Consider the following 70,386-nt stretch of genomic DNA (forward strand, 5'->3'; position numbering starts at 1 on the left):
CTAACCACCGAATGACTAAACGTTACCTGTGGAGGCGGGGGTGAGACTTAGTGGTTGGGGCACACGGGAAGGGGAAGGGACACAGATTTGTTCATAGCCTGTTTTCTTTTTTGGGGACCCATGTGAACCTTCTAGTTTTCAAAATTGCTAATTAAAAAAAAGAAGTAGCATCTTTGAAACAAAGCACATTTTAAAGCAGCAGCTTGGGCTCAAGTGTCCCATTGCATCTCACTTCAGCCTCTGATAGCTGTGTGACCTTGGGCAGGTTACTCAACCTCTCTGTTTCAGTTCCTTCATCCATGAAATGGGGGTAATAGCAGTTCCAACTTTGGGCTGTTGGGAGGATTAAATGAGATCAATGTGCCCAGTGCCTGGCATGCAGTAAGCGAATAACAAGAGTGAGTTGATGGTGGCAGAGGGTCGGCTTTCTGAAAGCAACACAGTTTGGAACAGGCCCCAAGAAGCAGGATGTGAACTCTAGCGCTGCTGTGAGCCCTCTTTCTCTGGTGTCTGTGTCTTCCCTCTGCCGCAGGGGCCCTGGCCTGATGGGAGCCACTTGTTACGTGACAGTGCAGTCTCCTGCTTCCCATCCCCTTGTTCAGTGCAGGCAGCATGGGGACATCTCACAGCCCTGAGTCCTGAGCGTGCATCTTCTGGGAAGCAGGGAGAAGGGGTTGAGTTCAAGCATGTGAGGATCGGTTGGGTTGCTGTGAACAGGGACTCAGAGTGGAGAGTGCCCTGGCTCTGGCCTCCTGCCCTGTCTGACCCATTGGCTCTGCTTCCTGGGAAGCATAAGTGTGAGGAGCCCAGGGTGTAGTTCTTGCATTGAACCCCACAACTGCCCACAGCCCTCATGCTGCATGGAGGATGCCAGCAGAGAGGGCACCGCCTGCCCAAAGTGGAGCCGTGAACACAGAGTGAGCCAGACTCCAGCCCTCGGGTCAGAGGCCTTCTCACCTCCTGCCCAGGGAGGGTTTTTTCCAGAAGGTTCTACCCACCATGGCTTTGGGGGCTGGTTTCATTGACTAAACAGCCCCTGTGCCTCACTTTGTTCACCTGTGAAATGGGGGTGATTGCCCTCCTGCCTCCTCTTCTTGAGGATAAGGTGAGGCTGGCTGTCACTTTGGAGGGACCAGGGGACCTGTGCCCTCATTTGTGTGTCTGCCTTTTTTAAAAAAAATTATTTATTTATTTATTTATTTTGGCTGTGCCAGGTCTTAGTTGCAGCATGTGGGATCTTCGTTGTGGCACGTGGGATCTTTAGTTGCGGCATGTGGGCTCATAGTTGTGGCGTGCAGGCTTCTTTGTTGCAGCATGTGGACTCTTAGTTGCAGCATGCGAACTCTTAGTTGCGGCCTGCATGCGGGATCTAGTTCCCTGACCAGGGATCAAACCTGGGCCCCCGGCATTGGGAGTGTGGAGTCTTACCCACTGGACGACCAGGGAGGTCCCTGCCTTTACTCAGTGGAGAGAGTCCTGAAGTCCAAGTCAATGTGGCTTCTGTCACGTGACTGCCTTTAAAGTGAAGTGGACTTGTCTACTACACGTAGACCTGTAAGACACAGCTCCAGACTCAGGTGTCTTGGAATTTGAGTTCTGTATAAATTCGTTCCATTTCTGTTGATGCCTCCATCCTGCCAGGCTGGTGGGAACGTTTAGCCTTGGTTTGTCAGGGCTAACCCACCTGTGGGAGTGCATGCTGGGCTGCACGGGGCGTGTCAGTGGCCCCTTGAGATCTGGAGGTTTGGAGCTGCTTGGAACAGGACCTTGTGGTCAGGGTCATCCGTTTTCTCTCTTGTGGTCTCTCTGACACTCAGGAATCAGAATGGGTGTCCCTTTCTCTTCTTCTTCCTCTACTCAGCATAATCTTTGTCCTATTGCTTCCAACATGTTCCTGGTCCAAACATGGTGGCCTGGCCTCAATTCCCTGGAGGCCCAGAGGGCTAGAACAGGGGTTAGCAAACTTCCTGTAAAGCACCAGATAGTAAATATTTCAAGCTTTACAGGCCGTAGTATAATCTCTGTAGCAACAACTCAACTCCGCCCCTGTGGGTCAAGAGCAGCCCCAGACAATACATAAGCAAACGGGCATGGCTATGTTCCAATAAAACTTTATTTACAAAAATAGCGTAGCAAAAGAAGCAATCAACTTGGGAAACAGTTCAAGAAATTAAAAACAGGGAGATTGGGATTGACATATCACAGTACTGTATATAAAATAGATGACTAATAAGGACCCACTGTATAGCACATGGAACTCTACTTAATGCTCTGTAATGGCCTATGTGGGAAAAGAATCTAAAAAAGAGTGGATCTATGTATAACTGATTCACTTTGCTGTACACCTGAAACTAACACAACATTGTAAATCAACTCTACTCCAATAAAAATTAAAAAACAAAACAAAACTGGAAGTGCCACATGATCCAGCAATTCCACTTCTGTGTATGTATCCAAAGGGACTGAAATGAGGATCTCGAAGAGCTATCTGCCGCCCCATGTTTGTTGCAGCGTTATTCCCAACAGTCAATATATGGAAACAACTTAAGTGTTCACTGACAGGTGGCTAGATTAAGAAAATGTGGAATATACGTACAATGGAATATTAGTCAGCCTTAGAAAAGAAGGAAATCCTGCCATTTGTGACACCGTGGATGAACCTGGAAGACATGTTGAATGAAATAAGCCAGTTACAGAGAGATAGATACTGCATGACCCACTTACATGAGGAATCTAAAATAGTCAAACTCACAGAAGCAGAGGGATGCTTGCCAGGGGCTAGGGTGACAGGGAAAGTGGGAGTTGCTGTCCAGTGGGTATAAAGTTTCAGCTGTGCGAGATGAATAAATTGGAGAGATCTGCTATATAACATAGTGCCTGTAGTTAATAATAATGTATTGTGCACTTAAACATTTGTCAAGAGGTAGATCTCATGTTAAGTGTTCTTATCACATTAAAAAACAAAAACACACAAAAACCCCAAATCAGCCTGTAGCTGGCTGCTCCCTGGCCTCGACCTTTGCAAGCCAAAGCCTTTATGTAAAAACCCAGAAAGTGTTCCCGAAGCACCGTTGTACTTCTCCTGGAGGCCATGAGCAAGGGCAGGCTCTTTGCTTAGAAAAAAAGGAAAAGGAGAAAATGCCCAGAGGATTGAGACTTTCGTAAGTCAAATACTCCCTAATTTACCTTTCGGTGGGGGCGTGGGGGCGGATACATGTTCCTACAGTGATTTGCCTAAAGCTACCTGTGATTGATCTGGGGTCATCAGATTCTCAAAAGCTCTTTTGTGACCGTCCTCAGTTCTGGTAAGTCCCAAGCATTCCCAGATGTGTGACTAAGGCCTCTCAACGAAAGCCAGTCTGAGGTGGAGTCCTGGTCACATCACTTTCTGCCTTTGTGACATTAGGCAAGATACCCTGCTTCTCTTTGTCTTGGTTGCCTAATCTGTAAACTGAGGAAAGCCACACCACCTCTGCTCAGGGTTTTCCCAAGGCTCACATGACACAGTATCTGTCAGATGCCCGGCACCGAGCCTGGTGCAGGTGGGTGTTTAACGAATGGGAATTGACAACCCAGCCTCACGTTCTAATTATCTTGGGGAGAGACTTTAAGGCAACCGGTAAGAGAGACGCTTAGAAGTAGAAATGGCAGGATTCAGCAAGTGAAATCATTCAAGTCCCGCTTCATTCTGTGTGTCTATGGGCTCGCTATGTAACTTCCCTGAGCTCAGTTTCCGCATCTGTGAAATGGGGATAGTGAAGAGGACCAACTTTTAGAGGACTTCAGTGAAACAGTGCACAGTGCCTGGCATGCAGTCAGTACTTAATAACTGGGAACTGTTTAGTGTTAACCTCTGCTGGGTCCCTTCCTCACTGCCATGTGCTTATGTTGACTCATCTGGGTTTCCCTAGCAGCCAGTAACCCCTGTAGACAGGCTCCAGGTCTTGGCTGGAGCAGCGAGGGTGCTCCATCCCTCGGATCACTCAGGGAGAGGGTCTTGTGCTGAGGCTTCACTCTCCCAGAGCCTGGACACCAGCATCTGCTGGAATTTATAAAATCATTTCATCTTCATCATCTCTGTTTGCACAGCTACCTGCTACCTATGGCCAATAGTCCAGGCTTTCCACTGTGATAGATGTGTTCTGAGTCCTTTAAGAATTTTTTTTTGGTTTAAAAAAAATGAGTTGATTTCAAGAAAAATATTAAGCAAAGAAAGAGTACCGGAGGAAAAACGTGATTCAAGTTTGGGAAGGCCTGGAATAGTGTAGAGAGCAGGCCTGGGTAAACATGGTGGGGGGGGATCGGGGTTGGTGAAATAGGACCCAGATTTTGCAGGGGGACAGGGTGATACTTCAAGGACTTCTACTTACTTAACATCTCCAGGCCTCAGTTTCCTCATCTGCAAAATGTGGGAGGTGATGATGGTGAGAATTCATTGAGGTCAAGCACATGAAAGGCTTGGCACGTCTAACACTCAGGTGTTAATTTTTAGGGCAGGGAGGGGAGCTGAATGTGACGTGGTGTCCTGCATTGGGTCCTGGAACAGAAGAAAGGGCATTCGTGGAAAAACGGGGGAAATCCGAATAAAGTCTGGAGTGTATGTAGTTATAATAATGTACTGATATTAAGGGCTTAGTTTTGACAAAAGCTAAGTCACGGGAGATGTTAGCATTAGGGGAAGCCGGGTGAAGCGTGTGCGGGACCCTCTGTACTATCTTTGCGACTCTTCTGTCAATCCTAAATGTCTCCAAAATAAAGTTTATTTACAAACATCCAAATGAATGGGGGCCAAATGCTATAATCAGAGAAGGGAGGTGCGAAGTCCAGCTTAGGAAATCAGGGAAAGGCCTTCCGGAGAACAGGAAGGCTGAGTCTCAGAGGAGGAAAGGAGGAGGGAACAGCTATCTCTGGGGGAGGAAGCAGGAAAGCGAGCCCTTCCCAGCCTCCTAGCCTTTGCATTTGTTTTCCCCAACCTGGAGCTGCTCTTACCTCCTTCCCTTAATCTGGTTCAAAGCAAGTGTTAGCCCCTCAACAGCTCTCCTGACTCCCTGCCTGGGTCCCCTTCACTGCCACATGCCCTCAGGGGCCCCCGTGCTTTCACTTCTCGGCCCATCTCACCGTTGTGATGAATGAGTTCTGCGTGGGATTCAGGGCCGGCCATGTGGATGGGCATCCTTTGTATTCACTGGTTCACAGCCCCTTGCTCTCAAGGGTCCCACTCTTGGTTGAATGCCCTGATGTCATCAATTCTTAATAACTTTTACCACCAGGCTGGGGGCTTATAACGGCACAGCTTTTATTATCTTACAGTTCTGGAGTCTGAAGTCTAACATGGGGCTGCAGGGCCGTGTTTCTTCTGGAAGCTGTCAGGGAGAATCCTCATCCCTCCTTTCCCAGCCTCTGGAGGCCGCCTGCATTCCGTGGCTCGCGGCCCCTTCCTCCATCTTCAAAGCCAGCAGTGCTGCATCTTCTCTTCCCTGTCACCTCTGCTTCCATCATCACATCTTCTCTCTCTGACTCTGACCCTCTTTCCTCCCTCCTAAAAGGACCTGTGATTAGGCTGGGCCCAGATTATCCAGGATAATCTCCCACCTCAAGATCCCTAATTTACTCACATCGGCAAAGTCCCCTTCTTTGTCTTCAGTCACTCTCCTCCTCACCCACTCTGCTCCCACCTTACTAGAAATTCCAGTTCTCCATCCTTCCTCAGGACCTTTGCTCATGCAGTTGCTTCAACTTGGATTAGTTTTCCTGTAACTCTTTGCATGTCTCTCTGCCATTCTGGTGGATTCAGCTTAAACATCAACTTCGTGGAGAAATCTTTCCTGATCACCAGATCTAAAGTTAATTCATTCCATTATTTTCTCTCCTCAAGGCCTCTTGGTTTCTTTCACAACATTTTTCACAACTTGTCATGGCTTGGTTACTGGTTTACTTTTGTCTATCTTCTTCCCTAAATTTCGAGCTTCCTGAGCTCAGGGATCTGTTGCTTGCTGCCACATACCCAGCACCTAGTATAGTGCCTGTCACCTGGTAGGTGTGCAGCACTTGGTTGCTGTATAAGTGGAACACGTAAGCCAGTGTCCCAGGAACCTACGCCTTCCTTCACATGGATGACCCAGCAGGGTCTTTGTTGGAGTGTGTGTTCCCCGAGGTCCCCACAATCAAGGGCTACATCCTCTTCAGCTCTGTGGTCACAGTCTCTGCCTCTGAGAGGCCCAGATTCTAGAAATGGGAGACCAGGTTAGAACCTTGGCTTCGCCTCTTACAACATGTCTTAGATAGCCTTGGCTACGTGACAAACACCCCCCAAAACATAATGGCTTAAAAACAACAGTTTATTACTTTTCATGATTCTGTGATTAGCTTAGTGCCTCATCTGCTGGTTTTGACTGGGTTCCCTCAGCTGGAGGGTCAGCCGAGCTGGAAGGTCCAGATGGCCTCCCTCGCATGTGTGGCAGCTGGCGCTGGCTGTTGGCTGGGTGGCCTCAGTTGACCTCTCATCTTCCAGTGGGTGAGACCTGCTTCCTTTTGTGGAGATTTCGGGTCAGCAAAGACAGAAGCTGCCAGGCTTCTTGAGGCCTGAGCTTGGGGCTCGAGCCACACTACTTCTGGCGCATTCTATTAGTCAAAGCAAGTCATGAGGCTAGCCTGGATTTAGGGGAGTGGAGAAGTAGAATCTGCCTCTTGGTGGGAAGAACAACAGGGAATTTCTGGCCATATTTGATCTTCCATAGTAGGCTGTAAAGCCTTAGGTAAGAGACTTAACCTCTCTGGGCCTTACTTTCCCCCCTCTGTGAACTGGGTCTATTGGCATCTATCTTATAGAATTATTTGTGGGAATGAAACATGATGCACACAAAGTGCTTAGCACACAACCTCTCTCATTGAAAGTGCCCATTGAATAGAAACTGTTATTATTGCTGTTAATGTTATTACAGTGTTTATAGTGGGAACTTAGCAAATGATGGATGGATGGATGGATGGGTGGACGGGTGGGTGGATAGATGGATGGGTGGGTGGATAGATGGATGGACGGGTGGATAGATGGATGGACGGGTGGATGGATGGAAGGATGGATGGATATGGGGGGGGTGGATGGATAGGTGGATGAACAGACAAATGGCTTTTGGTATTCAAACAGTACGCAACCCTGATGACTTATCTGGAGGTGAGAAGTCATCTCATTTCATGAAGTTCAGAGTAAACAGCAGCTCTTTGCTGTTGAGTTCAAACACTGATTTCTAGAGAGACCTGCCCTCTTGCTCAGTTGACGTTTGTCATCTGTATGTGGGAAGTGGGGAAGGTCAGGCAGTCCTACAGCAGGCTTCGTGCACACTCCCTCTTTCTGTCTCTCACACACACACATCCCCACCTCCTCGGCCTTGGTTAAATGTAACCAAACACTAACACTTGTGACAAACACAGCCAAGCTTCCCACTGGAACGCTGAGCAACAAACCACATGTAGTTGCAGCCCAGGGGGGTTTGTTGACATACATTCCCCCAGGCGCTGGCCGGTGTGGGTGAGGCTGGGACGGGTGGCGGTGAGGGGCTCCCCAGCTGGCTGTTCCAGAGCAGAGCCCGCCTCCTTCTAGGTCCTGCTTCAGGGACCTGGCACATCCCCCTGGAGCCAGAGCCTGTCCCCAGGGCTGCCATGGGCAAAGGTGCAGAAAATCTTCCTGGAAAAGGTGGTCTTTAAGAACATTTTGCCTCTGGGATTGGCCAGGTGAATTGTGAGAGGGACCTGCTAGTGACATTTTTTCCTACACCAGCCTGACACCGGGTGTGGGAGAGGTGGGGGGTGGATGGGCAGGGAGGTGCGTGAACTTCCTCGGGCTGCCATAATGGATCACCACAAACCTGCTGGTATAAGACAACAGAAATTTACCCCCTCACAGAGGCGAGAAGTCTGAAATCAGGGTGTCAGGAGGGCTGTGCCCCCTCCAAGGGCTTTAGGGAAGAATCCTCCCTTGCCTCTTCCAGCTTCTGGTGGCTTCCCATAGCCCTTGGTGTCCCTGGCTTGTGGCAGCATCCCTCCAGTCTCTGCCTCCATCTTCACATGGCCTTCCCCCTGTGTGTCTTCTCCTCTTCTAAGGATGTCAGTCATTGGGATTAGGGCCCACCCTAATCTAGTATGACCTCATTTTGATGACATCTGCCAAGGCCCTATTTCCAAACAAGGTCACATTCTAAGGCTCTGGGTGGACATGAACTGGGGGCAGCACCATGCCACCCAGTACAGGAGGTAAGGCAGAGGCAGACAGGTAGGGATCGGGGAGGGTCAGGATGCTGATAGCAAGGCTTCCACAGTAGCAACCAGAAGGCTGTGAGCAGAGCAACACCGCCTTTACACTCGGCCAAGTCTGGCCCTATGCCTTGGAGGGGCCCACACTGGTCCTTCTCCAGCCGGGCCCCTTCCCACAAGGCAAGGAGCCGTGGAGCCAGGGAGATGCGCCCACGTGGTCCCCACGACTCCCTACTTCTGGGCCAAGTCCTAGGTGTCCAGAACTCTGGAACCCCCTTCCTCAGCAGCACTGACCCACTTCCAAAGGCTGCTCAGGTGTCTCCCCTAGCTCTGCCCTGCTGAGGGCAGGCTGGCTTCCAGTGTGTGCACCCCTAAACCCACGGGAGGCTCAGGGGCAGGCATTTGTGGGGCTTAGGACAGAACTTGGACTTGTAGCCTGGGGTATGTTCACAGGCCCCTCCAGGCAGAGTGGAGAGTGTGGGGAGAGAAGCGGGTGGTCTGTGGAACTCCAAGGAGTCTGGGAGAGTTCTGAGTTCAGATCTGGCCTTCCGGGTCGTGGTGAAGGTGTGTTCCTTAAAGAGGGAGGCTAGGACGTATTTTATTTACATGGTTTCTGAGCTTGATATCTGACTTTAAACCTGTAGACATATAGTGTACATGGGTTCTTGCTCTGGGCCCTAAACACATTACAGACTATGAGTTGAGATGGAGGTGCCTGGGAGCCTCTGGACTCAGGCTCTAAGAATTACCTTTGGTTCATCACTCCCTGAGTTATGTCGCGTGTGTGTGTGTGTGTGTATGTGTGTGTGTGTGTGTGTGTTTAACATTTCGTTGGTCTCCCTTACTAGCATATAAGCTTCATGAAAACAGGGACCTTTTTCTTCTCATCTGTAAAGTGGGATTAATAGTAGTCACTGCAGGACTTCCCTGGTGGCCCACTAGTTAAGAATCCGCCTGCCAATGCAGGGGACACGGGGTCGAGCCCTGGTCCGGGAAGATCCCACATGCCGCGGAGCAACTAAGCCTGTGTGCCACAACTACTGAGCCTGCGCTCTAGAGCCCGCGAGCCACAACTACTGAGCCCACGTGCCACAACTACTTAAGCCTGCGCGCCTAGAGCCCGTGCTCCACCAAGAGAGAAGGCACCACAGTGAGAAGCCGGCACACCGCAACGAAGAGTAGCCCCCGCTCGCCGCAACTAGAGAAAGCCCGCGCGCAGCAACAAAGACCCAATGCGGCCAAAAATAATAATAATAATAGTAATAGTCACGGCTTCATAGAGTTACCAGAGGAGCAAGAGAGCGAGAGCGTGTGGATGCGAAGCCGGGAGTGCAGGGCCCGGCCCTCAGCGAGCGCCCTGTGAGCTCTGCTCAGGCTGCTGTTGGTTGTCTCTGGAGCCCCAGCACAGGGGAGGGTGCCCGGGAGGTGCTTTGCAAGTGCTTTGTGGAATAAATGACGGAGCGGCTGAGGACGCAGGGGACTGTGTCCTCCCCAGCTCTCGGCCTTGCTGACTTCGTTCCTGAAGGCCAGGTTGGACCAAGGGGTTGCGTGATTCTCAGAACGTCCCCAGAGGCAAATGTGTGCTATCAGATCCATAAACGCAGGCTCTCCCGGCAACACTTTATGACCAGATTGGCATTTTGAGCCCATTCCTCCGGATGCCGAGGGGAGCCATATTGGAGGAGGGGGCAGGCGTGTACGTAGGAGTGTATATAGGTGAACCATGTGGGAGGCGGCTCTACAAGGCCGAGGTTTTGAGAAATGAGGACAGCTTGGGTAGGGGTGGAGAGGTGAACAGGGAAAGGAGTAAACTGCTTGCTTCCAGGGCTGCCGAGCAGGTCGATGGGCAGGACTTAGTGAGGCTTGGGTGAGGCTGGGAGGGGTCGGGGATGACACCTGGTTTCCGGTTAGCCTCACCAGATTGAAGGAGGTGCTATCCCTGAGGTGGGGGGCCCCGGGGGAAATCAGACTCGAGGGGAGGCTCTCAAATTCAGCTTCGGACCAGTTGAATTTGATAAGCCGCCAAGACATCCGTTAGACCAGGTTTGAATCCCTGAGCACATCCTGGCAGTACTGTCTGCACCAGGCTCCCTCACTCCTCTGAGCCTTGGTTTTCCTGTCTGCAAAACAGAATACCTCACCAGGTGATTATAAGGACCCTATGTGGGGATACGTGCAAATCGCCCAACCCAGAGCCAGGCACCGTGAAGAGAAAACTATGTGTCAGTATTATTCACTCTGTCAGTTATAAGCAACAGACACACAAGGCAAATTGGCTTAAACAGACAAATAATTTACTTTAACTAAAATCCAAGAAATAGATCTGAGATCCCCAGAGCTGCATGCAGAACTCAAGCATCGTCACAGGGGCTCCTTATCTCCCTCAGGCACCTTCCACGTGTGTTCACAGTGGTCACTAGCTCAGCAAATCCAGTGGCAAGAGCGGGAACTCTTTTCCTATAATTCTGGCAAAAAAAAAAAAAGGCACAAGAACAATTCTGATTGGCCCAACTTGGTTATGTGCCCATCCCAGAGCCAATCACTGTGGCCAGGCTTGGGTCATATGATTTCCCCTGTGGCATGGCTCCCCTGTCGGGGAAAGATAAAGCTGTGCAAGGAAAACCAGCAGACGTCCATCATGTTCTCTGTCTGTCCGGTGGGAGTTTCAGGATGGGAGGAGATGTGTGTGTAAAGTTTCCAGCACAATAGCCAAGACATGGAGTCAACTTAAATGTCCATTGACAGATGAATGGAGAAAGAAAACGTGGTACATGCAATGGCATATCCAGCCTTAAAAAGAAGGAAATTCTGAACTATGTGAACACTTGGATGGACCTTGAGGACATTAGGTTAAGTGAAATAAGCCAGACACAGGACAAACACTCCATGGTACCACTTATATGAGAAATCTAAAATAGTCAAACTCAGAGAACCAGAGAATAGAATGGGGATTTCCAGGGGGTGGGAGGAGGGGGAAATGGGGAGATATTGGCCAAGGGGTACAAAGCTTCAGGTCTGCAAGATGACTAAGTTCTGGAGATCTAAGGTACAGCACGATAATGATAGTTAACAACACTGTATTGTACACTTAAAATTTTACCAAGAGGGTAGATCTTATGTTAAATGTTCCTATCACAAGAAAAAAGAATAGTAAAGAAGGTGGGAGGAAATTTTTAGAAGTGATTGATATATCTATGGCATAGATTGTGATGGTAGTTTCACCCGTGTATAGTTATTTTTTATTTTTAATTGAACTATAGTTGACAATGTGTTCATTACTGCTGTACAGCAACGTGATTCAGTTATACATATGTATACATTCTTTTTTAACTATTCTTTTCCATTATGGTTTATCACAGGATATTGAATATAGTTCCCTGTGCTATACAGCAGGACCTTGTTGTCTGTCCATTCTATATATAAAAGCTCACATCTGCTGACCCAAACTTCTACTCCATCCCTCCCCCAACCCCCTCTCCCTTAGCAACCACCAGTCTGTCCTCTGTGTCTCACAGGTGTATACTTATCTCCAAACTCAACAAGTTGTATACATTAAATATAGATAGCTTTTTGTATGTCAATCATACCTCAGTAAAGAGGTTTAAAAAATAAAAATAAAGTTTCTGGCGCAAAGTAGGAGCTCAGTTCACGGTGGCTGCTTGCATCAGGATTCTGGAGGTGAAACACCAGAACGGCCCGCCGTGATGCCCTTACCGTCTACATGTTTTAAAGTCCTTTACAAATGCAGCCTCTCGGCAACAACCCCCCATCCAACGGCACCTACTTTTCCTCAACCCCCTTCAGCCTTTCACCAAGCTTAAGAGATGGCACGGGAGAGGTCAGTCAGGGGAGGATTGAGGCATGTCCCAGCCCATGGCAGGGCACCATGCTGTCATCTTTGGTCAACCATGGACAGGCCGTGGGCTGACCCCAACCTGGAGACCCAGGGACTCCCTATTCCTCCAGGACCAGTGGGAAATTCCAGGACCTCTGGCATCCCCCCAACAGCCTGCACTCCAGAGAGAGGCAGACAAGATCAAGAGAATGGGTTTTGCACAGTTAGACAAAGACTTTGATGGTTCATAACATCAGGGAGAAAATTCCAATACCCCGGGGCAAGCTACGATGTGGATGTTCCTTTCAGCAACCTGCTTCTGATTGGAACTGCCCGGAGCCTCCCTGCCAATCAGCATGGGCGCTGAGAAATTGGAATTTTATAGCTTAGCAACGAGAAATCTGGAGGAACTCTGGAATTAATTTAAGGAAACGGGGAGGAAAAAAAAAAAAAAAAACGAAGAAGGAAATTAGTAGCCAAATAACCAGACTGTCTGATTTTATTATTACCTTTGTGGCCGAGGCAAGTCATGAACATTTTTGGCATTAAGTACAAGCAGAGAGGGAACCAGCCAGCCATCTTGTCTCAAACTCTGCGATAATGTTTTGTTTTTGTTTTGTTTTCCTGCACTGGTGCTGGGATAGGGATGTGAACAGAGCCAAGAAAGAACAGACAAAACAGGTACAATAATTAAAGAAAAACCACACCCAGTCTTGTCTGCCACAGCTCCGTCCAGGAGCCTCTTGGCCAGTCTTTTTCTGGAATCATCTTCTATCATGTGACATCATGGATACCAGCCTGTCTGAAATGGGAACTGGAGGTCACGGCAGCTATAGAGGGTTTCTGCAATTTCAGATGGAGGCCTAGTCAGAGGTGATGATGGTGTTGGTTGGTCCATTCGATCACTGTTTATTGAGTGTCATTCATGGGTCACCGTTGAGTCAGGGACTGTAGAACAGAAGTGGATATCACATTACTGGTCCCTGCCCCTGTGGGTGGAGAGTCTAGCTGGGGCGGGGGGGGGCCTAGATAGTAATAATCAGTTAATTATATAAGGCATGAAACCCCAGTACTTCTGTGGGGACTTGGTTCTGGTCCTCATGTCCTAGAAAACATCCATTTGGATGCCTCGCTGTGAGACAGCGTGATCAACTCATCCCAGTTGGCCCAGGACTTTCCTGATTTAAGCACCTAAAGTTCCCAATCCTGGGAAGCCCCAGGATGACTGGTCACCCTACCTTGGGACAGGATGAACTGGGGAAATAAGCCTCCCTTACCACGTGGGGCTTCCCTGTACCTTCTCCCCAAGCAGCCTGGACACAGGTTAAACAGCCCATTCAGCCTGCGGCTTGGAACAAGTTACTTGGCCTCTCGGGGCCACTGCTTCCTCATTTGCAAAATGGGGTTTGACCTGGAGAGCTTTTGGCCTCCTGGTAGTTCTGGTTTCCCAGCCCTGCTGCTGCATTTCAGAGCTTAATCAATGCAGACGGCCGAGCAAAGGAGACAGGGCCACGCACCCACGGTGCAGCCGTGGGCAAGCTATCTCACCTTTAATGCCTAGTTTCCTCCTCCATAAAATCGTAGTGATAATAGTACTTACTTCGTGGAAATATGAGCACTCAGTTAAGTGAAAATATTCTATAGGTCTGGCATAGCAGATAGTCAGTAGCTGGAAAGTGTGGATATCCTGGTTAATGAAAAGTATGATTTAGAGTTATGATCTTTCATGAGTAGTGACTGCCAGTTTTCAAAAAAAATTTTTTTAAACATGTACTTTATCACAGTACATACTCTTAAGATTGCCTTTTACCTCCGGGTGTCTAGTTCCATAAGGTGGAGACTAGGTCCTTTTTGCCACTGTCTCCCCCATAATAAAGATTTGTTGAGTTCGTTGAGGTCACATCATGCCCATTTTACAGGTGAGAAAATTGAGACTCAGGGAGGTTAAAGGTCCTGCCATTAAGTGGAGAAATCAAAAATTGAACTTGGATCTGATTCAGGGTCCTGTCTCTCCACTAATTGGTCTCTACTTCCTCAGGGGATGCGTAGGGAGAGCACGAGTGACGGCAAAGGGGTGCCAGGAGGCAGATCTGGTGGCGGGGGGTGGGACTGTGAAGATCTGACTGGGAATTCTCCAAACGGAGCAGCCACGGTGGGCCGAGCACAACACCAGCAGCCTGGCCGGATCCTCATGTGGACAGGAACCTTTTAGATGCTGCTTTCTCACCTCACTGATTGCCATGGAGACAGGAGAGGGTGTGCACACATGCACGCGCTGAGATGTATCTCAAACCTGCTACCCAGGCTTGCCCAGAGATGCCAGCAGTGGTGGGCAGGTCAAACCAATACACAAGTGCACACAAGAGTAGAGTACATGGTACCATAAACCCCAGCTATCCATCACCCAGCTTCAATAATCACCAACTCTCAGCCAACCTTGTTCCATCTATACCCCCTTCCCCTACTCCCTCATCCCAGATACTCAGATACTAAGCAAATTCCAGACATCAACCATTTCTTCTGCAAATATTTTCGTTTAAGACTCCAAAAGAAAAAGGATTTTTTTTTTACCACCATCACACCTACTAACGGTAATGCTTTAATATCAGCAAATATCCAGTGTTCAGAATTTTCTGGTTGTCTCATAACTGTTTTCTTTACAGTTAAAATCAGGATTCATATAAGGTTCATACAGTGTGACTGGTTGATACGCCTCTTACGCCTTTCTTAATCTGCGGGTTCTCCCTCCCTTCCTCTTTCTTCTCTTGCAATTTATTTGTTGAGGAAACTGGGTTGGTTGTTCTGTAGTGTTCCGGTCTGGATTTTGCTTATTGCGTCCCCGTGCTGGTGTTATACGTGTTCCTCTGCCCACTCTGTTGCTTGTAAATCAGTAGTTAGATCTAGAAGTTCACTTAGATTCATGTTTGTTTTTTGTGTTTGTATGACTACTTCCTAGTGGCTGTTTTGTATTTCTATTTGAAGGCACATAATGTGTGGTTGTCCCTCTTCATGATGTTAGTAGCCATTGATGATCACTGTCTAGATCCATTAGAGGTTGAAAAGGGTGGCTTACTAATTCTATCCTTCTGTCTTTGTTTGTTAGCTGGAATATGGCTATAAAGAAACTTCCCCTGATCAGCCATTTGGTTACGGTAAAGTATGGTTCATACCAGAAAGGATAAATGCTTGACTCTTTCCCCTGTATTTGACAGTTTTCAAAATAAGTTCATCCCAGGGAGTTCCCTGGTGGCCTAGTGGTTAGGATTCCGGGCTTTCACTGCCATGGCCCGGGTTCAATCCCTGGTCTGGGAACTGAGATCCTGCAAGCCACGCAGTGTGGCCAAAAGGAAAGAAAAAAAAAAGTTGGTCCCAACATCCTCCAAAGATGACAAATGAGTTTATGCGTTTCTGTTTTTCTAAGTATCATTGTGAACTCACAGATTTGGACACACATAACACATTTCCATCCGTTGCAGTTATTATTCCTATTGATGCTCACAATGTCCCATCTTTGGCCAGTGGGAGCCTCTTCACGTTGTCTTCCCGCCTCCTTTTTGATATGTCCCCATAACAGCTTCTGAGCTACTTGGATGATAAGGTGTTCCAGGCTCATCTTGCATATCTCTGCCTCAGACCTCGAATCAGCCCTATCTCCACAGAACCTGCAGAGAGCACTTCTAGTTGGAAGTGGTGTTTAGAGACCACAACGTGGGTGCTGGGAGTGCTCACTGTTAGTGAATTGCCCATTATTTCTAACCTTTTCAGTGGACAGGGGTAGGAAACACGTGCTTTATTTTGTAAGGCAAAATACTGATGCTTCCCATTCAAACTGGGGACTCCAGGTTCTTCACTTCATCTCTGTGATCTTACATCCGCATCTCCTTTCTTCCATGACAGTGTGACAAAGCCTGTTTCTAAAAGCAGAGCTCCCCTTTGTGTCTCCCGCCAAGCAGGAAGCATATGAGAAAGCACTTAAGCCTTTCCCTCAGAAATGAACCCGAGGCCTCTGATTTGGAGGCTTAGAAGTGGCTCTGAGAGAAGCCCATGTCAGGACCCACAAGGGACCACATTCTCATGGCAGACGAACCAGCTCCTCCCACCATCCTGTGTGTGGATCCTCTCATCTAACTGCTCTTAATCCTGGCTGCACACTTGAGTCACATGGGGAATTATAAAAACCCCTCTCAATCACAATTAAGTCAGAATCTCTGGGCCTGGGAGCCTAACATCACTACTGTTTTTTAAAGCGGTCCAGGTAATTTTAATGTGCAGCCAGGGTTTAGAATCACTACTCTAGTCCTTGCTTCTCAGCCAAAGGAAGAGAAGGAAATGAGGGGTATAGCAGATTCTGCCTTCAAAGCCCATTAGCTTGGGATTGAAACCTAGCACTGCCAGTTTCTACCTGTGAAATACCTGGAATGGCACAGAGCAGTGGAACCTTCTGCAGTAATCAAAATCTATATCTGCACCGTCCAATGTGGTAGCCACTAGCCCCATAGGGTTATTACTGCAACCTAGGAAGTGAATTTTTGGATTTAAAAAATTTTAACAACTTACACAGAAATAGCCACAAGTGGCTAGTAGCTACCATCTTGGACAGTGCCACTCTGCAAAATTACTTAACATCGAGGAGCCTCATCTCTGTAAAATAAGGACAAATAAGAGTGACTTCCTTGGGCTGTTGTCAGGATTAGAGATAATGTATATTAAGTGCCTGGTGCACATAAGACATTCAATAAAATGCTGCTTATTTTCCTTATTAACATCAGCCTGTCACTCCTTAAAGAAAAAAAAAAAAAAGCTTGCCTGGAAAATGAGTGCTCAAAAGCACCCCACCACACAGACTAAAAATTCTGAGCTGTTCCAGAGAAACTCACAGAAAATATTCCTTAATTGTAGAAGTTCAATTACAGCAGGAGGTTATCAGTTGCAAGGGCTGTATTTCATTACAGATCTAGCCACAGCTCAATAAATTAAGCAATCACTCAAAATAACATGTTGCTTTAATCCCCTCTTGGAACAAATTCAAGTTGCTTGGTTTTATATTAGCACAGCTCTTGAAAGGCAACTCACATTGGCCTCATTTCTGTTTTCTCAATTCATCAGCCCCTCTCTGGATAAATCTTTGCGTCTGCTGACTAGCAGGGTGGAGGATTCCAAGGCGAGCAGACCTCCTTTTATCAAAACCGGAGTGTTTTCCATCCTCTGGCCTCGGCACGTTCCATGTTTCATGCGCTGAAATTACTGGCAAGTTTATCTGCGGCAAAGACAGAAAGAGACCAAGAGGCAAGAGCCCAGTTCTGAAACACCTCTCAGCAGCCCAGTTCGGATGTGCAAAGCAAACGGTGGCGACTTTTCCACCCTCATCTTCTCTCTAGTGGTTTATCCTCTCACAGTAGAATTTCATTTCCCCTAGAAACTTGGCACTGGAGGTGTCAGCCCGGGAACATATTTGTTTGTGTAAATTAAAAGAAGAATATGTTTTGACCATATTTAAGTTCTGACCGCACTAAAGAAATAAATACTGAGTTGCACAATGCATCCGCTGCACGGTTCTGGCCCACCTCCCCAAACTCTGCCTTTGTTTATAAAACCCAGACGAGAACTGTGAGTGGCTTAGCACCTCAGAAAGCCACAGGGACAACTTTGGAGGCCGTGTCCACCCTCACCCAGGTCCACATGGAAAGTCCACTTACCTGAGTTTGAGATTTGCTTCCTCCTGACGTGCTGCATCCTTGCCAAGGGGGGCGAGGGTGCTGGAAACAGACACCCTCACTTGTGCATTGTTGATGGGCCTGTGAATGATGCCACCTTGGTGAAGGGCACTGGGCAATAGCTGTAGAAATTTAAAAATGCACATATCCTCTGACCTAGAAATTCCACTTCTAGGAATGTATCTGATGAGGATACTGGGACACATGCCAGAGAGTCTGTATGTTACAACTGCAAAATCCTGGAGTTAACTGAAATGCTGGCCAGTGGGGGACAGGTTAAGTATGGTGCATTGCTAGAAGTCATTAGAAAGATTGTGGTGGGACAGAGGGCTGTCATGTCTTCAGGATATATTATAACGCCCAGCCCCTCCAATTTTCTTAATGTTAGGAGCCAAAAAAGTATATGCTCTCGAATATGGTTAGAAAATTTATGAAGATTATGTGGACTGCATACAGTGGTTACATTTAAAAAGTGAAACTGGAGTTAGAGAAAAAATGTAAAGGGGCTCCTTTATTTCCCCTATTTCCTCTGACCCGGGCAATGTAATACAACAATAATACTCTTTTTCATTACGTATCTGTCAGGCCAATGGAGTGGTGGTGGGAATCTTTCCTTTTCTGATCTTTATGCCAATCATACAGTGGACTGAATGGCGATCCCCAGAGAGAGAAAAGCTATGTCCACTTCTCTCCCAGAACCTTCACAGGTTTCCTTATATGGAAAAAGATGTGATTAAGTTAAGGGTCTTGAGAGGTGGAGTTTACCCTGGATTATTCAGATGGGCACTAAATGCAGTTACATGCATCCTTGTATGAGAGAAGCAGAGACAGACAGACAGAAGAACGTAGGAAGATGGAAGCAGAGATTGGAGTGATGCAGCCACATGTCAAGGAACACTGGAGCCACCAGAAGCTGGAAGAGGCAAGGCATGGATTTTCCTCTGGAGCACCTGGGAGGAGTATAGCCCTACCAGAGTTTGGACTTCTAGCCTCCAGAACTTCGAAATAATAGATTTCTATAGTTTTAAGCCACTCGGTTTGTAGTAATTTGTTATGGCTGCCCTAGGAACCTAATACATCACCTGACACCTGTAAAACACATGAAGTGCATAGGGAGAAACAAATGTGGCAAGACTGTGGTTTTTGGTGAATTCATTCATTCCACAGATATTTATTGAGCATCTACTAGGTGCTGAGGAGACAGCAGGGAACAAATCAAAGATGGCTGCCCACCTGGAGCTGACATTTCAGTGAGAGAGAGAGGGGGAGAGAGGGGGAGAGAGAGAGGAGATAAAATAAATAGAACATGGAGAAAGACTGATGGTGGTGGAAGGGAACAAGAAAGAGAACAAGAAAGCATGGAAGAGGGGCAGGGGTCAAGAAGGGAACTGGGAGAATGCAGTTCCCAGGTGACACTGAAGTAGAAGCCTGAAGGGGTTGGGAGCACAAGCTGTGTGTCCACCTGAGGGAAGAGTATCTGGCGAAGGAAACAAGTATAGAACTTGACCCTCTGAGTGATCCATCTGTTGACCAGACTCAGTAGGAGGGAGTGACCCTTTCTTCCCTCCTCCTCCTTTCCCTCCCTCCCTCCCGCATTTGCTGCCCACCTGCTGTGTGCCAGCTGCTGGGGGTGCAAAGATGAGTGAGACGCAGGTCCCCAGGCTCAAGGTCATGGGGGGTAACAGTCATAAGTAAATCGTCGCAAATATAATGTGGTGGGCATTGGAGCAGAGGCCACGGCAAGCTGCAGGCTCCATCCTTGGTGGAGAGCAGGGTGGGAAGGGGAGGTGGGTGTATGTTGGGAATGAGGTCGGAGAGAAGCAAGCAAGCAGGAAGAGGGCAGGACTTGAAGTCCAAGAATAAGTGTTTAGCTCTGATTCAGTGGTAGATTAATTGGAGCGGGGGAGCATGGAGATGTGTCTGGGGAATCTCTCATTCCCAAGGACAGCAGGCAAACTTAGGGGAGAATGAGCTCTGAGGATAACCTACCCCTTTTAGATTCACACAATCCGTGAAGAGGGAAAAACAGTTCCCAAGTCCTGAAATGGGATGCTTCGGACCATACGGAAACCAGAGCTGATCTGATTGAGGAAGACGGGAGATTCATTACTCAGGTAGCTATGATGAAGAACAAAAGAGGCTGAGTTGCTCTTGGATCCAGGGACAGAACGCAGCGCCAGTCTCTCTCTCCGCCCCATACTCCCATCCCAATCCTCATTTCTCCCTTCCTCCATACTGGCCTCAGTCTCTGTGGTCACAGATAGCTCTGGAGGCTGGAGAGGGGCTGGGAAAAGCAGGCTTCTCACCAGCTGTAGTTAGGGTAATCCTGGATTGGCCCTGCTTGGGTCACATGACCACACCTGGACCAATCACTGCAGCCCAGCTCAGAAGTGGGCTGCTGTGATTGGTTGTATTTGAGTCACGTGTCTATGCCTGGACCAATTACTATAGCTGAGGCTTGGGTGCTGTAAGCGACCATCTTTGGCCATATTCCCACTGGACATCGTGTCCGTTAACGGAAGCTGGGGGGAGAAAGTGCTGGCAGGTGAAAAAACAAAAATAAAACCCTGAGCCGTCTACCTCCTCCAGAGCCTTCTCCTGGTTGTGCTGCTTCCACATTCACTCTGCTGAGAATTGCCAAAATCCTGTGTTGGGCTTTGCTTTAAGATCCACTGTCTATAAACCCCAAAGCTGCCAGCCGAATTTACTCAGACCTGTTGTTGGTTTTTTTTTTTGCCGTTGTTATATTATTTTAATCAAATGTAAAATGTTCTCTTCCTCTTTGGTTTATGATTGCCTCTCCTGCCCCTACGGGTAGGAACTGTGTCTGTCGTGTTGACTACTATATTACTCATGCCTGGTACTCAGTCTCTTATGTATAAGTCCTCAAATAATTGAACGAATGAATGAATGTTCACTCATTCATTGAACATGCCACAGAGACAGGAGGCGCTGCAAGGTCCTTATCTGCTCTCTTCAGTGAGTCCCTCTCTTCCACTCTCTCCCTCCTTCTCAGTCGTGTTGGTTCCCCTTCATGACAAGGTTTCGTTAGTCTTAGTGCAACCTTGCAGTGTCATCCCAACACAAACTGCAGGCTCTGAATCTCTAGGTGAATTCTTGGGTTGAGAGTGTAGATAAGCATGAGAAATAAGGTTCATTTGCTTGGTGGAGGCTGTCCTTTGAGAAGGATAATGGAGCTCTCTCTGAGCTGGGAGGGATTGGGTGCCATGATGGTTGCCAGTGTCTACCATGGCCACCTGCCTCTAGTGGGTATCCCTGGTCTGCTACTGCTCTGGATTGGTTGCTCACCAGCAGGCCTCTGTCCTGCAGCCCTGTCATTTGCCGTGATATCACGGTACACTCCGAGTCCAGGACAAACTGGTGTGGCCAAATAAAACAACCGCAGGTTCTTAGGGAAGAAGGCTTAAGACAAATGGCTATTTTTTAAAAAGTACTTATAACCCACATGTCAGCTGGGGTCATCTTATTTTTGGAGATTCCAATGGAACGGACTTAAACGCTGTCCCACATGCCATGAGAGACCCAACTCTCCTTTCCAGAGATGGGGGGTGAGGGATGCTCGTGTCTCTCCTAGGCACCCAAAGCTCAAAATTCCTGCAGCCAATCAATCAGTTCTCAGTTCTGCTCGGGCGCCCTTTTGCTGGCCTCATGGGCGCATGACTTGTGCTGTTGTACAGGGTCTACGTTAAGTTTGATGTTTTACTGTTGTCATCTTGAACTTCTTAGTAATTTCTGAACAAACGGCTCCACATTTTCATTTTGCAAATCCTGTAGCTAGACTTGCTTCACTCAGGAGCATTCCTTTCCCACCCCACACTGACTCACTCTAGACTATGCCCCAATTCCTCCACTGTCCCCAAATTCCATCCACACAAGGATATGGGTATAGGAGACTTGGCCTGAAGGTTTGGGATGAAAGGAAATGTTGACCTCTCAGCCAAGTTAACGGCATAAAGTGCAGTGTATGAACTGGCTTCAAACTACTCAGTGGGGAACAATGGTGGAGGGAAGGCAGGTGAAACAAGACTGGCAAAAGGTTGATCGTTGTTGAACCTGGATGATGGGTGCAGGGTGCTTTCTTATTTTCAGTATGGTAGGAAACTTCCATAATACAAAGTTGAAAAAGGCACTATATGATGTGCCTCCGGCAGGTCCTCAAAATGTTAAAATGGAGTTGCCGTATGACCCAGCAATTCTACTCTAGATATATTACTCCAAAGAAATGAAAACATACGTCCACACAAAAACACATGAATATTCATAGCTGAATTATGCATAACTGCCAAATGTCTATCAACTGACAACTGGATAAATAAAATATGGATGTTATCTGTCATAAAAAGGAATGAAGTTCTGATATGGGCTACAGCATGGATGAACCTTTCTAAAAATTTTTTTAAAAATGTATTTATTTTTGGCTGCATTGGGTCTCTGTTGCTGAGTGCGGGCTTTTTCTAGTTGTGGCGAGCGGGGGCTACTCTTCCTTGCGGTGGCTTCTCTTGTTGCGGAGCACAGGCTCTAGGTGCGTGGGCTTCAGTAGTTGTGACGTGCGGGCTCAGTAGTTGTGGCTCGCTGGCTCTACAGTGCAAGCTCAGTAGCTGTGGTGACAGGCTTAGTTGCTCCACGGCACGTGGGATCTTCCCGGACCAGGGCTCAAACCCATGTCCCCTACATTGTCAGGCAGATTCTTAACCACTGTGCCACTAGGGAAGCCCAGCATGGATGAAGCTTGAGGACACAAATGCTGAGTGAAAGATCGGTAACAAAGGATCACATACTGTATGATTCCATTGGTAGGAAATATGCAGAACAGGCAAATCTACAGAGACAGAAAGTAGATTAGTGATTGTTTAGGGGTGGGGGCTGGGGGAGGGACTGGAAGATTGGGGTGGGGGGTGACTGTTAAAGGGTATGGGGGTTTCTTTCTGAGGGCATAGAACTGTTTTAAAATTGATTGTGATGATGGTCGCACAACTCTGTGAATATACTCAAAGCCATTGAGTTGTGCCCTTGAAATGGGTGAATTACATGGTAAATGAATTATATCTCAATAAAACTGTTGGGGGAGAAAGTCATGTCCTCCCCCCTGACCCCCTTCTCCCGCCAAGAATCCTTAGGCTCCAGCCTCCTGCCTTTGGGAAATCTCTCCCTCCTCCACCCTCTCTCTGCACGCGTGTGCGTGTGCACACACACACACACAACTTTCCATCTCCCCTTCCTGTTACCTTCTTCTGCCTTAAGACATTTTTCATTCTTTTGCCATTGCCACCAACTACAGAGAAGTGCCTTCCCCAAAGAGAAGTTCCTTCCACAGCCAAAGTGCCCCGTAGAGGTGTTTTCCTAAACACTGTGCTCTTTAAGTTACTCACTTCCCTTTCAGTCCTTGCACGCAGGGGAACAAGGTCGTGAGGAAAGGAGCACGAGGTGTGCTGCCTCCATTTCTTCTGCCTTCGGTTTGTGAGCTTTTCGCAGGGCTTCCAACAGCGCTATGTTGCGACAAAGCATCCGGAGGTTCACAACCTCTGTGGTCCGTAGGAGCCACTGTGAGGAGGGTCCGGGGAAGAATTTACCATTTTCAGTGGAAAACAAGTGGCGGTTACTAGCTGTGATGACTTTGTACTTTGGGTCTGGATTTGCTGCACCTTTCTATATAGTAAGACACCAACTGCTTAAAAAATAATCCATGAGACAGATAGAAAGAGGAGCATTTAAAGTGTGCAGTCTCTCTGAAAAAGGATCAAACTCTTGAACTCAGCATCCTAGATATGTCTGTAAATAAACTTATGGCATAAAAAAGTTACTCACTTGACAGCTATTAAAATTACGATTTTAAAGTCCCCGTGGTGATCTATCATGGCAGTCACTAACAAGTCCTAGTAGTTGTAAATTCCAAGAGCTTCATAATCCCAAGGAAAGAGGGGCCAACTCAACTTCTCCCAAGCCCCACTGGTCTCTGTTCTGAAACGTAACTCAGCCACCTCACAGGTGGGGAGAGAGGGTGAGGAAGATCGTTGCCAGGGCCAGGTTCTTGCAGGTTTTGGGGTCTGGAACAGGGTGGGCAAACTATAGCCTATGGGCCAAAATCAGCCCACTTCCTGATTTTGTAAATAAAGTTTTATTGGAACACACAGCCACATCCATTCATTGACTTAATGTCTCTGGTTGGCTTCTTGTTACAACAGCAGAGTGGAGTAGCTGTGACAGGGACTGTATGGTCTGCAAAGTCTAAAAATACTTAGTATCTGGCCCTTTCCAGAAAAGGTTTGCTGACCCGTGACATGGAAGATCCAGGCTTGAACTCCAGCTCATCACATGCTGGGTGTGTGACCTTGGACAAGTCAGTTCCTCTCTTTAAGCTTGTTTCCTCATCAGGAAACCAGAGGCAGTAACAGTGCCTCCCTTATATGTTGCTTGTGCAATGAAAATGACTTCATATGTGTAAAGTGCTTACACTTCATATAAAACACTCAATATATGTTGGTGGTTAGAAAATGAGGGCAGTAACTCCTACTTCATATGGTAATTATGTGAAGTGATGGAGCTCAAGCCTGTGAAAACAGTTGGCCAAAAACACGTTTATTATTGTTATAAATATTATTGTTATAAATATCTTAAAGGCTTTTGAGAGGATTCTTTGCTTCTCAGTAAAGCTACGTTAAGTTTTTTGGGGGAGCAAATTTGGAACTGAGAGTGTAGAAAACTCTAATTTCAGAGGAGAAGAGGACCCTTAACCCCCAAATCCAAACTCTCTCATTTAGCAGTCCAGGAAACTGTACCCCCTGATCCTCAGCTGGGACTTGAACCTGCCCAGAACGCAAGTACTTTTTTGGCTGAGCTCGGCATCTTCCCCAATAACAGGTGCTCAGGAACCCAGGCCTGCATGTCTTTAAATACTTGTGTTGCCTCTGAGGTCCCCACCAGAACCTGTTTAAACAGTAATCTGCTACGAGGTATTGGCATGCAGGTTTGCGGCCCGGGTTTGCAGCCAGGGGAGGGAAGAGACCTTTGTCTCCACACCCTTCAGGGGATTGTCCAGAAGCCAGCTGAGGGTAGCCACCACTGATGACCTGGTTTCCTGGACGGTGTTATTTAAATCGGGTTTAGTTCGGGAGATACGGCAGCCTCCCATCCATTCGCTTTGTTTCACAGCAATTAACTGAGTAGCTAATACATGCCAGGCCCTAGGGATACAGCAATGAATGATTCACCCCCTGCCCTTGGCAACTGCCCCCCTTCCTTCTGATGGGGGCGACAATCAAATAGGCATCTGGGCAATTTGGCCCCATAATAAGTCCTGTATTATCCCCAGGATTTCAGTCCCACACTAAACACTGTACCAATGAATTGGAAAACCACTCTGGGCCAGCTGTATGATAGATGGGTGGTAGGAGTTAAGAGGGCCAGCTTTGGAGTAGGTCAGATCTGGGCAGGACTGGCTCTGTAATTTGCTAAATGAAAACGTGGGCACCTTGTTCGAAAATTATTCAAAATTTCAGGATGACAACAGCAGAGCACTGAACTATGCAGGGCCCATGCTGTGAAGCTGGCCCTGTGCCTGGGGTCAAACTGCTTTCCAGCTGGGTACCATCAGACACATCTCTTCACCTGTCTGAGCCTCCATTTCCTCATGTGAACAGAGACGCTAAGGCCAATGTGAGGTCTGGTTGTGGCTAGTAAGTGAGATGAGGCAGGTACAGCGCTGAGCAGGGAGGGCAGGCTCCGCAACATCACTGCTGTTCTCAGCCTGCAGTGACGGCTGCGTTTCATCCTATGAGAAGAGCGCACATTTATGTTTCTTAGATAATAGCTAAGACTTAGACAGCAGATGGTTGATGCCAGACACTGTCTTAAGTTCTTTACGGATGTTCATTTCTTCCTCATTACAACCCTATCATGTAGAGATGGGGAAATTGAGGCCCAAAAAGAAGAGGGAACTTGCCTGTGATCTCACACCAGTCAGTGGAAAAATCTAGATTCAAACATGGGACATCTGGTCCCTGGGTCTGTGTTCTCAACCGACTACGTGTCCCAGGAGTTGACACATCCCTGACACGCACACTTGCATACACACGCATGTATGCACGTACCTTCTCTGAGATGCTACCACAAAGCGTACAGTGTGGAACTGTCCCCATAAGATGGGATTCTTTCTCTCTCTTTTAAAAAATTAATTAATTAATTTTCTGGCTGCGTTGGGTCTTTGTTGCTGCAAGTGGGCTTTCTCTAGTTGCGGTGAGCGGGGGCTACTCTTCGTTGTGATGCACGGGCTTCTCATTGCTGTGGCTTCTCTCGTTGCGGAGCACAGGCTCTAGGTGCGCAGGCTCAGTAGTTCTGGCACGTGGGCTCAGTAGTTGTGACGCACAGGCTCAGTTGCTCCGTGGCATGTGGGATCTTCCCAGACCAGGGATTGAACCCCTGTCCCCTGCGTTGGCAGGTGGATTCTTACCACTGCGCCACCAGGGAAGTCCCTTTTTCTCTGCTTACTTGCTCTTTTGTCTGTGCCCTGCGACTCAACTTGGAGCCCCATGAGGGCAGACACTGTCTTGCTTCCTGCTCTACCTCTGGCACCTGGCACTGTGCTGAGCACACAGTAGGCCCTCAATAGACATGCACCAGTGAAGGCAGGTGGGAAGCAGGCATCCCGCCAGAGCGCTCTGATCCAGAATCAACAGCCGCAGTTCCCAGAACCTCAAGACTGCGGCCTTAAGAACTTGTTTGGGGGCGATCTCGTGGCTAGAGGAACCATTTCATCCTCTCCTGGCTTTTCTCACTTGGGGTCCTCTCACTGTGCAAGGCAAGGGGGGTGAGAGGCATTAAAGGGGTGCCCTAGGGCCCAGCCCCCATCCTGGCAGGCTGCAGGGTGAGGGCACGGGTTGTGCTCTGGCAGCTGGGCCACAGCTGTCTGCCAGCCTCTCGGTGCCTGCCCCAGCTGGCCAGCTGGGCCCTGATGCCACCCCCCACCCCATGACACAGCAGAAAGTGAAACCAGAGCCCGCCCCTGCTGGCTGGGACCCAGTGCTTGCTGTTTCCCCATCCCAGGGGGTGGGTGGGGAGCTGATGCCCAGGCCTGGCACCGGGTGGCCTGTCCAAGGAATACCCCTCCAGGCCAAGGGTGCCGCTGTGCCCCCTGCCCATCCCAGGGCCTCCGGTGCCCACTGCCTTCTGAGCCGTGCCCTGTGTGTGAACCATCATAGCTGCTCAATTGAGTCCCATTAACCCCTGATCGTCACACTGCTCTGAGACAGGGGGTTAATTATTCTCCCCATTTCACTGAGAAAACTGAGGCTCAAAGAGGTGCCTCGGCCAGGAAGGAGGGTGCTGGGGCAGCAGGATCTTAAAATAAAAGACAAATCAGAGCTATGGGTGGGCATAGGGGCAGAGATCCAAGGGGTCTCACTGGTGTTGGCGAGCAGGGCAGGAGTTTGTGGGGGGAGAAGACACGTGACCCCCAGGTTATCACAGGTCGAGCCCCCTGCAGATTGGAATTGGCAACCTACCCCTCCCCACACCAACTCCATGGGTGCAGAAAATCCCTAAGACAAACAAGAATTCTTAAGAGGTGGACTATGGGGAATTCCCTGGCTATCCAGTGGTTAGGACTCCACGTCTCACTGCCGAGGGCTGGGTTCAATCCCTGGTCGGGGAACTAAGATCCCAAAAGCCATGCCACGCGGACAAAAAAAAAAAAAAAAGAGGTAGACTTTGACACTTTAGAAAGTATCATCTTGAGTTCTGCCCCATCCTCAGGCCACCCGTACTCTCCTTTGCTTAATATTTTTCTTTCAAGCAACTCACCCTCTTTATCTTGCATAAATTGATGTAAAAAAGAGCCCTTCTACCCCTACCCTAAACTGAAAGCCAACTGCTTGCCATAAGTAGAAATCTGCTGTACAGAGAAATACCTGTTAGAATAATTTACGTCTCTAGCCAGGTACCACTTAAAATCATGTGCATATCAGACTTGGGAAACTTCTATTCCAAAACATAGGTTTCCTACGTGAGGAAATGGAGGCCCAGAGAGGTTGAGTCACTTGCCTGGGGGTGACACTGCGAAAGAGTCGCAGGGCTGGGGCTGCCCGATTCCATGATTCTAGAAACCTGTGCTTACTGCTGGGCTGTAGTCTCTGCTCCTGTCCGAGCTGTCTTAGCATATGAAGCGTGTATTAGTAAGTATCAGCACTGACAGCTTCCATGTTTCATGCTTTGGCGTCACCACTTTCAAAGCACCTTCTGAGCTTGTCTGTCACTTGAACTCATGATAACACTCTAGGTACAGGTGAGAACCCTTTCAGAACAGAGCATGGGGTGTTGCCCCTCCCTTGCCAGAGAAGGAAACGGAGGCAGAGGGTGGGGAAGTGGTCTGACTCAGGGAGCTGGTGAGCCAATCAGGACTGTCCAGAGCCCCTGCCGAGGTGAGGATCCCAGAGGCCCTGCCGGAAGGCCCAGGCTGAATGTGAATCGCCTTGTCAAACAGGTAACACTTGTTTCTTCCCCACTTTCCCCACCTCCCCCACCATGAACCCCCAGAGCAAACGCTGACAGCAGCCTCAGCTGCCCTGTTTCCCAAGCCTGAGCTCCAACATTCGGCCCCTGGAGGGCAAAGAGCACGTTTAGGAACTGGTGTCTGCGGATGGCATCTTTTCATTTTTCATGGTGCACCAGTTCTGAGCACTGTGGAGGGGAGCTCTACCAGGGACCAGAAGGGGAGGTTTGGGGGAACATCTTTGTCTCTTCTTTTAGTTGCTGGAGAAACTCAGCTGCCACAGCTGGCCCAGGGACCCCCGAGGAATACTGCAAGAGCAATAAGGATTTTTAGGGGCATTATGATAGCGGAATGGAAACACATCTGCCCCCAAAAGTCCCTCATTTTCCCTGCGGTAATGAACCAGCTGGGCAGGAAGTGGTGGCTCTCGGAACTCCAAGAGCCAAAACTAAAAAGGAAAAAATGTACAAAGTTAGAGCAAACTTTAAACAAGCCGACGCTTTCCTGGTGCACAGGCGGTGGCTCCACCCAGGCTCCCGAAAGGCTGATAATTGGCTAAATGTGTCTCCACACAGTGGCTTCAATATAGATGCGCCTCCTCTGTGCCCAGAAAAACCAGGATCTGGAACCCAGAGCAGGTGGTGAGGATGAGTCCCTAAGGCCAGGTGACTCTCAAGAGCCAGTGCCATCTCCCCAAGACCCCGAATGATTATTCCAAACCCTCGTTAGTAACCCAAGTGAATCACAGACCCTTCAATCCCTCCTCCTTCCTCTGGAATGTGGGAACGTTATCAACTTGGAAACCCGGATGAAAATACCTGTAAAGCAAGCAGCTGTTTCCAGGGCTGTATGAACAAGTGAAGGGCGAGAGCTTGGGTCGGGGAGCCTGGTGGTTATCACTGATGGGGCCAAAGGGGGAAAATCACAGCTAAGGTCCAGGGTGCCGACTCTCAGGTCCAGCCGCTAACGACTGATTAAGGAGTCAAGGGCAGGGGCTCCCCAGGGTTTGTGGCCTTCAAGGTCTCTGCAGACAAGGCCCTCCCCCAAGCCAGCCAGCACCCCCCCCCCCGCCCGCCTTGAAAGGGTTAACACCTCTGCTGCTGCTGACACCCGAGGAGGCGGCGCTCACTCAGCAAGCTGGCATATCACACTGGGCCATCGCGGAAGAGAGGGGCTGAAAACAGCCTCTGTGAGTTCTGTGAATGGAAGCGGCCTTATCGCCATCAGAGTGAAAAACGGGGCAAAAAGCCTTCCCAACACAGAACCCGCGACCTGGGCGCTCGCTGGCTCCTCGGCACCTGTCGCGTGGCCCCGGAGCTCTGGCAGGGACTCTGGGCGTCTGTGGCGGTGAGCACCCGGCCACCTCGGCCAGACCTGCGAGGGGGCGATTCTACACTTGCCATGTGACCGCCGGCAACCAGGCCTAGATCTCGCCTTTCAAGCAGCACCTAAAATATTCTCCGGGTGAACCTGAGGCTAAATATGGCCTGGCCTACGAGTGCCTGGTCTGGACCTTTTAATGCCACTCGAAGATACAATCAGGAACCCATGGGGCCTTTTGGTGGCCTAGAGTCCAGTTACTGAGGCCAAACGGGAGGCCCGTGGGCTTGGCTGACTCCAGGCTGGGTGCAACCTCCCCCAGAGGCTGCGTCCCGGTGCCAAGGCTGAGCGGGCTTGTCTCCTGCATGTCTTATTCCGGAATGCCCACACAGTTCTCTCTCTGCCGGCCCCCAGGGTGGCTTAGATGTAGGTCCCCTCATCCACCTCCCTGGCCTTCCCTCCAGGCGCTCTGATGGCCTGCCAAAGGCTTCTCCCCCACTTCCAGGCTGCAGCCCTGACCCCCCTGGCCCGGGTTTTCCTTGCACCCTGATTGAAAGAAGAGGGCTCAGCTCCCCAGGTGGACAGGAGGCCGCTGGCTGGAGAAGGCAGGGGAACACACACACCTGCAGGGGGTAGACTGCACGGTAGCTTAGATGTGTCCCTGCTCTGTGGCTGGCCCCCTGCCACATCCCCTCGGCCCACCCCAAACGGCAGGATCGCAGCCCTGTTGCTGGAGGGCAGAGAGAGCTTCAGCCCGGGCTGCAAAAGCACAGCTCTGCTCTGGAACCTGCTAGCCTGGTCTTAGCAAAGTTGGGTTCTGCCCTCACCGGAGGCCACGTGGTAACCGGGACAGTCAAGAGTCTCTGGGGAGGCTGCTCTCAGGAGCCTAACACCCCCCCACACCCCGCTCCCTGCTTTTAGCCGAGAAATGCTGTGGGCCCTGAGGGCCCCAGGAGGAGAGACCCCCTTCCCCCAGCACCTGTCTGGGGCTTGTTTGGGCTCTGGTGGTGGCTCCAAGGCCACGTTCAGGCCTGGGCTGGCAGCGGTCCAGGCTGTTTTGGGCAGAGATGCCAAGAGACCCGGGCACTGATCTCACGCATGATTCCAACAAGAGAGCCTGGTTTTCTGCACGTCTCTCAGAAAACTTTCACACCACACTGCACAGCTACCGTAAGGCTCCTTTCCCCGCCTGGGCCAAATCCTCCAGCAAAGGCTAAATTTGCCTCCCTCTTCTCAGTCCCTTTTGACAATGGCTTTCTTGGGACACCAACATCAGTTTTCATTTTCTTGGTGTGCTTCCCTTTCATGCTAGTGGTGCAGCCTTTCCGGAGACACTGAGAAAGGAGTTTGCTTTGTGGTCCCTTCAACTTGAATGTTTTATATAAGGAAGATGATATAAAATCGGAAACTTGAAAGCTTTGTAAATATCTACACACGCCCCCCTACAATGGAGGACGCTGGGAGAGCAGCCTCTGAGGACTGGGTGCTTTGGAAAGAGACTCCGAGGAGATGTGGGGGGCTTGGGGTGACAGGGACCCCGAAGTCCCCTCCTTCCAAACTCTCTTCAACATGTACCCTTTTGCCTGAAAAGCCTGCATGGCTACTAGGCCTCAAGTCTGTGATCGTTTTATAACACGTTCGCGTAGGTGTTTTTCTTCAGTGTTTACTTTCACCTTGTTCCAAATATAAGAAGCAAAAAGGACTTTATATTTTCCCAAGTTTGGGATACATTTTCCCAAGTTTGGGATGCTGGGCAAGAAAGAAAGTGGATTATTTTGTTTGGGTATGCCCTTTCTGGCAAGCGGTTCTAAGGACCAAGTTTGCCCTCACTTTCATCAGACCCATTTCTATCCTCATGCCTAAAATAGCTGTATTTACAATATCACAATTACAAGAGGCTGAGCTTCTCTTCTATAAGGTAGTTGTAAGTTTATCTGGCGAGAATCTTCTTTCTGCTCTTAATATAAGTGGGTGGGAGGCTGGGCAGCAAGAAATAGAGGGAGTGCTCCCTTAGGGACTTTTCCAACTTTCACTGGTTTGGGTCAGAAACGCATGTTTTATTTTCAAGGAAGTAGGAGTTTCATTGCAGCCCCTCTCCTAAATATTTTACCCCCCCAGCTATTCCATATTCTTTCTGTTGAAACATTTTTTTCCCTGTGAGAGTCGGCTATGGACTGTGTATTGCTAAGACTGACATTCAAATTTGCTTTTCTTTTTTTCTTTCGAAATACATCCACACTTCCTTGGAGGGAAAAGTAGCAACTGCTTCGTGAAATTTCACACAGAGGGGCAAAAGGAGAAAAGCCAAAATGTATTCAGCAGTTCCACTGCTGAGCTTTTATTTTTTCTTATTGGTTAGGGTCGGGGGGTGAGGGGGAGCAGTGGTCAGAATATGAAAAGAAGCTGTGATTCTTTGCTGAATTAGTGACCACTTCTCACTGCAAAGTAGTGACTTACAATCTCTTCACCGTACAACTCTGCCTGTTTCCAGACTCAGAGGCAGGGGGAGTTTGCTAAATGTATTCATAATTACATGCACCCTTGCAGAGGGCCGAGTGTAAGCAGGGGCTGTGCTGTTTCGAATGCTCGAATTAAAGCAGCCCCCGGTTCACATTCAGCACTAAATTCTGATTTTCCACACTTGACAATTCAGCAATTTTAACATGCTGCTTCATCGCCACGATTATAGCTCAGTATCTTGGTGCGACATTTGGCGTTCCGGTCTCGTTAATTCACGTAAAACACCCTATTTGTAGAAGTATCATTAGAGGCTAATTTGGTGAGATGTCCTTATTTAGCAAAGCAAATAGGACCTGACAGTCAGCTCTCTGGCGCTACGATGGGGGTGACGATTCAGCAATTCACAACGTGACAATTTCCCATCGCCCAGCCACGCTGGGATTGTGGACTCCTGAAAATTGTGCTGTTTCATCGTGTCCCATAACAAAGGGAAAGAACTCTGAAAAGTAAAGAACTGTTTTTTGCCAAGGCCCCGGGAACACGAATGTCACCAATGTGTCTATGTGCCATGTCTATTCAACACGAATCTTCTATCAGGGACTTGGTGTTCCAGAGTTTTTCAGGTACAGCTCACTTTTCTCTATGCCCTGCCGTGAACACTTGATTGAAATCCAGGTTTGCAAATAAATAAACTTAAGGTATGTGGATGTCTATATAGGTTACAACTGGAGGGTAGGGGTGTGTGTGTGTGTGTAAATTAACAGAACTTAATAAGGTTAATGGGAGGGGCATTTGTACCTCCGCCACCCTTGCCTTAGAGAATTCCCTGACAACAGATTATCCAGCGTTTCTTATAAAATGACTAAGATCAGCGTAGCAAAGAATTGCAGAGAAATACTGCGATTCCACGTGGGAGCAAGCAAGCAAATCTAATGTAACTGCAATTCACGATGTCAGTGATGTTTGATTTTTGAGGGTGTCAAATGGTTTGACACAACCCATGTGTCACTCATTCCCTTAAAATCCTGTTTAAAACATCTCATTAAACCACTGGGGGGCGGGGTGGGGGGAAGTACTTTTGCCTTCTCATACCTTCTTGGCCTCCCAAAGAAAGGCCCTTGAAAACAGCAGGTTCAACAGACTGAGAACACATACACACACATATATAAGAATATCCCCCAGACGGCTTTTCAGTTTTACCAAAAGAAGCAAACCTCCCTGCTTTCCTCTGACCGACCTTCGGAGTGCAGCTAGCTCTCTGCCCCCTTCCTCCAGGGACTGCTGGGGCCTGAATCCCTCGCCGTTTATAATGACCCCAAAAGCGGGACTTTGTGGGCCAGTTGGATAAAACATAAACTCATCTCGCCCTCAAAACCCCGATTCTGGGACCACAGCCTCCAAAACCTCCTTCCTCCAGAAGGGTGTCCCCCTTCTCAGCTCACAGCACTGGGGCAGGCTGCCTTTGAGGCAGGATTTTGGAGAATCCTGGATAATTAAAGGAATCATTACTGGGTTTTCCTGCAGGAACGATGGGATGACAGTTCATCTCATCCAAAAGCCAGAGTTGCATGGTGGGGACGGAGGGCGTATTTGCCTGCCCCATGGGGGTATTTTTTCCCTCCCTTGCCCCCAGACCCATAGCTGGGCCTGACATCTTCCCAGGGAAGACGCTGAGCGTCCAAAATGGCCCTTAGGGGAGCGCAAAAGGAGTGCCTGAGGGGCCTCCTGCAGTGCCCCACCCCCACCCCTTCCCAAATCCAGCTAAAGTTTAGTTATTTGTGCCCTTAATTGTCTTATTAAAGTCAAATTTGCAGCTTGCCCAGACTGGAGGAAGTGATTTCCATCTTAATAGCTCAATTAGCCTCTGGGTTCTGGAAAGGCCACCCCGATACACACACCTTTTCTCCCCATTTTAAACCCCCTCCCTTTTTCACAACTTCTCCTAAAAATAAATTATAAATATGGATGTGTCCTCAGAGGATCTGAGCGGCACATTCCAAAGCTCCCCACGGTGGGGCTTGGAAGCAGGAGAAACCAGAAACGCCACACAGCCCCAGCCCCAAATCAAAAATGCCTTTTCCTTTTTTTCTCCTAACTTTTGCCAGAGCAACTTGGTGTGGTCTCGGGCCCTGACACCCCGATCCGCACCCCGGAACCTAGATTTTTAAAAAAATTTTATTAACTCCTGTCCAGCGAAAGCTACAGCCAACGTGCTATGGCCGCCTACTCCTCGGAGGGAGGGGGCAGCCAACTTTACTTCGGGGAGGTGGTAACTCTCTGGGGACTGTGCTCCCGGCTTTTCCGGACGTCCCCAGGGCCCAGCCCCCGGAGGCTGGCGCTGGCCCCCCTGCCCGTGCCAGCGCGGCCCAGGCGCACGTGGAGTGACGACGAGGTGCGGCGGGCGCGGACGCGCGAGCAGGGCGGCCTGCTCTCCGCGCGGCACTGATATCGGGGTCACGCAGCGAGTCAGTTTCCCGAACCGGCTTTCCGGGGTGGGGGCGGGGTGGTAGGCTTTCAACCCGCCTCGTTAATTTCCAAGCCCCGGCATTAGGGAGGTGGGGGGCTGCCTCGCCCCCATCCCACCTCCACGCCTAACACGCCCCTCTCGGGAGCCAGGGAGGGGTGAGGGGGGAGGGAGCCCAATCCCGCTGCCTCGGGGTCGGCAGCGGCGGCGGCTTCCATCCCAGGCAAGCGTCTAGCGCCGGGTCCCGGGAGAGCCGCGCGTTTCCCCCCCGCCGCCACCTCCCTCCCGGCTCGTGTCGCCACCCACCCCCCAGGCAGCCACCCCGCACCCCCTTCTGTCCTGGGGGCCTGGGCACCCACCTGCCGCGGCCCCCTGGCCCGGGGGAGGAGTGCCTTGCAGGAAAAAGGGGGAGACTCACCGCCGCTGCCTCCTCTGGGGGTGCAGGGGGCCCCCCGGGGCTGCGCCTTCCAGGGCTCCCGGGAGGCGTGCGCGGGGTGGGGGGCGCCCAGCCTCCTCCTCGATTGGAGCCCAGCCTCAAATCCTTCACCGTGGTTGGGGGGGTACTTCCAGAAAAAAATCCCCCCCTTACTCAGATCAGATCCAAGTGATGGGCAGGGGGCGTATAAAAGCCTTTTCTGCCGAGAGCGCGGAGCCGACGGGGCTGCACCCGGCCTCCAAGGTCCGCTGCCGCCACAAAGCCGCGCCCCCGCCCCCCCCACCGGCCCGGCCCCCACCCTCCCCCGCTCCCCACCCCCCCACGCCCTATGGCCGGCCCGGGGCGGGGGCTGGGCCGGCCCGGGGTTGGCCGCGCTGGGGAGGCGGCAGCGGCGGCCCTAGCGGCGGGGCGGCTCCTCCCCGGGCGGGGAGAGAGGGTGAGAGCCTGGAAGACAAGCGCGACCGCCTGCCCGGGGCGGGGGCTGCGGCGGGGCCGGGCGGGGCCGGGCGGGGCGGGGGCGGGGGGGCTTCCTAGAAACCCTCGCCAAATATAGTCAGCGGATAGGGGCATTCCTAGAAATGCGGCGGCGACGTCAGCCTCGACCTATGGGGGCAGAGCCTGGGGTTCTCCAAACTCGGGGGGGTGGGGCGGGGACGGGGAAGAGGGGAGATTCCCCACTTCCAATACCCCGGTGGCCCGGATGAGGGAGCCTAGGCTGGGCCTCCCTCCTGGGGGGCGGACAGGATTCCTCCACATGCGCTCCAGGGATCCCTCAGCCGGGGGTGTCTGAATGGGGACGCATCTACTTAAGATTCTGACTCGCCCCCAGATCCGCCACCCCACTTTCGGAACACTCAGTGACAGTGCCAGCCGGCGCTTTTAGCCCTTCCTCCGATTTTTCTCACTCCTCCCTACCCGCTATGAACAAACAGTAGAAGTTGGAGCTGCACCAAGTCTGGCTTCCACACCTGGCCGCTCACCCCTTGGCGGCCCCTAACCTCCTCTGGGATGACTGGAGTCCCTCAGAAGCCCCGGGTCTGAAATTGGATGGACATACTCTGTTCCCAAGAACTCCCCAAAATACCAACCCACCTTAAGGCCAAAACATAAAGTTGTGCTTCCCCTTCCCCATTCCAAAGTCCCTCTGTTGCTGCTTTCATGGTCCCAGGCTCTGGGAGATAGGCTGGAAATTGGGGGCTGGGGCATGAGGATACCCTCTCCACCTGGCAAAGATCTGGCCTCTTGTGCTGACACCCGTTCCTCCCATAAGCTCCTCCCCCTCCATAAAGTACATGAGGTTCCAACAGTAAGGGAGAACCCCCTACAGCCCGCCCCCTTCCTGAAATCTGCCCCCCAGCCCCGCATCCCTTTCCCAGAACCCCACATCATCCCACAAGTGTCCCCTCTTGCCCAAAGAGGATCCACATAACTGAGACATGACTTGTCCCCTTCGACTGCCCAGCCTCTTTTCAAGTAAACGTGACTGGAATGAGCCTCCCAGGATCATAAAAAATGTATTTGCTGTCCTCTGTTGGCCGACGGGTGTCACACTCAGAAAACACATCACCCAACCCAACCCAGTGGGCGCTCCTCATGCCATCAGGGGGGGTCCCGGGGGCCCCAGTCAGAGGAAGTGAGCCACACAGCCCCCTCCTCTCCTCCTGCCTCAGCTGCAGTCCTACCCTGCCCCCACCTCCCTCGGGGGCGGGGGGGAGGGGGGGGTGTTCCTGGCTTGCAGCCACTGCCCTGGACTTTGACCCACTGGCCTTGTGGCTCATGTCCCTTCTCTCTCGTTGGATCCCAATTCCAGAAGTCTGGAGGGCTGTGCTCACGGGGAGGCAAGGAAGTCTGCGGTGGGGCCCTCTGGGCTCACTCTGGGCTGGGGGACCCCCAGGGGATGGTTTCTCCAATAGCAGCTTGGAGGGGCAGTGAGAAAAAGGGGGGCTAGGTCAGACCCCTCTTGAGGCAGAGGACTGATCACTGATAATCATCAATCCCCATTTCCTCCTGAGGACCTACTGTGTGCCAAGCACATGGAATATACTGTCTTACCGACCTCACCGCATTACCTCACGGCAGCCAGACAGGAAGACTGAGGCGTAGAGGTCGGCTGTTCATTGAACCAATGCTTGCTTGCCCTCTGCTGATGCTGGGGCCACAGCGGCAAACAGGACAGGCGCTGCCCTCTGGAACTCATCCTCTCAGGGAGAGACCCACGTCAGCAGGGGATTACCATGCTGCCCTCGTGGTCCAGGGCATGAGTGCTGGAGCCCAGCTGCCTGGGGTCAGGGCACCATGAGAGACTGAGGCTGGGCCGGCACGTCCCTCCTGGGCCTCCCTACTGTCCCACTCAGGGCTGCCTCCGTCAAGTCTGCGTTGTCCTCTGGGTCAGTCCCCTCTTGTGGGGTAGAGCCAGAGAGAGGCTTTGCGTCCCCTCCCACTTCTTGCCCCCTGCCAGGACTGGATGCAAGTCCCTGGGCCTGGTTTAGCCTCTCTGGGCCTCAGTTTCCTCATCTGTAAAACAGGAGTTATAATACCCGCCTTATAGGACTTGTAGGGGGATTAAATGAGACAAAGTCCATGTAGGAGAATTTGGCAATCAAAAAATTTGTTTGTCTTGTAAATATTTTCTTTTTATTTCGTGTTTAGAAGCTGCAGTTTTAAGTATATTGACAGAACATGCATAACAAAAGCTTCCTAAGAAGTGGAAAAAAATATTGCTGGAAAAATTGGCCTCATTAACATATTTAGACATTTACTTAAATACATACTCCATTGGAAATTAATTATATGACTTATTTATTTTTAAAATTTTTATTGGAGTACTGTTGCTTTAATTGATATGACTTTTTTTTTTTTTTTTTTTTGCGGTGCGGGGCCTCTCACTGTTGTGGCCCCTCCCGTTATGGAGCACAGGCTCCAGACACGCAGGCTCAGCGGCCATGGCTCATGGGCCCAGTCGCTCCACGGCATGTGGGATCTTCCCGGACCGGGGCACGAACCGTGTCCCCTGCATCGGCAGGCGGACGCTCAACCACTGCGCCACCAGGGAAGCCCAACTGATATGACTTTTATACAAACACTAACATTTCCAAATCAGTCTAAATAGGGGGGCGTTTCAGTTCTTTACCGTCTATACCCAAAGTAGAAAATCCCTCAGTTTCTGAATGCAATCCTGACAGACATCAGAAATGGTCACTCTGAGATCCTGCTGACATATTGTTCTGTACCTTCGTCTAAAGATGTTTCTGTTGAGTAAGTGTCCCTATGCTTCTTTTTCTCTTTGCTCTGATCTTCCTGCAGCTTCCGAGTTACATTTCAGATTTCTTCTCTTTTTGCTCTCATTTTCGCGGGAGGAAACCAGTTTGCCAAATTCATATGTAGTTCAAAATTGAGAACTGGATTTCTCTTAGAATCTTAACATTTGATCGAGAAGGGCCTCTGAGTACATTCACCAGATGGTTGGTTGTGCTCTGTGTTACTACCTGGAGGAGGGGATGTCTGCGCTGAGACTGGAAAGAGGAAAAAAACTGGGCCAGCCAGAGGGGTGGAGTCCAGGCCTCAGGTGTAGCACGTGCAAAGCCGGCCCTTCTGGGGAGCTGAAGTAGCTCCCTGGAGCCACAGTAGCCTGGTTCAAGGTCCTGTAGGACGCCCCCGCCCACATCTGTGTGCTGAGCCCCAGGATTCTGGAAGCTCACCTTATCACCCCCAGTTCAGACCCTAAGAGCTGGATGCAGAAGGCGGGCCCATGGGCAAGGTCCCACCAAAGGCAGCGAGGCCCCTGCCTTTACCTTGCACTTTAAAAGATGCCCCGATCCCTTTGAGGCCTGCCCTTGCCCATTCTGGCTCAGCTTCCCATGACTCAAGCTAGTGGCGGGCCTGAAATCCAGTTAAGTACCGGAAGCGCTGCCAGACTCCGGAAAACAACCCGCTCCTCGGCCGGAAGCCCCAGAGGCCCACTCTGGCCTTCTCCCAGGAAGGAGCCCCACCCGCACCCAGGTTTCTGGCCCAGGGAGGATGCCAAGGCCTAGGCCAGAAGTGCAGGGAGGCCACACCAGGAAGAGGGAGCCTTCCAGAAAGGCCTGGACTCCTGGCTCCCAGGCCGAGAGAGAAAGAGAGAGAGAGAGAGAGCAGGCTTCACCCTGCCTCTCTGTAGGTTTTCCTCAGGGTGTACAGGAGGGAGAAATGCCCAGTCACTGCCGTCTCCCAAGACTCCTGGAATATCAAAAATGAAAAACTTCCAAAGCAAGCATATAAAAATTATTGTACAATAGGTTTTAAACATTTGCATCAAACAGATGTGGACTTAAAAAACAGGTACACACAAACAGGAATGCAATCATAGCAATGTAGTTATGCTAGACATGGGACAGAATCAGGATTTATGGAAAATAATTTCTGATGTGCATCCACCGAGGTTCGTGGGACATGAGTCTGAAGTGGCGTCATGGTTGTGTTCCTCCCTCAACCCCATCAGGAGGTGGCTGTGACCACCCTTGTGATATCTTGTGGAGATAATGTTAAGAATCTAGCCTAAAAAATCTTCCTGAACACCAGGACTTAGGCCCAGTGGTCCTTACAAGTTAGGTCCAAATCTCCCTGAAAGCCAGAGGCTGCCCCACCCTCATCCCACCCTGGCCTCGGACCCTCAGCAGCGTGCTGAGTGGCAGGCGCAACTCCAGGGCCTTTCATCTGGCCCTGCCCACCTGCCACAGTGGTACCTGTGCCCCGTAGGGAACAACAGGAACTGGGAGCAAAGAGGATGAAAGGGAAAGCAGTTTCCATGGCCCTGCCCCTCGGGCTCTGTGATGTCAGGTGGAGACAGCCCCTGGCCTACCTGGGTTTTCTTAAGGCCACCCAGAGCCACAAGTCCCTGTGGGCCTGGAGCCTTGTGTTTCTTTACGAAACGAAAAAACACGGGGGCAACCTACTCGCTCAGGACCTGTAGCCTTGCTACCCTGCCTTGTCTGGCACATGGTCGGGCAAATTAAAGATTTTTTAGAACATGAATAAGAAGGAAGGGAAAGTACTGGAAGAGAGGTCGTGAGCCTGGGATGTCATTTCCCAGGAGGCCAGGAGGCGAAGAACTCCAGGTCCTGAGTAGACAGAAAGACAGACTGCCATTGGTGAGACCAAGGGGTCTGTGGTTCCTGGTGGGCTGGGAACAAGGTCCTCACCTGCTAAGGGGGTCATGACCCCGGAATCCTCAGTCCTCCTGAATTTGTTTCCTCACTGACAATAATGGGGATGTTAAAAGCATTAAATTTCATGATTTGCATGAAGTGCTTGTCCGGGTCTGGCACATAGCAAGTGCTCAATAAATTGTAGGGATTATCATTAGCTGTTCAATGGGGGTCTTGAACCGGCCATGCCTGGGATGTAGGAATAGATTTACAAATGTGAGGGCTTCTCCTTTAAGATGTGGTTGGTGTCCCTAGCATCAGTTTCATCCTCACCCCTCAGCCCAGGGAAACCAAAGTGGAAGAAGCACCAGGGTCTGGATGGGTGGGCCAACTCAGCTGAGAGTTGGCTTCTTGGAATTTCAACAGGGTGGCCAAATTGTGTCACGAAACTAGTAGAATGCTCCACATCCAGCCCAGGTGGAAATGAAAGAGTTGATCAACATCTCCATCAGCATAGAATTCTTCTCTGGAACCCACATGACTGTGGACCCATCACCACCTCTCAGACCAATACCAACTTTAAAATAAATGCTGTTGGATTTGGAGATTTTTTTTATGAGAGGTTGCAACTGGCAATCCACAGACTGAGCAGGGCCCACAGATGTGTTTCATTTGGCCTACAGAGGCTTTAAAATAATAAAAATAAATTTGACTTGGTGGCCAACGTTTTTAAATCAGGAAATTTCATATTTAAATAATCCAGACTTCTGGTGTCTTTTAAGAAAATCAGGTGATCAAAAGATTTGGCAGGTGGTGGAGTCAAGATGGTGGCTCAGGAAGATGTGGAGTTCACATCTCCCCACAACTAGGGTGCCTGCCGGATACTGGTGGGGGACATCGACGCCCAAGGAGATGGGAGGAACCCCCAAGCGAGCCGCCGGGGGTCAGGCCAAAGCTCCTTTGGTGGGGGCTCTGAGTCCGAACCACTGGACTAACAGAGAACCTCAGACCCCAAGGAATATTTATCAGAGTGAGGTCTCCCGGAGGTCCTCATTTCAGCACCAAGACCCAGCTCTACCCAACAGCCTACAAACTCCAGTGTCGGAAGCCTCAGGCTAAACAACCAGTTAGACAGAAACACAATCCCACCCATCAAAAAAAAAAAAAAGACTTGGCAGCCATGGGCCTGTCTTCCTGCAGAGCAACAGTTGGTTGGAGCAGAACAGTGGATAACAGGATATATTAGTCAGTGAAGGCTAGCTGCTATAACAAACATCCCCAAGGTTTCAGTGGCTCACCACAATACAAATTCATTTCTTGCTCATATTGTTACCAAGTCTAAGCTCGTACTGCTCACTGACAGGCCAGTAAATCGAAAGACGAATCGTCGGGGCAAGAAATAGCGACTTCATTTGGAAAGCCGGCAGTGTAAGAAGATGGCAGACTTATGTCCCAAAGAACCATCTTGCCTGAGTTAGGGTTCAGGCTTCTTTTATAGTAAAAGGGGAGGGAGTAAAGTCAAACATTTCCTGGTTCCAGTCAGCCTCTGGAGGGGATATGTTAATTTCTTCCTTCCCGTAGTCATTGACAGGTGGGCCTGGTCAGGATGTTTCATGTGAGCTAAACAAAGGTATTTTAGCTTAATGCTTGTTACCTGAGATGCAGAGTTCCCAGAGATGGGCCATTATGTATAATTTAAGCTTGTAGACAACATCCCTTTAGTGATTAACTTGTAATAGAATACAGTTTCTTCCTTATTACAATATCACAGTCCAAGAAGTGGGGGGTGGGGGTGTCCACACATTATTTAGGGAAACAGATGTCTTCCACTTCATGGCTCTGACATCTTCGAGGGATTCATTCTTTCTACATTGAGCTGGAGGATGGTGAAGGAGGTAGTGGGAAAGCAGACCAGCTTTTAACTGTATCAGCTGGGAAGTGTCCCACATTGGTGAGAACCAGTCATGAGGCCCAACAGGGACCCAAGGGGGCTGTGAAATGTGGTGCCTAGCTCAGGGCCCAGGAGGAAGAGGAGAACACAGAAGCTTATAAGCAGCAGCATCTCTGTTTCAAGTGGCTGCCCTACATGCGTTCTCCACTTGGTCATGGAAGTTCTGTTCTTCCCATTGTTCTTCCTCGCCTCTCCCCAGCTCAGCCATTTGGCTCAGGGGAAACTTTCTGTCATTGGTTGGAGAATGGTCATGTGATACAATCCCAACCAATGAGACAAGATGGATTTGGATATGATGCCTAGAACAGCAGCAGCCATTTGGGGACCAGTCTTGTGGTGAAACCAACACAGTGATGGCAGAAAAGAGAGATGGAAGGAACACGTGTCTCTGGTGGCCTGATGGAACTGCTCAAACAACTAATCCAGAAACCTACCCTACTTCTAGACTTCCTGAGAAATGCATAATAAATTATCTTATTGTTTAAGCCAGTTTGAGCCAGGGAATTCCTGTTCCTTGTAGAATAAAGTATCCAAACCGAGATCGCTGCCTGGCTAGATTCACTTAGGTCACCTACCTGGCCATGTATGTATTTGAGTTTTTGCCTCTTGACCTAAAATGCTTTCTTTTTCCAATCAGAGCTGAGGTCAATCAGCCAGCTGACCTTCATGGCCTTAAGTGTCTACCACTTAAGGATGCAACGTGCAATTATCAGTGCTTCCTGGGACAACATGGGCCCATCCAGGGTCTTTGTGTCCACCTGCATCTCGGGGATGCAGCAATCCATGCGTGACACCGACCACAAGATTGAGCAGATACGGATTTGAGCCTGGGCTCCACCACTTCTTAGCTGGGTGAACTTAGACAAGCCAGTGAACCTCTCTGAACTTCAGTTTCTGACTGCTGTGAGCATTGCTGGACGATTCGATGACTTGACATGTAAAGGCTCTTCTCCCAGGCTCAGCACCCGGAGGGTTCACAGTAGATGTTGGCTGGTGGCGTGGTCACTGCCCAGCTGCTGAGATCCACTGAATGATCAGATGGTTTGCTCCAACTATTGGCTCACTGGGGCGACGTAGCCCTAAAGTACAAGGCCCATATTGTAGAGCAAGGTTGATTTTCCACGGAGGAGGCATTAGATAGCTCTGAATAACCTAGTAGAAATGTATTCCCCTTTCACTTTTCTTATACGCTTTCTGATCTTGTGAAGGAGAAAATCTCAGTTGGGTGCTGCTCTGTGTTTAACACCTTCCTAACACTTACTAAGCCCCCTGGAAGGGGGCCCAGGCTTCTGGCTCAGAACGTTTCATTGTAGCAGTATCGCTATGCAATGTACAAAGATCATTTTGTTTTCCTCGCATTTTAAAGTAATTATCCATTTATGGCAGATGGTGCTCTTTTTCCATCTGAGGAAGTGAGATAACATTTTCCTTTTGAGATAAAATTGTCCAGGTTATCCAGGTGAGTTAAGTTAATTAAAAATATTAGTGGAATACAATGTAGGAGGTACAAGGTATGGCTGAAATCAAGAAGGTGGGCTGTGAAAGGCTCGAGCTGGGGGCCTTATCAGGGAAAACCATGGGGTCTGGGGGTCCAGCAGGAGAAGGGCCTCTCCGGGTGGTCAGAGGCTGGCCTTCATTCCTAACAGGAGTGACGAGAGCTGTGGCAGCCTGTCCCCAGGCCTTTTAAGAGAGTCCCTGAGATGACATTCAAACTGAATTCCATTGGAAGGAAGGAAGGAAGGAAAGTAGGGAGACCCAGCATCCTGGTTTGCCCAGGACTGGGGGGTTTCCCGGGTCACTGGACTTTCAGTGATAAAACTGTAACAGTCCCAGGCGAATGGGGATGGTGGGTCACCCTGGCTGCCCTGGACTGGGGATTTGGGAGGAGCAGAGAGTTGCTGGTTCAGGTCGATGAGAGTGGTCATCCTTGTGAAAAGAAAGAAAGTACTACTTTTTCAATACCCACAGCCTCTCCCCAAAGACTCAGAAGAATTCTGTCTTAGCCTTGGGAGCAAGGTTTCCTGGTATGTCCGTCAGGATAATAGGTGAGGGGGATGGGTCAAAAGGAACCTAGACAGGTTGGAGACACACCGGGAAGAGACAGAGGCTGAGGAAGAGAATAGATGGTGTGTGTGACAAGTGTGGAGCTGGTCAGACGGAAGGGAGTCAGCCCGGCTGCGTTGATGCAGAATCTGGGGAGAGGCCAGAGGCAGCTTCCTACTGGGATGGGCGGGCTGTGGAGAAAGGCGGGGGGGCTTTTCAAAGCCATGAGCTGTGTTATTAGCGGAGCGCTCCCCACCCCACATCCCTTCTAATACCTTCCGGCAGCCCACAGTGAAGGTTGAAATGTCTGGTCACGGACTTCCCTGGTGGTCCAGTGGTTAGGACTCCGCGCTTCCACTTCTGGGGGCGTGGCTTCCATTCCTTGTCGGGGAACTAAGATGCTGCACGCTGCCTACTGAGGCCAAAAAAGCTGGTCAGTTCCTTTCCAATATTGGATGGGTATTGCCTCGAAATGTCACGTTCTGCAAAAAATCAGAGTAAATCTGACCCAGGGAGGGCTGGTTCCAGGGGAATCCTCGGAAGCTGCCTAGGGATGAACCACTCCTGCATCTGCCCACGCTTCTCCAGCCCGGTACCCAACACCAATAATTCCTCCGGGGCCCAGGGTGAGTACCTCCTCTCTCTTTCTCTCAATTACCCCATTTGTAAAGTAGAAGCAGTATTTCCCTCATCATCTCTGTGCCAGGCTCTGAGCTAGGTGGTGAGATGTGGATTAGACCACACTTGACCCACTTTTTTTTTTTGGTTTGTTTTTGTTTTTAATTATGAGCTATTTCAGGCCAACCGGAAAGGATGGGAAATAAGTTCACAAACACCTGTGTGCCTACCACCCAGCTGAATTAATACATAAATCACATCCAGATTCAACTAAGACCCTCGTGTGCCCTTTCTCTGACTCAGCCCATCTTCTGACATCCCCATGGATGACACTGTCCTGAGTCTAGGCTTCATCACTCTTGGGCATGTTTCTATGCTTTTACTACCTAAGTAGCCAGAAACAACAAACAGGGTATTGTTTGCATAACGTTAATTCTGTATAAATGGTATCATGGTGTATCATCTTTCTATGCCTGCCTGTTTTTGCTCCTCTTTTTGTGAGTTTTATCTGCCTCGCGCAATGGAATTACAGTTTATGCATTTGAACTGCTGAACTTGATTCCACCCTGTGGACCCACCATGGTTTATTCTTCCACTCCCCTTGATGGACACTTAGCTCTTCCCAGCAATGTTGCTCCGAGCAGCCTGGTGGATACAATGAGAATTTCCCCACGGTATACATCTCAGAGTAGGATTCCTGGGTCTCATCTATATGGGACTTTTATTTATTTATTGTCTGCGATGGGTCTTTGTTGCTGTGCGCGGGCTTTCTCTAGCTGCAGCGAGCGGGGTCTGCTCTTTGTTGCAGTGCGAGGGCTTCTCATTGCAGTGGCCTCTCCCATTGTGGAGCACAGGCTCTAGACGCGCAGGCTTCAGTAGTTGTGGCACGCGGGCTTCAGTAGTTGTGGCTCGTGGGCTCCAGAACACAGGCTCAGTAGTTGTGGCGCACGGGCCCTGCTGCCCCACGGCATGTGGGATCCTCCCAGACCAGGGCTCGAACCCGTGTCCCCTGCATTGGCAGACGGACTCCCAACCACTGTGCCACCAGGGAAGCCCCTACATGGGTTCTTCTGTGGTGGCCTTTCACCTGGCATGTCCTCTCAAGTTTTCCTCTGTCCCCACTAGTCCCTGTTGTCTTGTACCCAAGCAGCTTCAATGTTCACATGATCTGTCTGGCTCCTGTGAGCATTTGGGCTTTCAGCTTCTGGGCTCTTGGGAGATACATGGGCATGTGAGCAAGTAACTGTAACATCTTGTGATAGGTGCTATCAAAATGATACACCCAAGGTGCTGGTGGTACACAGAGGAAATAGCAACTAACTCCAACTAAGAGGTTGAGGAATGATTCAAAATCATAGTTAAGTTAGTAACAGTTAGGCAAGGTTTTGAGGCATGAGTAGGAGTTTTCCAAGATGGGGGTGGAGGAAGGGCATTGTAGGCCAAGGGAACAGCATATGCACAGGCACAAATCAAGCTGAATTGACGGAATAACAAAGGCTGGTGTGGCAAGAGCAAGGGGCAGAATGGTAGGAGGGACGCTTGGGGCCTAGAATGCCAGGCTAAGGAGTTGGGATTTATCCTGGTGGCGGTGGTGGGCCTCTCATGAAGGACCAAAGGACGCAAGTGACATGTTCACTGCTGTGTTTGACAGAGGTCAGGTGACAGTGGGAGGGTTGGAAGAGGAACGAGGCTGAAAGCAAGGGGGACCAATTAGGAGTCTACTGCAATAGTCCAGACCCCAGACATCAAAGGAGAAATGGGACAGGGAGGCAACACAGAGGAGGTGACTGTATGGAGAGAGGTTTGGGCAGTGACCAATGAGATGAGCAGATGAGGAGGAGAGGTGAGTCATGGGTGGGGGTAGGCAGAATAATGGTCTTCCAAATATTGTCCACACCCTAATCCCTGGAACCTTGTTTCATGGCAAAAGGAATTTTGCAGATGTAATTAAGGCTTAAATAGAGTGAGGAGTCTGTATTATCCAGGTGGGCCCAATCTAAATCCACGCGCTCTAAAGGCAGAGAACTTTCTTTGGCTCACATGAGAAGGATGCAGAAAGGGAAGTCAGAGAGATTTGAAATATGAGAAGGATTTGGCCCAGATGTAGGGACCCCATGTGCACTGACGGCAGAGAGGCCTGTAGAGCCCAGGAAACAGAGGATTCCGTTCTGCAAGTGCAAGAAAACTGAATTTGGCCAACAACCTGGATAAACCTCCCGATAGTAGCCCATCCGGTCAACACCTTGATGTTGTGAAACCCCCAAGCAGAGTAACCAGCCAAGCTAACGTGAGCTCTGACGTACAGAAACCGTGCTCTTTTAAGCCGTTAAGGCTGTGGGAACTTGGTACAGCAGGAGGAGAAAATGAACACAAGGATGACTCCCAGGTTTCTTGCTGGGCTACTGTGTAGATGTCACCGTGAACCGCGTGGGGACTCGGACGATCAGATTTTGGTGTTCCCTATCGGACTCTTCCCGCATAATAGTATTACCACTAATTTAGCAGCTTACGACAACACACGTACATAATCTCCCAGTTTTTTGGGTCAGAGTCCAGGCATGGCTCAGCTGGGTCCTCTGCAAGGCTGCAATTAAGGTGTTGGCCGGGGCTGAGTTCTCAATGCCTAGCCAGTGTCCTTGTCGGTTCAATATTACAAAATACTACAAACTGGGTGGCTTAAACAACAAAGGTTTATTTCTCACAATTATGGAGTCTGGGGACTCCAAGCTCAAGGTGTTGGCAGACTTGGTGTCTAGTGAGGGCTCTCGTCCCAGCTTACAGACAGCTGCCTTCTCGCTGAGTCTTCACACAGCCCAGAGAGAGCTTCAGATAAGGGGTTAATTCTGCCATAAGGGTCCCACCCTCATGACCTAATCACCTCCCAAAGGCCTCACCTCCAAATTCCATCACATTGGGGATTAGGGCTTCAATACATGAATTTGGGGTGGGGGGGATGCAAACATTCAGTCCACAGCACCCAGGGACGGAGTTGGCTTTCACATTCATGTGGCTGTTGACTAAATTTAGTTCCTTGCAGCCTGTTGGACTGAGGGCCTTAGTTTTTTCCTGGTTTTCGCTAGATGATGCCCTCTGTTCCTTGTCACATGGACCTCCCTAACACCGCCACTTGTTTTATCACATCAGCAAGAGGAGAGAGTCTGCTAGCAAGATGGGTATTGCCATCTTATGTGACCATCAGAGATGTGACATCATGCCACCTCTACTGAATTCTGTTGGAAACAGGTCACAGCCCCACTCACACTTAAGAGGAAGGGATTACACAAGGGCATGAATCCTAGAGGGCAAGGGCAATGAGTTCCTTAGAGTCCATTCACCAACACTTCTCAAAGGGACATATGGGCTTTCTTATGGGGCCTGTTTCAAGAATTATTACAGATTTTTTCATCCAGCGGGGCCTCAGGTTCAGGGGTTCTTTTTGACCCCTCAGTAAGTGAAAATCAGCTCAGCTCACCTGAGTTAGAAGGGCAGGGCAGGGGCAGAAGGGAACACAGTCTCAGGAAACGTGCGTCACGCGCCAGCCTGGTGATTTGCTAAGCAAAACTCAAGTCGATGTGACATAAACAACGTCTGTTGCTTCCAGGGGCCTGCCACAATATTTTCTTTTAAGTGGTACTCACGCCTGAAATACGCTTCTGGTTTTGAAATGTGGTTCTCTGCTCGTGCTCGGCTACAAACCACTCTCTCCTTTATGAAGCATCCCGTTTTTTATTCTTTAATGTAGGTTTACTAAGCACATGATGTCAGCCCAGATGGGAGACGCGCCAGGGCTGTGGAGGGGAGGCTCCCCTTGGAAAGGGTCAGAGTGGAGGACAAGAGCGAGCCTTTCCACTGGACGCTCGGCATCTCATGGACGTGATGCCAGCTCTGCGTTAACGCCTGTGCTGTCCAGAATCTGCCATCTCTTTCCTCTTTACATTTTCTCTTTTTTCTGTTGTTAATAGTGAATCCAAAGTAACACAGTTTTTCTTTCCAATGCCCCAATATTAGGAAAAAAAATTAGTAACTTTTCCTGCAATTCCTCTCCACTTCTTGCCCCACCTGGAGGTATTCAGTGTCAGTAGCATGACGTGGAGCCTTCTGCCTGGGGTATGGGCGTCCTTCACATTCTAAAAAACAATACACACACCACTACGTGTATTGATAAATATTCTTATTTATTTATTGCATCTTATATATGTTTAAAAAAATTTTATTGAAGTATAGTTAATTTACAATGTTGTGTTAACTTCAAGTGTACAGCAAAGTGATTCAGATATATATATATGTGTATATAGATTCATACACATATATATATTCTTTTTCAGATTCTTTTCCATTATGGTTTATTACAAGATGTTGAGTATAGTTCCCTGTGCTATACTGTAGGTCCTTGCTGTTTACCTATTTTATATACAGTAGTTATGCTTATTTATTTTTACAAAAACAGGACATCAGTTAGAGTTAGTTATACAAGATGAATGAGCACAACATAGTAAATCAATTATACTTCAATAAAAAATAAATTAAAAAAATTAAAAGATAGAAAGATTAATAAGTTCTAGAGATGTTTTGTACAACGTAGTGCCTATAGGTAACGGTACTGTATGGTATACTTACAAATTTGTTAAGAGGGTAGATCTCATGTTAAATGCTCTTATCACATACACAAAAAAGCAAAGGGATGCAGGAAACTTGAAGGTGATGGATATATCTGTTACCTTGAATGTGGGGATGTATCCCAGGTGTATGCATATGTCCAAATTCATCAAGTTGGATATATATATGTGCCATTTTTTGTTAATCAGTTATACCTCAATAAAGCTGTAAGACAAAACCCAAAAAACAGGATGTTAGCTTTTCTCAATTAGCTGTATCTCATTATCACCCCTTCAGGTCAATAAATCAATCATTCCTTTCTTTTTTTGATAATTTAATTTATTTATTTGGCTGCGTTGGGTCTTCATTGCTGCCCATGGGCTTTCTCTAGTTGTGGCGGGTGGGGGCTACTCTTCCTTGCGGTGCGTTGGCTTCTCATTGCGGTGGCTTCTCTTGTTGCAGAGCACGGGCTCTAGGTGCTTGGGCTTCAGTAGTTGTGACATGTGGGCTCAGTAGTTGTGGCTCACTGGCTCTAGAGCACAGGCTCAGTTGTGGCTCACGGGCTTAGTTGCTCCGCGCCACGTGGGATCTTCGCGGACCAGGGATCGAACCCGTGTCCCCTGCATTGGCAGGCGGATTCTTAACCACTGCACCACCAGGGAAGTCCCGATCATTCCTTTCAATGGCTGCCCATGATGGCATGAGGGATGGCTCTCCATTTACTGAACCATCCTGGCTGGTGGATGTTTACAATATTGTCATCAGATGAACTCCATGAGAGTGGAAGCCTGTGCATGTGTGTCACTCCAATTTTATGGAGAAACCAAGGCACAGAGAGGTTATGTGGCTAGTTAATGTCTCCCACTGGTTCTTGTAGATGTGGGGCAGAAAAATAATTCTACTGCTGCTCTTACTTCATGCTGCCACATGGTGTCACAGATGAAGTTTTCTCCTGCGCAGCCTCTGTTGACAAACAGCCCTTCTTTGCTAACACTAGGATTGTAGCTCCCTCTTTGACTTCAAAAGTCCTATTAGGGGCGCGGTGGTTAAGAATCTGCCTGCCAATGCAGGTTCGAGCCCTGGTCTGGGAAGATTCCCACATGCTGTGGAGCAACTAAGCCCGTGCGCCACAACTACTGAAACCCGTGCGCCTAGAGCCTGTGCTCCACAACAAGATGAAGCCACAGCAATAAGAAGCCCATGCACCACAACGAAGAGTAGCCCCGGCTCACCGCAACTAGAGAAAGCCTGCGTGCAGCAATGAAGACCCAACGCAGCCAAAAAAAAAAAAAGTCCTATTAAACCTTTTTCTGCCACTGACCATCAGGACCTGTCCTACAGTTCTCTCTAACTTTGGATAACAGGAAGGTGGGTTGGAAGAGTTTAATTTCTTCTTTCCCAGAAAGCCCTGGTCTCCTTCTGCAAATCCACCTTCTCCCCAATGGTCAAGTTTGCACAGTGAGGTCTCAGAGGGTCCCTCTAGGCTCAGTCTGTCTTTCCTCCTAACCCCAGCATCAGGGGCCTTCTCTTCTCTTTATGTTTCTAAGGGAGACTAGAGTGTGATTATAGAACAAAGACCTCTGATTTCAAGGTGACTTTCAGACACGAAATTCATACAGAAGTTACAGAGATCCAAACACGGCTTTATATATTCATGAACACAAGCAGTTTAAATCAACACAAAACGTCTTACTTATTCAGACACACAATCAGCTTTACCCATTTAAGCGTAAACAGGACCTGAATTCAGAATTTTGCTCACTAGTTTCTGATCCTGCAGCCTGTGCCACATCGGTCCTACAGCTCCGTGGCATCCCCAGATTTCAACCAGCAGTGATGGTTTTGAGATTCGAGCGTAATCTTCCAGGCTTAAAAACAAAAAACCAAATAAAACAGCAAGCACTTCTCCATATATGAATATATACCCTTAGATATTTTATGCAATTTTTTGTTGTGTGTGTAAATGGAAACCTACAGTACCTTATATAAATTTTCTGAAGTCCATTCTTCACCTGGGGCAGAGAGAGGAGCACCCTGTGTAGGGTGGGGTGGGGTGTGGGCAGCGGTGGGGGTGGATGAGAATGGGCTCTTTCTTGGGATGGTGTCCCAGAGGAGTGTTGCTTCATTTTCTGGAGGGAAGGACAGGATAATCTGTGTGGACAACTAACCAGCTCCACAGATACTGGCCCGCCTGTCGGGGGCAGTGTGGTCTTTTTATTTTTAATGGGAAGGACTATTTGGGGATATTTTTAATAGGGAGGAACGTAAGTGTACTTCTGTGTCACTTAAAAAGAAACGACGAAACACTCCAATGGAGAGCAGAGAACACTCAAGCATTTATATGACTTAATTCTGAATCGTTATAATTTGCCTGTGTTCTAATAGGTTCTTTTTGCCTTTGTGGGTTTTGGAGGTGATTCTGGGGGAAAAAAATTACACACGTAATACAATCATCTGGTAGAAAATCCAAACAATGTGAAAGTTCACGGGGTAAGAAGTGAAGGAATCCTTTCAACAGCTACGCCATCCTACTTCCCTCCAGAGAGGCAACAACTGTTATTGTTAGCAACCCCAAGTTCATGTGCCGGATGTACAATGAGGCCAAACAAACAGAAACATCCGAGTTTAGAGCAGAGAAAGGTTTATCGAAGGGCCATGCAAGGAGACAGGTGGCTCGTGTCCCCCAAACCCCCAAACTCCCTGAAGGGTTTCAGCAAAGTATTTTTAAAGGCCAAGTGAGGGAAGGGGGCCGCAGGGTACGGGACCCGCTCCTGTACGGGTCTCTGATTGGTTGATGGTGAGGTAACAGGGCAGTGGCACAGGAGTTAACTTTATTAGTCCTTAGGCTCCAGGAGGCCTGGGGGCTACATGCTCACGGTCATCAAGTAGTTAATAACTTCCATTTGGTGGGTTTTTCACATCAAACACTTATGTAGGTACTTCAGAGAGGAGCTAAAGCAGAGGATGTGGGGGAAGGCTACCCCGGGAAGGCCCCATAGGGTCCTGCTCCGTTACATTATTTTTGTGTGCGTCCTTCTTCCCCCCCCTCCCCCCCATACTCAGTGAGGTGTGGGACCAGCGACATCAGCATCACTAAAACACCAATTAGAAATGCAGATTTTCCGGCTCCACCGCAGACACACAGTCAGACCTAAATTTTAACCTGATCCTCAGGCTGAAGTGTGAGAAGGACTGGTGTTCACTGTTTTTATGGGCACTAACTCACATGTTTGTGTACATGCATACACACGTGCTCCTGGGTTTAGAATGTGGCTTTAGAATATAGCTCTCTTTAGCGGAATGGTTCGCCATGGGTGGTCCCGGAACTAACACCGTCAGCATCACCTGGGAGCTTGTTAGAAATGCAAATGTCAAGCCCCACCGCTAACTAACAGAATGCAGACGCTCTGGGGGGTGGGGCCCAGCGCTCGGCATTTTAACTACGCCTCCAGGGGATGCCGATGAACTGCTCACAAGTGTGAGCGCTCTGCTGCAGAGGAGGACTCTTACCCCCCGCCGCTCCTGCCAGGCTCTCCGATCCCCTTCGCATCCATCTCCCCCTCTCTCTGAGTGAACCCACCCTCGTTCACCGAGGTTGCCCCAGACTCCAGCTCCACTAGGCACACACCGAGAGTTCCATTAATGCTTTCTTCCAGTAGGAATCTCGCGCTGATACAGGTTTCCCCAATTTAGGTCAAGCTGGTTTCCAGATTATACACTATGCCAGCTCTTGGAGGTTGAGGTAATTGCATTAACATCTTTAAATGCGTTCGAGCAGCCCCGTGGTGATGCAAAGAAAACGGGTGCCATACGACGGTAGCTCCGTTTACTGAAGCCGCCTCTACAGTCTCTCGTCAGCTGCTTCACAAACGCCAGCGCTGACCAGAGATCCATTTTACTGGGGGGCAAACGGAGGCTCCGAGAGAGAGAGAGGAGCATGTCGGACCAGCTCCAAGTCTGGGCAGGATTTCCTCTCTAACGCAGTGCCTACAATGGATTTCCTTTTAAAAATAGCAAGCCAGACACCAGCTGACTCTGGGTGTGGGCTCAGTGTCAGGCAACGGCAGTTCTCTCATTAGTGTGGAAACAATTGGACTTAAACGTTCAGAAAAATGCTTAGTGGCTCTTGAACCGAGGGCCATCCGCTGTAGGTTTTTCTGCGCTAAAATCATTGCTCGGGCCACGGTTTTCACGTGACCTCCGGGGCCTCGGAGTTTCAGACCCCTGTCTACCCGGAGCCCTCCTCCATCCCGCACAGGACGAGGCGTCGGGGACTGCAGGGGGGCGCTGTCTGCGGGAACGTAACGCCCCGCGGGTCAAGTTGGCGGCACAGCAGGGCATGAGGCCGGACCACCCGGACTTTGACCTGCGCGGGCCGGAGAGAGCCTGAATCTAAACTGAGTGAAAACAATTGGCTCCGTCGGCACCCAGAGGCGAAGATCTATTGATTAATACGGGATCCGGAAAGGGTAGAACGTCGATGATTACTCTCGAAAAGTGGTCACACCCCTAAAAAGTGGCCCCCTGTAGGGAAGTGAGAATGCTAGGCACGGACGGGGTTCGAACCCGTGATCTTCGGTTTACGAGACCGACGCCTTACCACTTGGCCACCGCGCCTGCGTTACAATGGCGGCTCGGCGAGCCTCTATCCTGGCGCCACTCCCGTGCGCTCGCCCCACGGGCACGAGCGCGGGCCCCAGCGCACCCGCCCGGCCCCGCCCTTTCGCAGCGGCCGGTGGGGCGGGGCTCAAGCGTGCGCGCGCCGGCCGCTCGCAGCGGACTCACGGCAGCAGAGCGGGCAGGGAAGTCTGTCCTACCCTTCGTGTCCGAGTGGGGCCGGGGACTTCGTCTCCGGAGCCCCCAGAGTCCTCACAGGCTCGGCGGGAGGAACTCGTTTGGAGCTCGGGAGCGCTCAGGACGCTCGCAGGCATTTCAGAGCCTGAGGTTCGAATCCCAGCTTCCAGAGAGACTCCGCGACTTTGGACAACCGGTCTCGGGGCCTCAGTTTCCCCTCTAGGGTGAGGCACCCAGGAGGCGGAGGAAAAGGCTGTGGTTCCTTTACTAGCCCGACCCCTCGGGCGGTCCACGGCTGCCCTGCATGGAGCTGACGCTCAACGAGGGTTGTTGAATGAATGTGTAAGTTTTCTGAAATAAAAAGCCCCAAAGCTCCTCTTCCCCCAGATTGCCGCGGTTGAGCCCTGGGTGTGTGCCTGGACCCGGGGCCAGCAGCATCACCTGGGAGCTGGTTAGAAATGCAACTTCTCTGGCTCACCCCAGACCTGCCCAATTAGACCTGCTGGGGGAGCCGGGCAATCTGGGCTTTAACAGGCTCTCCTCCAGGTGATGCCGCTGCGCGGGAAAGGCTGAGCCCCAATGCTCTAGACAATTGATACGCATGTTCACATTTATGTATTCAAACGTGCCCTTTTATTTTTATTCAAATGGACTGACTTTAAAGTGCACTTTGATTCTCCATTAATTAATGTATGGATGTGTTAACTAATACAGTGGCTTGTAGTACATTTTATAATCACGATAAGTGATAGCATATATTATTTTTAAAATTAACAGTTTCTCTTATACATTAATGTGATGTGTACTATTACAATATTGCATCGTAAATTATATATACTGCATTATATACTATAATATAATGCATGGATGGGATACCTTATTCTCTTTAATAGCTGCACGGTTTCCCATCCAGAGGCTCTATCACAGTTGATTTAATCAATTTCTGGGAGTAAGGCCTTGGGTTGTCTGCAGCTTTTTAGCTGCACAGAACATTCTGCTACATGCACCTTTTCCGCCTGGTACCAGTGATGCTCGCAGGGTATAAGGAGACATAAATTAAGAATGTCCACAGCCCACTGTGCAGGTGTATAGGCAAATGGGAAACCTATATATGCCAGGAAGTTGTGTTCACCAAGTTGCTTTAAATGTCACGGTTTGGGCAGGTGACTGGAAAAGGCCCTGGCATTTACCCTCAAACAGGAACTCTGAGATACTGCTCCCGGAGTGCTTGAGATCTATGTGCAAATCTCACTGCAGCTCTTTAATTAAAAAAAAAAAAAAAAAAAAATTGAACATTTTCAGAATTAAAATGTATTACTGAGCATTGCCTTTGAATGGTTGATGATAAAATTGATTCCATTGTCCCCCTCCATTTTTTGGTGTTCACTGAGTTGTTGGAATTATTGTGCAGAAGTGATAGGGCTTATAAAAAGTGAAAAGAAATTAGCAAATGAGAGAACATCACATGTGAGCTGAGCCCAGAACTAACTGGCAGGTGGAATGGAAATGAGATTCTAACAGGTGCTTTCTTCAGCTTTGTCTTCTGAGGGGAGGGAGGGGATTAAATGATAGAGGTGCATCTGTATCTTGATGGGCAGGTGGGATGCCTGAGGTACGCAGGGCCTGGGGTGTCCTGAGGGAGGCTGGCCCTGTGACCTTCTGTGAGCCCTAAAGTAGAGAACACAGGTCTGATCCTACTTCTCTCACAGGTGTAAGGAGCCCTGAGAAGCCACAAATCTTGGACACCTGGCTGGAGGATCTGTCCGTCCTGGCCCCAGCGTCTTAGAGAGGTACCTGCACAGGTAGGTCTTCAAAAAGTATTGTAGAGGAAATTAACATGCGATTCCTTTCAGTGTGGTCCTCCACGTGGTTCTGGAGAACCTCCTTGGCCAGTGCCTTCCAGCTACGGTGCCAGCAGAGTCCTGGCGCTGAACTTCCTAGATAAGCCCTTCCCCGAGATTTTTAATCTGGTGCCCACTGCACTCAAGACTAAAAAATCTGTGAATTCACCAAAAGTGTATGTAAAATGTGTGTGTTTCTGGGAAAGGGATGCCACAGTTTTTATCAGGTTTTCAGAAAGGCTTGCTGAGGGTCCTAGAAACCTTCAAGCCTTTTTACTCCCTCACTCCTCTGAAATGATTCACCCGAACCCCACTGAAATGCAGTGGGTCTAAAAGTGATTAACCACAGTTGAGATTGCTTGAAAAAATGAAGGTGTCTTGGAGACACTGTCTCCTTCCAGGCAGGACTTCTGCGGCCACCGACTCCTCTGTTGGGGCCGCCCTCAACACCTTCACCCCTGCTTGCTGCCCGCCTCCCCGCCTCCCCGCCCCTCCGCCTCCCCGCCCCTCCGCCTCCCCGCCCCTCCGCCTCCCCGCCTCCCCCGGCCCCTCCGCCTCCCCGCCTCCCCCGGCCCCTCCGCCTTCCCCCGCCCCTCCGCAGCAAGGGCTGCATCCATTTTAACAGCACTTCACAGTGTGTGAAGGGCTTTCACCTGCGTTAGCTCCATGGAGCCTTGGTTGTGGCCTAGCACGCTCGGCACTTGAACCTGAACATCTTGGGAAGATGCAGATGGACCCTGCGGTGGGGCTGAGGTTCTGCCTTTCTCACAACCTCCCAGGCTGTGCTGGTGCTGCTGGTCCGGGCCCTCACTTTGAGAACTGCTTTAAAGAGTTCTTGGAGAAATTAATTTTCTTGCAGAGGAGGGAAAAAAGCCCCCTCAGGCTTGGATATTTAGGTTGCCTGAGGTGCTGACAGCAGGCTTTTCTCTGATCACCTAAATCAAGACTTTGCCTGAAGAAGGCTCACTTAGCTACTCAAATAGCTCACTTAGCTATCCCTGCGACTGCATTGTCGGTGACGGACAGTTCAGAACCCAGGGCCAGAGCCAGAGGCCACAGCCCCCGTCATTGCTTTATCTCATAAATTCAGGATTTTAGAGCAGGCTTGATGAGGCCAGGCAGGTTATATGAACCTGTGAATTGAATGCGTGGAGGACACACGGGATAGGGGCCGAGGACCAGGTGATATGGTGCCATTGTACATTCCCGCCAGAAATATATGCTTTCCAGTTGGGTCACATCTTTCAATTCCTGTCTTTTATTTTCTTCTTCTTATTTTTATTGAAGTATAGTTGGTTTACAATGTTATGTTAGTTTCGGGTATATAGCAAAGTGATTAATTTTATATATATATATCTCTTTTTCAGATTCTCTTCCATTATAGGTTATTACAAGATACTGAATATAGTTCCCTGTGCTATACAATAGGTCCTTGTTGGTTATCTGTTTTATATATAGTAGTGTGTATCTGTTAATCCCAAAAATCCTAGTTTATCCCTTCCCACCCCTTTCCCCTTTGGTAACCATAAGTTTGTTTTCTATGTTTGTGCATCTATTTCTGTTTTATAAATAAGTTCATTTGTGTCATTTGTTTTAGATTCCATATATAAATGATATATTTGTCTTTGTCTTACTTAGTATGATAATCTCTGGGTCCATTTGTCTTTTTTATTTTGGCTACTCTAGTGGGTATGTGGTGGTACCTCATTTTAATTTGCATTTCCCTGATGACTAATGATGTTAAGCACTTTTTCATGTGCTCATTGGTCATTTGTTACATCGTCTTTTTTATTTATCTATTTATTTTTGGCTGCATCGGGTCTTCGTTGCGGCACACAAGATCTTTCATTGTGGGATGTGGGCTCTCTAGTTGATGTGCACGGGTCAGTAGTTGCAGTGCGTGGGCTTAGTTGTCCTGCGGCATGTGGGAATCTTAGTTCCCTGACCAGGGATCGAACCTGCGTCCCCTGCATTGAAAGGCAGATTCTTAACCACTGGACCACCAGGGAAGTCCCTGTTACATCTTTTGTGAAGTGTCTGCTCAAATCTTTTGCCCATTTTTATAGCTTGTTTGCCTTCCTATTTTTTTTTAAACCCAGTTCTTTTTTTTTTTAAAATAAATTTATTTATTTTTGGCTGTGTTGGGTCTTTGTTGCTGCGCGTAGGCTTTCTCTAGTTGTGGCGAGTGGGGGCTACTCTTCATTGCCGTGCATGGGCTTCTCATTGCAGTGGCTTCTCTTGTTGTGGAGCATGGGCTCTAGGCGCGCGGGCTTTAGCAGTTATGGCACGTGGGCTCAGTAGTTGTGGCTTACGAGCTCTAGAGTGCAAGCTCAGTAGTTGTGGCACACAAGCTTAGTTGCTCCACAGCATGTGGCATCTTCCTGGACTAGGGCTCGAACCCGTGTCCCCTGCATTGGCAGGCGGATTATTAACCACTGCACCACCAGAGAAGCCCACCTTCCTATTTTTGAATCATCAGAGTTCATTGTATGTTCTGGACAGAAGTCTTTTTTCAGATATACGTATCGTTAGTATTTTCTCCTACTTGGTGGATTGCCTTTGCATGTTCTCAGTGGGGTCTCTCAAAGTGCAGAAGTTTTTAATTTTGATGAAGTCCAGTTTATCAATGTTTTTCTTTTATGCTTTTTTGTTTCCTAAGAAAGCTTTGTCTACCTGGGTCACAAAGGTTTTCTCCAAGAATTTTTATCATTTTTGCTTTTACATTTAGGTCTAGGATCCATTTTGAGTTAATTTTTGTGTATGGTGTGAGGTTGGGCTTGATGTCCATTTTTTCCCATATCCAGCACCATCTGTTGAAACGATGATCCTCTCTCCATGCAACTGCCCTGGTGCCTTTGTTGAAATTCACTTGACCGTGTACGTGTGGTCGGTTGCTGTGGTTTGTGTTCCATTGATCTGTATATCTATCTGTATGCCAGTTACCACACAGGCTTTGATTGTATTTTATGGAGAGTACTGAAGTCACGTCTTTTAAATCCTCCAAATTTGTTCTTCTTTTACAAAACTGTTTTGCCTATTCTAGTCCTTTGTTTCCATATGATTTTCTGTATACTTTTTAGAATCAGCTCATCAGTTTCTACAAAATGCCTGCTCAGATTTTGATTGGGATTGTAGTAAAGCTATAATTGAATTTGGGGGAAATTAATGTCTTAACACTATGGAGTCCCCTCATCTATGAATATTTCAGTTGTTTGTTGCTGGTGCCTATGACTCTTGGATTCTAAATTCATTTCGTTGGCATTTCATCATGTGAGATTTCTGTGATTTTCAGTGGAAGAGCAGCTAGAAAGTTCGTGGTACCTGTGTTTACCTTCTTTTGGCACTCCATCCAAGCAGGAATCCCTGCCACATAGAGGCAGTGTGCAGGCCCCTGCAGAACATAGCAGGGTGAGGACTGAAGCAGGATGTGTTGTTTGTGTAACCTCTGAAAAACTGAAGGTCTCCCAGCTTGGAGAGAGAGGCAGTAGTTTTTTCAACTCCCTTTCACAAATAATGCCAACCATACAGAAAATGGTACAAAGAGGAATTCTGCAGAAAAATTACAGCTGTATAGAATGCCCTGATATCACCTCATCAAGTCAATCTTAGAACCTCTAACCCTGGAAAAATAAGTTTAAATTGGTTCATTCCAGAACCAGAATAAGATCAAGCTGGCAGCTATGAACAGTAAAAAGTTTTGTTCTTTCTCTTTTCCCTTTTTTTTCCGGATACGCTCTGAAAAGGTCAACCAGGTTATCTGAGGCACAAACATTAGTGTGCAGAGTTGGTGACCGTTTTATGGATATAGAAAGCAGTCGACAGTAACAGGATAAATTGCTATTTCTCTTATTACTTGTCCTGTATTAGGTGGAGGACTCCCACCCTCTTAGCTCTCAATTCCTTCCTCTCTCTCCTCTTCCTTTTTGAGGTGACCAGTCTTAGGAGTTTTTTTGGATTTTCCCACATCTTTTTCTGTTGATATGTGTTTATACATAGGAAACGTAGTGTTTTGGGGGGGTTGTTCTCCTCAACAAATGGTGCATATTTTGTAAACATGTCTTCTTTTTGATGTTAACTCTACAAAGCATCAGAGGTCTAACCGTGTCACTCCCTATGGCTCTAGCTCATTCCTTGTAACCGCTGTGTTCTAGTCTGCTCGGGGGACTGTAGCACAGTTTTAATAAATCCCCTATTGCTGGCCACCTGGGTTGTTTCCAAGTTTTCTTCGTTACAAGCAGAGCTGCTCTTGCATCTTTGCACGTGGCTCCCAGTGCACACATGTGGAAGGTTCTTTAGTATAGATGTCAGGGTCATTGCTTTCCTAAGATAACTTTCTGCCGTAGGGTAGCAGCCTTAAGCAAACAGTGCTGCAAGCATCTGCTTGCCGGTGAGTGAGCCGGCCATCAGTGCTACTGGGCTACGGGAGTTGTATTTGCTCTTGCTTGAGGCTCTCATTTTCAACTTTGTGCGGAGGTGGTTTGGACGAGGCAGAAACAATCAGCCACGCACTTTGTGTGATGTCTTGGCCGAGGTCCACCCAATGTGGTGGAGACGTGTTATGGGTGTGAGTGTGTTGGTATCAAACCGAACAAATTCCTTTGGTTTCCAGTATTATGAGCTTGTAAGAAACATTATGTGAATGTCCCAAATGGGTTCCTTCACATATGTTGCCACTTTATATAAAGTAGTACCAGCATCTCACATGAATGATACATGGTGTGTGTTTATTAGTACCGCAAAGAATCATTTATTTTCCTTTAGGTTTATTCATAGTATATGATATTTCAAAAACTCAAACCTTTAATCATTAATCAGGAAGTCATTTTGATAGACAGACAGACAGACAGATAGATAGATAGGATGGATGTTGACCTTTTCCTAGGCCTTGTATTTTAAGATCCTTGTTACATAAGTGACACTTGATCTAATGGGTTTCAAAATTTTTTTTTAGCCATTGCAAACTTTTGGAAAATTTATCCTTGTTATTGGGGCATCTTCCAATATACCCCCCCTGCATTTTAAAGCTAGGAGTTGAAGCAGTATATACATGGTTAAAGATGAGATATATGTTATGAAGTTAAAAGTGACTATTTAAAGATGTCATCTCCCATCATCAGATGCCAATTATCCTATCCCCGGCTTTTGACGTAGGAGGTGATTATTCCCAGGGATGTTCTTGGCAACTTGAAAAGATAAATGGGTGGAAGGAAACGAGAGAAACTGTGATGATAAATTTACTTACAGAGAAGAACCTACCTTTTGCATTTTCCCCTCGTGGTTCCGCTTTAGTGCTGTAAAACTGTACATATACACGTAAAACTTAGGTAGAAAAATGTTGAACATGAAAGATGACCTTTTCCCTTCTTCCTTGTTCCATTATGGACAAGTTAGAATTGCTTTTTTGGAAACCTGAGTAAGATTTTATTGGAAACATTTTGCTGTTCTTCTCTCTCCTTTCATGGTTCTTAAAAAGCTGTCACTGTGTCTTCTTGTGATGCTTTCTGTCTCTGTAACTGCTCGTTGGACCAACTAGAGGCCTTGGAAGTGTGAACGGTTTCTCTGGCGTTTACCTCTGTGTGTTTGCCGGTTGTCACGGTATATTAGTGAGTGCTATTTAATCCCATGCTAGCTCTAAAAATAACGCGATGGGAAGTATTTAGAGAAAGTTTGAACACTACGTCCAGATCTCAGCTTATCTCAAATAAAAGCCACTAGTTCCATTCAGGTAAAAACACTTGTAGAAATCCAGGGTGGCTTTTTTCTTTTGAATTGGGGTTTTGGTTTTTGGTTGTTTCTTCCTGTCCTTTTGTAATCCATCTCCCCCACCCTCCAACAGCCATTCTGCTTTCTGTCACTATCTGTTAGTTTGTATATCCTAGAATTTTATATAAATGGACTCGAAACAGTGTGTATTCTTTTTCTTTTTTTAAAAAAAATTGGGGACTTCCCTGGCAGTGCAGTGGTTAAGACACCATGCTTCCAGTGCAGGGGGGCACAGTTTGGATACCTAGTCGGAGAACTAAGATCCCACGTGCCACGTGGTGCAGCCAAAAAAATATATATATGTAAAATTGAAGTATAGTTAATTTACAGTGTTGTGTTAATTACTGCTGTACAGCAAAGTGATTCAGTTTTATATATATGTATATATACACATACATTCTTTTTAAAAAAATATTCTTTTCCATTGTGGTTTATCATAGGATATTGAATATAGTTCTCTGTGCTATATAGTAGGACCTTGTTGTTTTATGTATTCTTTTCCTGGCTTTCATTCAGTGTAATTATTTCAAGACCCATCCATGCTGTACGTTATTGTGAACCAAGAGTTCGTTCCTTGTTACTTATGAGTGGTATGGACATTTGAGTTGTTTGCAGTTTGGGGCTATTACAAATAAAGCTACTATGAACATTTGTGTACCAGCCTTTGAAAGGACGTTAAAAAGCTTTCCTTCCTTTTGGGTGAATACATAGGAGTGGAATGCCTGGATCAGATGTTTATATTTTTAGGAAACTGACTGTTTTCCAGAGTGGTTGTGCCATTTTGCATCCCCACTGGCAGTGTAGAAGAGTTCCAGTTCCTCCACATCCTCATCAACACGTGGTATGGTTAGTCTTTTTAATTTAATTTAGCCATTCTAACAGGTGGGCAGTGCTATCTCATTGTTTTAGTTTGCATTTCTCTAATGACTAATGAAGTTGAGCATTTTTTTCATGTGTTTATCTACTATTCATCTGTCTTCTTTGGAGAAGTATTCATACGCCTTATGCATTTTTTATTGGGTTGTTTTTCTGGTTTTTTTGGCCGTGACACGCGGATTGTGGGCTCTTAGTTCCCCGACCAGGGATCGAACCCATGCCCCCTGCAGTAGAAGTGCGGAGTCTTCTTTTTTTTTTAAATAAATTTATTTATTTATTTTTGGCTGCGTTGGTCTTCGTTGCTGCACATGGGCTTTCTGTAGTTGTGGCAAGTGGGGGCTACTCTTCATTGTGCTGTGTGGGCTTCTCATTGCAGTGGCTTCTCTCATTGTGGAGCACGGGCCCTAGGTGTGTGGGCTCAGTGGTTGTGGCATGCCGGCTCAGTAGTTGTGGCGCACGGGCTTAGTTGCTCTGCAGCATGTGGGATCTTCCTGGACCAGGGCTCCAACCCGTGTCCCCTGCATTGGTAGGCGGATTCTTAACTACTGCGCCACCAGGGAAGTACCAAGGAAGTGCAGAGTCTTAACCACTGGACTGCCAGGGAAGCCCCCTCATTATTGAATTTTGAAAGTTCTTGATATATTCTGGATACAAATCCTTTATCAGATATATGATTTCCAAATATTTTCTCCCCTGTGTGGCTCTTTTCCTTCTCTTAACGGTGTTCTTTTAAGAGCAGAAGTTTTAAATTTTGATAAAATCCGGTTTATCTATTTGTTCTCCTTTGCATCATTCTTTTCTTGTTATATCTAAGAAACTTTGCTTAACTCAAAGTAACAATGTTTTTTCCTATGTTTTCCTCTAAAAGTTTTATAATTTGAGTTTTTACATTTAGGTCGATGACCCATTTATAGTTAAATTTGTATATATTGTGGGTTATGAATGGAAGTTCGCTTTTTTGTATATAGGTATCAAATTGTTCCATTGTCTTTTGTTGAAAAGACCATCCTTTCTCCACTGAATTGCCTTTGCACCTTTGTTGAAAATAAGTTGTCCACATATGTGTGGGTCTATTTCTGGGCTCTGTTTTGTTCCATTGATCTATTTGTCTATTTTTACACCAGTTCCACATTATCTTAACTAATGCAGGTTTATAATAAGTCCTGAAATCAGGTAGTGTTAGTATTCCAACTTTGTCCTTCCTCTTGACTATTCTAGTTCCTTTATATTTCCATGTGAATTTTAGAATCTGGTAACAATTTATACAAGAAGCCTATTGGGATTGCAGTAAATCTTTAGGTCAATTTGGAGAGAACTGGCATATTGACACTATTGAGTCCTCCAGTCCCTGGACATGATATATCTTTTGATTTATTTAGGTCTTCTTTAACTTCTCTCAGCAGTGTTTTTGTCATTCCCAGTGTACACACCTTTCACATATTTTGTCAAATTTATTTTTCATATTTTGGAGTATATTATAGATGATATTATTTTAAAATTTCAAGTCCTGATTGTTCATTACTGGTAGATGGAAATGCACTTGCATTTTTTATATTGGCCTGCTATTCTGCCACCTTGTTAAACTCACTTATTAGTAGTCTTTTGGTAGATTCCTTCAGATTTCTATATAGGCAATCATGTAATCTGTGAATAGTGACAGTTTTACTTCTTCCTTTCCAATCTGAATGCTTTTTATTTATTTTTCTTGCCTTATTGTCTAGAACTTCCAGTATAATGTTGAGTAGAAGTGGTGAGAGAGGACATTCTTAGTTTATTTCTGATCTTAAGGAAAAAGCATTCAGTCTTTCAATATTAGGCATGGTGTTCCCTGTGGGTTTGTCATAGATGGCCTTTATCAGGTTAGGAAGTTCCCTTTTATTCCTAATTGGTGAGAGATTTTAAAAAAAATCAGGAATTAATGTCAGCTTTTTCCAAATGCTTCTTCTGTGTCTATTAAGATGATCATGGTTTTAAATTTTTTTAGTTTGTTAATATGGTAAATTACACTGATTGATTATTCAAACATTAAACCATCCTTACATTCCTTGGACAAAACTCCACTTGGTTAGGATATATTATCCTTTTTGTATATTGTTGGATTCAATTTTCTAAAATTTGTTTAGAAATGTTCTATGTTCCTGAAGGATATTGGTCAGTAATTTACTTTTCTAATAATGTCTTTGTCTGGCTTTGGTGTCAGGGTAATACTGGCATCATAGAATAAGTTGGGAGGTATTGCCTCCTTTTCAGTTTTCTAGAAGAGTTTGCATATAACTGGTATTGTTTATTCCTTAAATGATTGGTAGAATTCACCAGAAAAGCCATCTGGGCCTGTGGTTTCCCTTATGAAAAGGTTTTTCACTATTAATTCAACTTTTTAAAAATAGATATAGGGTTAATCAGGTTATTTATTTCTTTTTAAGTGAACTTCATGGTTTGACTTTCAAGGAATTGTTTAATCTAAGTCGTTGAATTTATTGACATAAAGTTTTTCATAATATTGCCTTATTATCCATTTCATATTTGTAGAATCTGTAGTGATGTCACCTCTCTCATTCCTGATATTGGTAATTTGTGTCCTCTTGCTTTGTTTTCCTGATTTGTCTGTTGGAGGTTTATCACTTTTACTGATCTCCAGGGACCAGTTTCTAGTTCCATTGATTTTTCTGTATTGCCTTTCTGTTTATTTCATTGATTTCTGCTCTGGCCTTTATTATTTACTTTCTTCTATTTTAGGTTTAATTTGCTTTTCTTTTTCTAGTTTTTTTTTTTTTTTTTTTTTTTTAGGGTGGACACTGAGGCCATTGATTTGAGAACTTTCTTTTTTCTAATAAAGGCATTTAGTGCTATAAAAGTTCTCTTCAGATACCGCTTTAGCAGGTTATCACACAACTTGATATATTGTGTTTTTATTTTCATTCAGTTCAAAATACTTATTTTCTCCTTTGGCTTATTTTTTTTTTGTCCCACAGGTTACACAAAAGTGTGTTAGTTTCTAAATATTTGGGGATTTTCAAAAGGATCTTCCTTTTATTAATTCCTACTTTAACTTCACTGTGGTTGGGGAACATGTGCTGTTGAAAAGAATGTGTATTCTGTTGTTGGGTGAAGTGTTGTGTAAATGTCAATAAGGTCAAGTTGGCTGCTAGTATCGTTTTCGTTTTTTTGTTAAATCCTTATTGATTTTCTGTTGACTTGTTCAGTCAATTACTGAGAGAGGGTATTGACATCTTTGGCTATAATTGTGGATTTGTCTATCCCTCCCTGAATTTCTGTAATTTTTTTGTGTCATGTAGTTTGAATTTGTTGTTAGGTGCATAAACATTTAGCATTCTTTTGACTTCTTCATGAATTTATCATTATGAAATGACCTTCGTTTTCTCTAGTAATATTCTTTGTCCTGAAATCTCTGAAATTTTGTCTTATATAAATGTAGCCATTCCAATAATTGATTAGTATTAGCATGGTATACCTTTTTCTATATGCTTCCTTTTAACTTATATCTGTGTTTTTATATTTAAGGCGTGTTTCTCATAGGTAGTATAGAGTTGAGTTTTGCTTTTTTAGCCGTTCTGAAAATCTCTGCCTTTTAATTGAATTATTTAGACCATTTACATTTAATGAGACAATTGATGTAAGTTTAAATTTATCATCTTGCTACTTGTTTTCTATTTGTCCCATCTGTTTTTCCTTCCCCTTTCTCTCTTTTTATACAGCTTTGATTTTGTTAGTTTTTATAGTTCCATTTATCACCTTGTTTGATTTATTAGCTATCACTCTGTTTTTTGGTTTTTGTTTTTAATTTAGTGTTTGCTGTAGGATTCATAATATATATCTTTAACTTATCACTGTCTACCATTAAGTGATATTATACCACTTAACATATAACATAAACATTTTACAATAATATGCTCCCATTCTCTCTACCTGACCTTTATGTTTTTGTTTTCATATATTTTACTTTTACATATGTTATAAAGCCCATACAACATTTGTTGTTAATTTTGTTTAAATAGTTAACCTTTAGGAGATTTAAATACTAAGAAAAACTGTCATATACTTATTTACATAGTTACCATTTCTGGTGTTCTTCATTTCTTTGTGTATATCCAGACTTCCATCTGGCACTATTTTCCTTCTGCCTGAAGTCTTCCTTTAACATTTTTTGTTATAAGAATCTGAAGACGAAAAAAGAAAAAAAAGGAATCTGAAGACAGTGAATTGTTGCAGCTTTTGTATGTCTGAGAACATCTTGCCTTCATTTTTTTTAATATAAATTTATTTTTTATTTTTATTTTTGGCTGCATTGGATCCTCGTTGCTGCGTGGGGGCTTTCTCTAGTTGTGGTGAGTGGGGGCTAGTCTTCGTTGTGGTGCACAGGCTTCTCATTGCAGTGGCTTCTCTTTGTTGCGGAGCACAGGCTCTAGGCACGTGGGCTCAGTAGTTGTGGCACGTGGCTCTAGAGCGCAGGCTCAGTAGTTGTGGCGCACAGGCTTAGTTGTTCCATGGCATGTGGGATCTTCCCAGACCAGGGTTCAAACCCATGTCCCCCATATTGGCAGGCGGATTCTTAACTCCTGTGCCACTAGGAAAGCCCCTGCCTTCATTTTTGAAAGATACTTTTGCATGTTATAGAACTCTAGGTTGACACATTTCTTTCAGAATTTTAAAGATGGTACTCCACTACCCTGTATCATTTCCAACAAATCTGCCATCATCCTTATCTTTGCTCCATTATTCATAATGTGTCTTTTCCCCGTCTACTTTTTAAAAAACATATTTAATGGTGATAAAATACACATAATGTAAATTTTACCATTGTAACCATTTTTAAGTGTACAATTCAGTGGCATTAAGAAATTCACATTGTGTAACCATCATCATTATTCATCTCCAGAACTATTTGCATCTTGCAAAACAGCAACTCTGTATTCACTAAAACAATAACTCTCTATTTTCCCCTACAGCAATCCCTGGTAACGACCATTCTACTGTCTATGTGTGAATTTGATTACTCTAGGTATCTCATATGAGTGGAAGCATACAATATTTTAAAAATACTTTTTAAAATTGAGGTATAGTTGATGTACAACATTATACAAGTTTCAAATGTACAACATAGTGATTCACAATTTTTAAAGGTTATACTCCTTTATAGTTATTATAAGATATTAGTTATATTCCCTGTGTCGCATAATATATCCTTATAGTTTATTTTATACACAATAATTTGTACCACTTGTTCTCCTACCCATGTCTTGCCCCTTCCCTTTTCACTCTCCCCACTAGTAACCACTAGTTTGTTCTCTATATCTGTGAGTCTGTTTCCTTTTTGTTATATTTACTAGTTTGTTTTATTTTTCATATTCCATATGTAAGTGATACCATACAGTATTTGTCTTTGTCTGACTTATTTCACTTAGTCCCTCCAAGTCCATCCATGTTGTTGCAAATGGCAAAATAGCATTCTTTTTTATGGCTGAGTAGTATTCCAGTGTATACATACACCACATCTGTTTTTAAAATTAATTAATTTATTTATGGCTGTGTTGGGTTTTCTTTGCTGTGTGTGGGCTTTCTCTAGTTGTGGCGAGTGGGGGCTATCTTTGTTGCAGTGTGTGAGCTTCTCATTGTGGTAGCTTCTCATTGCAGAGCATGGGCTCTAGGAGTATGGGCTTCAGTAGTTGTGGCACTCGGACTCAGTAGCTGTGGTTCACAGGCTCTAGAGCGTAGGCTCAGTAGTTGTGGTGCATGGGCTTAGTTGCTCTGCGGCATGTTTTTGGATATATACGCAGTAGTGGAATTGCTGGATCATGTGGTAGTTCTGTTTTTAGTTTTTTGAGAAACTGCTATACTGTTTTACACAGCGGCTGCACCAATTTACATTCCCACCAACAGTACACAAGGGTTCCCTTTTCTCCACGTCCTCGCCAACATTTATTATTTGTGGTCTTTTTAATGATAGCCTTTCTGACAGGTGTGAGGTGATATCTCACTTTGGTTTTAATTTGCATTTCTCTGATGATTAACAATGTTGAGCATCTTTTCCTATGCCTGGGCCATCTGTATATTTTCCTTGGAAAAATGTCTATTCAGGTCTTCTGCCCATTTTTTAATTGTGTTGTTTGTTTTTTTGATATTGAGTTGTATGAGTTTATATATTTTATATATTACAGATATTAACCCCAATAATATAATGTTATTGGTCATTTATATATATATGGTCAATTTATATATTACAGATATTAACCCCAATAATATAATGTTATTGGTCATAGCATTAGCAAATATTTTCTCCTTTTCAATAGGTTGTCTTTTTATTCTGTCAATGATTTCCTTTGCTGTGAAAAAGCTTTTAAGTCTCCTTAGGTCCCATTTGTTTATTTTTATTTCCTTTGCTTTAGGAGACAGATCCAAAAAAATACTGGTTTGATTTATGTTGACAAGTTTTCTGTGTATGTTTTCTTCTAGGATTTTTATGGTTTCTGATCTTACATTTAGGTCTCTAATACATTTCAAATTTATATGGTATGAGGAAATGTTCTAATTTCATTCTTTTATGTGTAGCTGTCCAGTTTTCCCAGCACCACTTATTGAAGGGAATGTCTTTTCTCCATTGTATATTTTTGTCTCCCTTGTCATAGATTAACTGACCATAAGCGTGTGGGTTTATTTCTGGGCTCTCTATTCTATTCCATTGATCTATGTGCCAGTACCGTACTGTTTTGATTATTGTACCATACTGTTTTGATTATTGTAGTTTTGTAGTATAGACTGAAGTCAGGGAGCATGATTCCTCCAGCTCTGTGTTTCTTTCTCAAGATTGTTTTGGCTATTTGGGGACTTCTGTTTCCATAAAAATGCCCTTGGTATTTTGATAGGGAATGTGTCAATTGCCTTGGGTAGTATGGTCACTTTAACAATACTGATTCTTCCAATCCATGAACATAGTATGTCTTTTTTAAAAAATTACTTTTATTTTATTTTATTTTACTTATTTATTTGGTTGTGTTGGGTCTTAGTTGCAGCTCACGGGCTCCTTAGTTGTGGCTCGTGGGTTCCTTAGTTGTGGCTCATGGGCTCCTTAGTTGTGGCATGGGAACTCTTAGTTGTGGCATGCATGTGGGATCTAGTTCCTGGACCAGGGATTAAACTCGGGCCCCCCTGCATTGGGAGCACAGAGTCTTAACCACTGCACCACCATGGAAGTCCCCATGACATATCTTTTGGTCTGTTTGTCATCTTCAGTTTCTTTCATCAGTGTCTTATAATTCTCTGAGTTCAGGTCTTTTACCTCCTTAGGTAGGTTTATTCCTAGGTATTTTATTCTTTTTGATGCAATGGTAAGTGGGATTGTTTTTCTTAATTTCTCTTTCTGATAGCTCATCATTAGTGTATAGAAATGCAACAGATTTCTGTATATTAATTTTGTATTCTGTGACTTCATCAAATTCATTGATGAGTTCTAGTAGTTTTCTGGTGGTGTCTTTAGGATTTTCTATGTATAGTATCATATCTTTTACAAACTTTGATAGTTTTACTTCTTTCCAATTTGGATTCATTTTATTTCTTTTTCATCTGTGATTGCTGTGGTTAGGACTTCCAATACTATGTTGAATAAAAGTAGTGAGAGTGGGCATCCTTGTCTTGTTCCTGATCTTAGAGGAAATGCTTTCAGCTTTTCATCACTGAGCATGATGTTAGCTGTGGGCTTGTCATATATCACCTCTATTATGTTGAGGTATGCTTTCTCTATGCCCACTTTCTGGAGAGATTTTATCATAAATGGACATTGAATTTT

General features: G+C 47.2%; 1 protein-coding gene and 1 long non-coding RNA gene across 2 annotated transcripts; one reads left to right on the forward strand and one right to left on the reverse strand.

Annotated features, from left to right (window-relative positions):
* Positions 1 to 15,933: 15,933 nt before the first annotated feature.
* LOC309832149 lies at positions 15,934 to 35,217 on the reverse strand. The gene is made up of 4 exons (XR_014297672.1): positions 34,963 to 35,217; positions 19,786 to 19,877; positions 17,779 to 17,877; positions 15,934 to 17,339 (listed from the first exon to the last, which is right to left on the reverse strand). It is a non-coding gene; the product is annotated as an uncharacterized lncRNA (long non-coding RNA).
* On the forward strand, positions 22,746 to 23,568 carry LOC309832148 (cytochrome c oxidase subunit 7C, mitochondrial-like). The gene has a single exon (XM_082669762.1). It carries the CDS (start codon positions 23,306 to 23,308, stop codon positions 23,495 to 23,497), a length of 192 nt encoding a protein of 63 aa, XP_082525888.1. The 5' UTR covers positions 22,746 to 23,305; the 3' UTR covers positions 23,498 to 23,568.
* Positions 35,218 to 70,386: the final 35,169 nt, after the last annotated feature.

This window comes from Grampus griseus, assembly GCF_964374135.1.
Source record: "Grampus griseus genome assembly, chromosome: 14".
In the NCBI taxonomy this organism is placed as follows: domain Eukaryota; kingdom Metazoa; phylum Chordata; class Mammalia; order Artiodactyla; family Delphinidae; genus Grampus; species Grampus griseus.

Bases quoted from the DNA above. Each gene is read 5' to 3' on its own strand.
- LOC309832148 (XM_082669762.1), top strand. From the start codon at position 23,306: ATGTTGCGACAAAGCATCCGGAGGTTCACAACCTCTGTGGTCCGTAGG.